Source organism: Varanus komodoensis, unplaced genomic scaffold (assembly GCF_004798865.1).
Source record: "Varanus komodoensis strain SLA01 unplaced genomic scaffold, ASM479886v1 scaffold13_1, whole genome shotgun sequence".
Taxonomy (NCBI): Eukaryota; Metazoa; Chordata; class Lepidosauria; order Squamata; family Varanidae; genus Varanus; species Varanus komodoensis.
Genome location: NW_025335408.1, coordinates 1849753 through 1921841, shown reverse-complemented (window position 1 = coordinate 1921841; position 72089 = coordinate 1849753). Strand labels below are relative to the sequence as shown.

Sequence of the window (72089 nt, the reverse complement as noted above, 5' to 3'; positions counted from 1 at the left end):
GGCAGTCCATTTGAAGAACAATTTCTAATATCTTCAGGGATGTGTACATTTGTTTCTCCATGTTTCTTTTAACTTTCATGTTTCTATTACTCATGGACACACTGTGACGATCATGTTATCATATGATTAACGATTACTAATGAGTAACATTTAAGTCTTAGGGCTTCCCTAAAACTGGTCAATTACTAATTATGTATGTATCATCCCATTAACTCCACCCCAGTATGCTTTGGAAAGCAGTTTCAGAAAACTAATGGCTCATTAATATGACTTATGGCACATTTAGGTTCTAGTCTATCACTTACCTGGGAGTAAGACCCATTGAATGTAATGGACTTACTTCTGAGTAGGCATATATAGGATTATAATGAGCTAAATTCTTGTGTTTCAGATGTATCATTTAGGGCTGCAAGTTTATGCTTTGACAGACAGGCAGACAAAGACAGACAGAAAGGTGGATTTGGGGAGAGGCGCTTTCCTCTAATATTTTCCATGGCATGGCACTTTTTGACATGCACGTACAAGGACTGTTGCAGGACAAAGGAGCATTTAGTCATAGACTCTTCCTTCCATCCGAAGTGCTACAGCTCACAAGCAGATTTCCCTGCTCAGGACCTAGACTCTTTCTCCTTCCTTCTCCTGTGTCCAGTCCCTCCTCCATATCTGGGTTGCTATAAGCAGTCTAAATGGAGCAATTTTGATTAGCATTTACTTCATGGTTGCATTGCACACTGTGGCTTGGATGTCACTGCTCACCACCAGAGCTGCCTGATTTGGACAATGTACCAAACGATAGAGAGAGCCACTCAGAAATGGACCAAATGACTGGCATGCATGAGAAGAGGATGGGATGTATAATTCCCTACAACTGGTGGCACAGCTAGAAAGTTTTAGACACTGGACTTAATGGCCTTATGTGTCAGTGGAGGTGAGGAAGCTTTAGATGGTCATGTAAACCACACAACTGGCATTTCTTTTCCCCTCTTAGTGGGAAATTCCAAGATTTAAACAGCTTCAATATTCTTGGTATAATAGATTTTTTAAAAACCCATTATCTGCTTTTCAATCTTGATAGAAGCAAAGACTTTGAGCATGTGTAATTTCACATTTAATCTCACTTAATTCATAGCACAGGTATGAAATAGAGTTTGGCTTTGCTGCCTTGATCCTAAATATATTTACTTAGGAAAAGCTCTATCTTATTGCAGATAAGGATAAAATATTTTAAAAGTTTCAGTGAGCTTCTGTAGCCATGCACATGCTCAGCTGGCAGGCCTTTGGCTGTAAAATGGCTTCCCTTCCCTTCCCCCTCCTCCTCCATCTTCACCTTCACCTTCACCTTCACCTTTTTTGTCACAATTAGAAGAAAAGATGGTGCAACTAGCTGTGTCAGTCCCAGCTTGCCCATGCCAGTTTAGGTGCTGCGCTGGGCTGTGAGTCCCTGGACATCATCCTAAAGGTCCAACTCTAGTGGCCCAATGAGCACCAAATGCTTGATCCTCAAAGCCAAAGTTTAGAGACTCATCTGAACTAGGACGTATCGGGAAGGTTTGCATGACATGACAAGCCACTGTAGTTTGTTGCACAGGATGTTGTCCAATTGTGGTGTGGTATTTCAGCATGGTACATTTAGTTTTTAGAAAGCGCGTTAAGAAACAACATGCTTTACTGTGGTTATTTCAGTCTTCTGAATCCGACATCATGGCTTCCTCAGTCCTGGTAAGAGTAGCACTTCCAGGATCTGTTCCAGCTATCCAGCGGGGGATTGAATTTCAGGTGCTGTGGCTTTGTGGGTATTTGTGCCAACAGTGGGAGGATTGAGCAAGGAGGTTGTAAACCTCACTAAGGATCCACTTGCTCATCTGTCAGCCACATCCATACCAAAAACTGCACTCCGTGGACACCACACAGGGTTGCTTGTCATGATGTGTAAACCCAGCCACCATACATGACTGGAATGAAATGATGGCAGAAAAAGCAGGGTTGGTTAGAAAAATGTAAAAGAGGATGACTTACAGCATCCTGTCATGGAACAGACAGGGGCACTTAAGCTAATTGAAAAAGGACATGAAGGAAGCATCCTTGGTTAGACAGAGATAGAAGAGCTGGTGTGTGATCTATGTGACATTGGAGGACACAAATAGGATGTAGATGTAGAAAGTGTCTCCACTTCTAGAAACAGGGCTTGGGGTATGATCTGAACAATTAATGTATTCTGAGGTGGTTGGGTTCTTTTATACACAGTGACAGGACATGATAGATTATATGGTGCTTTGTTAGATTCTACAATCATTTTTCAGAAAAATGACTTGCATACCAAGAGTGTACCAACAGCAGAAAGTGTCTTCTGCATAGTATCATCTCAAAGGTACGTTAGGATATATATTGTATATATTTGCAGACTTTATTTGATCAGAATGGTAGCAATCCTATACTTAACTTGGATATGTATAGAACTAGGCTGATCTTTTCCTCGTGTTTATGTAGCAGGGTCATCTCGAGTGTCATGCTGGGAGGCAAGGATGAAGAAAAAAAGAGCAAATTATGCAGAATAATTTATTAGTTAGAAATGTGCATTGCATTTCCCCAGTAAATGTGAAAAGATAAATTGTCTGATTTGCAGTCTGATCTATGCATATTTACTTAGCATTCAGTTCTACTTACTCTAATGGGACTCTAATGCATATAGGATTATAAGTGTGTATAGGATTGTAGACTCATGAGGTTACAATAAGATTTGTTCTGACTCATGTTACCAATCTCAAATGGCTAGGAATTAAAGCCAGAGAGAACTTCCTCTAGATGGCTGTGACTACAAAATTACAAATATTCAATGGCGATTTTTAAATGAAACAACCAGCAAATATATGACTTGCATATATGACTTGCATGACTTCCAAGAGATTGCCAATGCATGATAAAAGTTCTAGACTATAAAGATGCAATTAGAATCAATCCTCCAGTGCTGCTATTTCCACTGTAAAAGATGTGACAATTTTAAAAGTATTGCCATACAATCATTCATAAGTAAGAACAAAACAAATATATTTTCCAGTTGGCCAACTTTAAGTATTAACCAGAATAACAATTTGGAGTGAACTACAGCACTAACCTGGAAGGGGTAGGAATAAATATATTACGTTTGGGAAACAGCCTTCTCACACTTCAGGATTCTGCAGCCCTGGTGCTGGTAAAACTGCAGCTTCTACTTACCACAGACACACTCCTGTTTGCACAGAAGTAAATCCAAGGTTGATCAGTAGAGAGAATACAGCTGAAGATGTGTGTGTGAGAGGTACAGACCAGGGAAGGAAGGAGAAAGACTATATTAATTTATCTGGAGTACTGGAGCTGCAAATTGTGTGTCTTCTAATTCTTCTGGCAGCTCATAAATGCTGCCTTAGAGGATCAAAAGATATAGTCAGAATAACTTGAAACTGCTTAATTCCTCACCTGCTGCAGACTACATGCACTCACCAAGCATCAGTTAGGAATGGTTGTATATTTTTGTCATTTTTATGCTTTTACATGCTGTTGGTATACGTTAATTAATACCACCTTATAATGCTTGTTGGCTGCTATCCAGTGAGTCATTTCATCCCTTGTGAAAAATATATATAATATATAGAATGATAGTATATAATTATTATAATATAATTATAATATACCTATAGTATTGTATTGTTACAGTTTTGATTGTTGCCGCTAGAGGAAGGATTCGTATCACAGGTCTCTTCCTGATGTATCCCTAGTAGGGGTCCCACAGACACTGTCTACCTCTCTTTGTTCCTGATTGTCACCTGCCTTCCCTGAACATGTACTGAGTTTAGTAATACTGACCTTACTGCACAGCCTTTCCATATGAAATTCCTTCAAAAATGCAACATTTTGGCTCTGGTTGCTGAGGAATTCATTCATTGTGGATCCAGATACAAACTGCCTTGATCTGCATCTACCACCCTAAAATGCAGAACAAGACACAGTTGTCAGCCAGCATTTGCAGTTCAGTTCTAATGCGTCTCAGAGTTCAGGAATTGACATATATTTTAAAATGCATCGTTTGAGAGAGAAATGCATATTTTGATACCAAACCCCTTTAAAGATACATTTGTGTAGGTTTCTAAAAGTGGACACCCCCCCCACACACACACACTTATTAACAAGAAAAGAAGCAGAGTAGATTTATGGTTGAACACATTCAGAAATGACAATGACAGATGACAGAAAATCACCCAGCCCTACCTTCAGCTTGAAAACTGACATGAAATTAGCACACAGGTTTTGATATGCCCCAGAGTTTACACAATGGAAACCTTACCAAGCGCTTGCCCGGTTATGTATATGATGTGGCAGAGGCTCTCTGATTCTCCTCACCGTGGGAAGAGTTAAGAGGAGGAAGGTGTATGAAAAGAGAAGTAATAAAAGTGGATGCTCTTAGCAGCTGTAGAGGGGGAACCTGTCAAGTCAATTTCCTCAGGATTGTTCTTTCTGCTGTAAGCTTTCTTATGTAATGTGTGTGCGCACGCATGCGCATGCACATAAAATATGTGGATTTTATAAGGCTATGGATGAAATCAATGGACACTACATTTAAAAAACAACAACCCTGTATATTCCAGAATCTTCCTATGTGCACATACATAGTACTTCCACAGAGTTAGATGCAACCATAAATGAGTTATTCTTTAAGAGTACAATCCTATGCATGTTTAAACAGAAAAAGTCCCACATTTCCCAGCATTCCTCAGCCAGCATGTATTCCAGAGGGATTCTGGGAACTGCAGGGCATTTTCCTGTCTAAACATGTAGAGGATTGCACCCTAAGATGTTACAAGAGCCTTGAGATTGTTTTTCACGAATAAATGGTTACTTTATCATTGTAGTTCCAACTGTAAAGTTGATTTTTTTATTGTACTCTTTTATATAAAGTATTTAAAACAAATATTACAGGAACATCCTGATGCATATCACTAAAGCAGTGAATTGAATCCATAGATCCGGCAATCAAGAGATGACTTTTTAACATTTCCTCCTGCTTAAAATACCAAAACAAACCAAAAAGAAGCTAAAATGCTAGGTTTTATTTCTGCTATGTAAAGTAATGGAAGAATAGGTAGTTGTATGAAAAGGGGCTTTAATTTGCATTTCTTTTTATATTTAGTGAAACTGTACAGAGACCAGGCATGTCCTTTCCATTTAAATTATGAGTCTGCTAATTAAGATAGATGAAAGGGTTGACCAAGCAATTATTAATGAAAAGTATATGAACTAAGGAAAGAGAAATGATGTATTTCTCCGAGGTGGTTCAGAAGAATATACCTAAAAGCTTTATATCTCTCTTAGTATTACTTTTTAACCCAATGCCTAATGGGACATTAATTTGGCTTTTTGCAGTTGGCACGTATTCATGTTGCATATGAATCATCTGCAACTAGCTCTTAACTGCTTTTAGGGCTCTTTGTCTGTGGAAGCCAGACCAGCCTCCTTTCTGAACTGTTACAATCACAGCCTTTGCCCAGTCACTTGGTGGCACAAGGAACTTGCTCCCAACAAGGAGATGGTAAGGTACTGAACTCTGCATTTTATGAACTTAGAAGTTCCTGAATACCATAATTTTACTACTAAGTTGTATAGTCCTTTTTAAATTTTCTGGAAGGCAAATAAAATAATATTATGAGATATCAATGCAAAAGCATTCTGTAAACAACACATGTAAAGTATAACCCTTGCATAGTTAATACCTCATTTTAAAAATTAAGAAGCTCTTAAACCAGGATATATTTAAAATAAACAAACTAGGAAGAGATCCCTTGCAGAGATCTTTCCTGCTCTATACATAGTCCTAATCCAAACCATAGTGCACAACTTTCGGCCCAGGAGTTCCCTGAAACCTGCCCATGCAGGGTTCCCTCAAAGCCACACCACCTTTTCCCCATCTACCTATTTTTCCTGACTTTTGTGCCATTTCCACCCACCCACTCCCATTTTAAAATGCCTCTCTTAAGTTCTGCTTAATGAAAACAAGACATTTCAGCCAACACATTCCAATTTTGATCACCCCTTTTGCCTGTAGTCTCACCCGCCACCAGAATGCAGGCAATTGTTAGAATACTTTCAAAACTCCTACAAGCTCGTATATGAGGGTTGATGTGAGATGAGCACAGCATTAGGGACAAGATGAACTACTGACTAAGCAATTTATGGGCAAACAATCCAATGACTTCTAGGTAACATCTAGTGGGTCATAGGAATGGATGGATTCCCAGGCAGCAAATCACTCCGATCTTGGAAGTGAATATCCATGCTAGGATCCATCTCCCTTCCCTTCATCTGCAATGAAAAGACCTTGGCTGCTTTTCTGAGGGTGCACACAGACTTCAGAGAAGGGGCCCAGCGGATATTCCAGTGGGTGGGGAAGGAAGGAGGCCAGTGCTTCTAAGATGAAGCATATCCCAGATGTGGCTCACCTCATTTGTTCCCCCTCTGAAATGCCACAGCTAGACAGCCATTTTTTTCTGCCTGGGTATTTTGCAGAGCAGGTGTGGTGTGCTCTGCATATAATGGCTGTAGTCCTCTAAAACTGGAGGGTTATGAGCAGCCTTGTATGACTGCAGCCTGAAGGTATATTTTGTATGTAAAGGACTGCTAATATTTACGTATGAGTTTACAAAAGACTGCTTATAGGTGATGCTTTACAATTGAAGTAATACTGTTGCTATTACAAACCCCTCATTTTGCCAAATTCCCCAGACTTCTGCCTGTCCAAGAACTGTTAAAACCAGATCCAGCTTCTGAGAACAAGCTTCCTTTAAAACCAGACTTCTTTCCATTGGTGCTTGGACAGTTTATCTGATTTTACAAACTGTACATCCTGATTTTACCTGTATGTCCTACTTCTGATAAAATTTTAGGGCAGCTCCCTCTACATAGTCACCTGTTTCCTACTCCTTTACCTAATGGTTATCCTCTAGAGGAAAAACAGCTTAGTGTTCAAGCCTCAGCTATTCATTTTTTCATCACTTTTCTCCTTGTCCTTTTAAAACACCACATACCAACCAACAGACCTTCTCTCTCTTCCATAGACTCTCCTTCAACCATCATACTTTAATTGCCCTTTCTCAGCTGCTATTTCCTTCCTAGTCAGAATACTCAGCTAATCAGAATTAAAATACCTGACCCAGTTCTATTGAACAGTATGCAAAGGCTCTCTTTCCTCTTCAAAATTTCCTTTAGCAACTATGACACAGGCTCTTGACAATAACAAAACAAGGTCTAAGTTGTTTTCGCCATCATTATCATCACCTTGCATTATTACTTAGTGAAGGCCATACAAAGAAAACATTGCATAAAAATTACTGTTTATATAAGGCATTTCTTCACAACTGCTCAGACTTGATGTATAACTTTGTATTCTTGTTTCTTCATAACACAATTATGCATGAGTGAGAATTTTTTTGATTTGCTCACTCAAATTTACCCATCACCACCACCACCACCACCACCACCACCACCACCACATATTTTACTGTTGACTTTGCCCTCCGTGCTGAAATGTGTTCCCGTATGTATTATATACAGATTGGCAATTTTAGCTCTTTTCTTCATCATTTCAATTTGATCTGAATATGTTCATGCTAATAGAATTGCCAATCTGGGTGTTTTCCTACCTGTTTCAATAGTGACTGATAGTCAGAACAGTTGAGTCAAATGATGCTGAGAAATTTGGTAATGGAGCTTATAAAGTTTATTGAATAAAATACAGAAGCTCATTTTGAATGTCATATAAAGCTGTAATGTGTTTTAGTTTAAACTATGTGAAAAGAAGTCCTACAAGGCTCCATTACTTTCATATTTTGAAGGGCATATGAGATCCTCACCCCACAAGACAGGTGGCTGCACAAAGGCAAAGTTTTCTTATTTACCGCAGCTTATTGAGCCAGCAGCAAGAACTAAATTGTCATTATTGATGATTAAAAATCAATTAGACATATTGTGATTTCCCCAAAGCTTTCCAAATTGATTTTTAGATTCCAGTCCAAGAATGCAGCTTTTGGCCTACCAGTTGTTCATCCCCTTTTGTTTGTTTACCTGTAATTTCTCGAGGTGACTCTTTAGATCTATCATCTCTCCTCGTCTACCCACTTGCAGAGATTCCCTTGCCTGAAATGTTGCCACTCAGTTATCAAAGTGCACCCTTTCCATCATTCTAATAGTTAAATGATGGAGACACTCTGTAATTGAAACACCAGGAAAGGTCACCTTGGCGGTCCTGCGGCTGGTTCAAAAAGAAAGGAAAAAAGTAGCTTAAGGCACCACTGCTTTTTACTGTGAATGAATTGACAGAGTTTATGTCTATGCACCAGGCAAAGTACATTTAAATAATCTTAAAGGTATGACACAAAGCCTCCACAGGCCTTCTGGAGTGACTGCTGGGAACCGACATATTTTTCTAAAGAGATTTCAGACCAGCCTAGACAGACTGTGTAATATTAAGAGTCAGGAGGGGAGGGGAGAGCAGCAGCACCAAAGATTCTTGGAAGAATGGTTCACTTGTCGGAGCAGAGACAGCCAGAAAGAAATCCATGCCTGTGCAAAGAGCTGCTACATTTTCAAATCCTGAAAATAACCAAAGTATGTAATGTAAGTTCCACACAAGGTATATTTCTTCCTTCTGTGAGCAGCTTGTGAGCCCCCAGTGACAATGCCCTTTACAGCTCCAGACGCTGCATCTGCAAGTCCTCCACTCCCCTCTTTTTGGAGTGGGGGCAAGCTAGAAGCAGGATTGGGCCAGCAGCTGTGGAGGTAGCACTGCTAGCAGCTGTGACTGATGGTGGGAATAGGAAGTCAGTCCCAAAGCTGCCTCTTTCATGTATTCACATTTGGTAGGTATACATGCTGGTGCTCAAATGAAAAGCTTTGTAATGGTCAGGAAGGGGCTGTTACCTGGGTTTCTGGTTACCTGGGCTCTGCTGCAGCTCTGTAACTGAAAGCATATGGGCAAAGCACGCCTTTGCAACATAGGCCAGGGAAGCCTATTAGACTACGTTGTAGAGCTAGGATCCCCAATGCAGTGCCTGTGAGCCCATTGAGATTGAGAGAAGCTCTCTTGGCACCCACCTGAGTCCCGGACTCTGAACCCTCTGAATGAAAGCAACTTTCTCAAGTGCACAACTCTGCATTCATTCCCCACAAAAAGTGCCAAATTTTCACAGTCCAACAACCCCATTCCCTGCAACTCCATTCCCCACAAAAATCACTTTTTCACAAATATCGGTAATCATTTGAAACAACTTGACTTTCTGTGTGAGTGCCAAATTTCCACAGTCCAACAACAAGCAGTTTCAGTTTCTTGAAAAACTGCTTGGCTGGGGTTGCGGGGAATGAGGTTGTTGGACTATGCAAATTTGGCACTCACACAAAAAGTTATTTAACAGCAAAATTATCCACATGGTAAGTAAGTACCTTAATGACATGGAAACTTCCAGAGTTGTATTGGTAGAATTTCTTGTGTGCATCTTTTAGGCAATTTAAAAAATAAATTCTTATACTGTGATGCTAATTATTTCTATATTTACAAAAACAATCAAACTGAAATAATCAGTACAAGCAGGTTAAATGTCTGACTGATGTATCCTAAAGTCTAGGTTTTTACATGTAGTATCTCATAGTAACTGAGCAACTGACCCAAAGAGAGATTCCACAGCTCAAATTTTCACAGAAATATTTCCAATGATGGACTAGTCGTGCAATGGGAGCAGACAGGTTTGGAAGATCAGCTACCACCAGTTTAGAATATATTATCTGGAAACATTTTCCAGGGGCACAGAATAATAAACATAAATGGTCTGTAGGCCATGAACTAAATAGTGAAGGCTAGCAAGTTGTGATTAGGTAATGTTATGAGGAACTATTTAATTCTATCATATTGTTCAGTTGTTTCATCTTCTCCATATAGAGCTCAATCCATGTAACTATCAGCAAGAAAACAAACAGCAAAAACAAACATTTAGGGTGACATTTCAAGTCAAAAGCATGTGCCACTATTTTGGCTTTCTGCCTGGATGTGCTGAGATTCAGGATATGAGAGATCAAAGAATCAACCCAAAGAGAGAGGGGACAGTATTAATAGTATATTTAAAATAATATACACGTATTGAGAATATATAAAGGTTCAAGAAGCCTGGCACAAAGTATTCAGTGTCACATAACAGTGAAGTACAGTGGTGCCTCAGCTCACGAACACCTTGGTTCACAACCAAATCGGGTCACGAACAAAACTTTCATGAAAATTTTGACTTGGGTCGCGAACTCCGCTTTGGGTGGCAACCAAGATCGCGGCCATCTCCCCACCCCTCACCCCGAGTGGGGAGATGGCCATGATCGCAGTTGCGTTCATGCAGGGAAGACATAGAAGAGCTGATGACAGAAGAACTTGCTGAACTCCAGAGTGAGCAGCAGAAGGCACTTGCTGAGGAGGATTCCACTGAGGAAGAGGAAGGCGCGGAGGAGGTTAGCAGTGATACAATCCATTATGAAAAAATGGAATGAGTGCCAGGATTTCTTTGAGAAGCAGCACCCCAACATAACTGTAACGAACAGAGTGTTGAATCTGATGAACAATAACGTGGTCTTTCATTTCCAGAGGGTTATGCAGCACAGAAAAAAACAAGTGACTATAGATGAATTTTTCACCAAAATTGACCCTGCAGCTAAGAGGCAAAGAAGAGAGGAACCCCTGAAAGAGATCTTCCTAGTGTCCTTATGGAGGGGGACTCCCCCTCAAAACAATAATCTCCCCCCACCTAGGTTAGTGTTCTCCACTGTACTGTACAGTACTTTGTTACTTTGTCGCTTTGTTTCAATTTTTTTCTGATTAAAAAATAGTTACAGAACGAATTAACCTTATTGATATTGAACCTTATGGAGAAATTTGACTTGGCTCGTGACCAAAAATTGGCTCTCAACCACATTTGGAGGGGCTAGAACATATTAACCTTATTTATATTGAATCTTATGGGGAAATTTGACTTGGGTCACAACCAATTTGGGTCACAACCAGAGTCGTGGAACGGATTAAGTTGGTGAGTCAAGGTACCACTGTATATGCACTGCAGAAAAGATTTCTGCAATAACCCAGAAAAGTTTTTCTGCAGACCAGATAATGGTCTCGGTCTAGATGGCTTCAAGGAATGAACAGAGCCAAATAAAGAAAACAATACTGACAACTTCAAGCTGGAAACTAACCTGGAAACTGCAGGCAGGGCCCACATGTTGCTCTGAATCTAAGAAGCTAGGGGACTCATGGCTGCTACAGTGATGGCATCGGGGGTCAAAATCGTCAAGGTGCAGCCCACCGAAGCAGGGAGAAGGAAATTCACAATAAACATGCTGTTCCAGGTCAGCCAAGAGACAAAGAATGATTGTAAATGTAAAATAATGTGGCTGAATCTTTCCTCTTTCTGTCCTTGTCTCTTTAGATAAGGGAGTAGTGGCAATGTGGTGTTGTGGTTAGAGCATTGGACTGGAACTGGGAGATCTGGGCTCCAGTCTTCACTCGGCTTTGAAGTTCACTGGATGACTTTGGGCCAGTCACTGAGCCTCAGTGTAACTGTCTCAGAGGGTTCTTGTAAGGATAAGGACCTTGTAAATTGCCCCTGGTTCTCTGGAAGGTGAAAGGGGTGGGATATAAATGTAATTATTTAATATGTCCCACAACAAACCAAACAAGTAAGATAAAATGAGGCTGTAGATATGATTGGAGGAAAATCTATACAAAATTCTAGTCACTTCTCTTTTATTGTCCTCCTTTATTTATTTGTTTCCCTGCTTATTTTTACACGTTTACCACACTGCACCATGAACTGAAATCTGCTTACAATTAACAAAATCATGAAGTTCTACTAATAAAAATAAAAACAACAAAAGAAATCAAATAGCTAATAATGTGAATAGTGTAACTAGAACCTATGTTAATATATAATCCATTTGCTGGACAAATGTCTTCCAAAATAAAAGCAATTAACTATGCTCCTAAAGGCCCTTGGCTGTATCTCTTCCAGCAGATTATTGCTAGAACAGTACTGAAGGTCTGACTCTCTATTGAAATGTTTTTCTTTCATGTAGTGAAGGCCAGTGGAGCTTGGCTCTTGAAAGTATTCAAGCAGGCAAGCAGCTCACATGGAGATCTTTTTGTAGATCAAGACTCAAATAGTTTTATTTGGCTAGTATGGTCACTGATTGTCTATTGAAAAAAACCCTGCTGACTACAACCATTTTCCAAGATGCCAAGGAACACCCACACTGCATAAATGTTACTACAGTTACAGGTATCTTCATTTACAGAAATGATAATTAAGAAGAAAGATATGGTAACTTGTTCAAGGAGTACAAAAAGAATAGGGCAAAGCAAGGATCTAGAATTCCTGTTGGAATCTGGATCTTGAAATACAAATTATCTATTTTTGAAAAATTAAAAAAATCCAAGTTCATTTTCATCAGTTATCACAGCATTAACTTGCCACAGATACTCATTTCAATATATTTGAAAATCCATTTATTTTGACCTATTGATATGCATGTCTTACACTTGTATATAATACAATATTTTCAGTGTTGGTTTGAAGAATTAACACAAAGGAAGTAAATGCTGAGAAGCATGTTGTAGAATTTTGGCTAAACGGAGGCCAAACTGATAACTGCTACAAATTTACATATTTTTACCTTGCACTATCCCAAGCAAAGGATTTAATCATAATTTTCAAATTATATGTTCCCCCATTACATATATTTTTAAAAACAAAATCCATATAATACTAACCATGTTAAAATACCAAGATAGCTAACTGATGCTACAATCAATCTCCCCTAATTAAAATTTAATTAAAAAGAATACATTTCCTGAAAAAATTTGAATTATCTTGTAGCAGAATGATACACTATACATCTCAAATTGATTTTTAACAATCATTAGTTTTCTACCATCCAGTGTCATAATACAACGGAGGTAATGAAATAGCTGTGGAACAATCTTGCTTCATGGGACAGAGAATGCAGTACCCTATGGTGTTCATCCATCATAGAACCCAAATTATTACTAATTAGTCATGTCAGTCACTTTTAACAATTAGAAAAAAATCACTTTTTCACAAATATTGGTAATCATTCGAAACAACTTGAGTTTCTGGACACAGTTTTTTCTATTAGAATTGAGTCAGTTTTCATATTAACTCACAAAACAAATGACTATAAATTTCTTCTTTTCCTTTCTCTAAGACAAACTTGCTTTGGCAGCATCACTGTTGGATGCAAAAGAAATAGTCTTCTGTCTTTGATTCATATTTCCAGAAAGCACAGTATATATTAAATGGCATATAAAATTATACATTCTGTAATAACTTAGGGAAAAGGGTTTACAGCTGCTTAAGGCATTTAAACATGAAATATTTTTCATGAAACAATGGATCATCACAATTAAAAAATAGATACTAAAACATAAGATACAAAAAGAATTTCTGGCTTAATAGAACTACCACAAAATGAACCTGAAGTACATGGCATTGTCAAGGAAAACATCAATTAATTCTAGATTTGAAGAAAACTATTTTTCCCTATCAAGAAACAGAGATGAGGAAATATCTACTAAAGCATCCAGATAGTAATACTGTCCAAGCAAGAGTTCATTATCTAAAAAAATAAAATAAAAGGCGCATCTGAATACGATTAATTCTCAGAACTGAAAAATTAACATGCATCCCTGTCTACCTTCATAAAGGGACTAGCTAGTGTAATTTATTATCATATTTTAGGACCTAGTGTTAATAAATCAAAATGTATACAAGAAACACCCATCTTCTTGAACTTATACAAAACACATATTTTAACAGCATAAAATATTGGGAGAAGGGATGGAAATTCAGTTTTGACCACGTTTTATTTATCTGAAAGGAGTTGCAGTAGCTGGCTAGCCTTAGGGAAATATGCCTGACTAATGATATATTTGTATATGAATGATGTATTCAGATAACTACTACTTGTCAACAATAATGATTAACGATGGATATATATTTTCATTCCTGTAAGAAAAGCAACTTCGACATGTTGAAATATGTAGCCTTAGAGGTTCAGGATTAGAATACAAATTAAAAGTGTCTAAACTGTGCTGTGTCAGAGGACAATTTCTGGAACAGTAATTTGATTAAAGCAGTGCACAGTCCCACCAGTAATTGGAATGGAGGACCAGAACAGTTTAGGAGGAAACGGGTCAGTGTAGTTCAAAGACTTCGTTCATAGAAGTGAAGTGCCACCAGTCTCAAGCAAAGGATCCAAAAGACTGCTGCTTCTTTGGTGTCCTTTAATCATCACCTCTTCACCTCCTTAGCCATATATCCCTTCACGTTTGTGCTATTTTTACAAATGTACACTGTTCAGTCTATTGAAGTCTTTATGATAGGCGGACAGGTTGAGTTTTGCTCTCCAGTGGCTGTTGATTGCAGTGCATGTTCTCACCAAAATAATTAGTATGTCCCAGCAGTTTCAAGCCTAAACTCAAGGACCATAGTTAGGTATTAAAACTTCCGACTGGTCGTGTGTAATGTTATCAGTCTTGAGTTTGATTTGATTTGTCTTTTGCTATCGAGTTACCTGTAAAATAAAGATATAAGAAGAAGACAAGATCAAATTTGTATGTGTTGCACATCAAGCTGACAATGGCACAAAACTCTTTACTAAGCCCCTGCAAAGAGAAGGCATTTTAAAATGTGCACATAACAATTAGTTCTGTGTATTCCAACATATTCCTAGTCAGACTGCAACAGAATAAGCTGCAACAGACATGAATAAGAAAAAGTTATCTGAACTGTTGCAGAGAAGTGGGGCTGTGTTTTACAGTGAAGCTGAGGCCAGACAGTTGTCCTCATGTGTAAGTTACCAAAAGTGTGGTAACTTTGAGTACATTCACTTATGTATACCCTCTTGTGATGAGATGTAGCATTCCCCCAGTCATGTATATCACCCACCACAAACTATTATTCTGCCCAGAAGAGCGAAATTGCATAGTGAAACAAGTTTGAGAATTATTTTTAATGAATTGGCACAAATCCCTAAATAGCTGTTGGGAGATAATGCTAAATAACTTTGAAGAACACATTCAGTAATGAAATCCCAACATCTCTCATGTATACAAAAGGAATTAATAATAATTTTCAAATTATATGTTCATGCATTACGATTACTAGGGTTTCCTCGTAGACCCTGCATTCACATGCATCCACACTCATACACAATCCTCTTTGCATTTAAGAGGTCCTTGATGAAATTCTCCCAAAAGACAAAAGAGCTCTTTTGGTAGCACATGAATTTCATACTTCTGAAAATATTTATCTGAATATTGTTTTAATTATAGGAGAAGGCAAATGAATTAAAACATGCTGTCTTTAGAAACAATATTACTGCCAGGGAACTGAGAAATTGTGGATTTTTTCCTTGACACTAACTACTTCCAAAATCTTTTAGAAGTCTTTTTTTAATGCTCTAGTCATTAGGGGAAGGCAGAATCAGCATCACTGAAGTAGAAAAATTTCTGTGTACACAAAATGTATTCATCTTCCTATGCCTTGTATATAAAGTAACCCTTAAAACTTCACTGGAGTACTTTCAACCAAGCCAACATAAAAACAAAAGGACCACAGAGAAAAAGCACACAAGACAGAATATTTCACAGTAATTGGATTTTTCCCTATGCCTGACTTGGATTTAAAATACGAAGAGGAAAGAAAACAAAATCTCTGCTATATCAAAGTGAAACGTCTTTAAGGACTATTTCTGCTGTGTCAATGGATACAATTAATAATCGTGTTACTTTGTGGTATAAAGCTTCATTAAACAATGCTTTCCTTTCACTGGAGAACTGACCCATTGGATTGACCATGGTAATAGTGTATCAGGGGAAATATCTGATTTTGAAGGGACATGCTCTTAATGATGAAACATTCCTTGCCCTCAGCAAAAGCATCTGCATACAGCTCTTTTATCAACTCTGGAGAGTGGGAACACTGAGAGAATATTAAATGGGCTGCTTTAGGACTTCAGTGCTATCTTTAACATTCACAAACACTGGCGATATAGAAACAATTGAACTATGGATTAAATCCAATGCTAGACTAGCACAAGATAACAAGAACTGGTAGTGTTCAGATAGTGGTTTCCACAGCCTCTAGCAAAATAACCAGAGCAAGCAGCAGTTAGCCTAATGAAGTCACTATGAGCTGTGAAACTGCTTGTAGACTGCTTTGCACAACAGCTTGTGCAATAGCTTGTGCGATGCCTTGTGTAAATGGAATCAAAGTAGGGGTCTGCCATTTCTGCAAGAATACAGAGTTTCCACATGCAGTAGAAACTTTGCACTAGTGGAATGGCACTGGTGAATGCAACCCATGTTTTGTGATTTATGTGATGGAGTTAGGTAAAGGAAAACATTGAGAATATGCCCTTGCCCTATACCCGATCAGACTATCTAGCCTAGTATTGCCTATTCTGGATGACACAGTTTTCCAAGACATGAGGGACATGTTTTTGGCAGAGCTGGTATCTGAGAAACCACAGACTGAACCCAGAGCCTACCCATACAAAGTATAAGTTATGCTATGTTATCTGAGAGCACAGTATTGGGGAGGAATAGGTCATGGGGTAATATAACGTGTTGCTCATAGGCAAATGCATGATTTTCAGCATGGCTTTTGTGGTTAACTACTTTTGCTGTGTATTATCAGTGAAATTAATACACAACAAGAAGCAGATGCATCAAGCTAGATGCCACCTTTGTTTTCAAAACTATCCTTTCCCTCCATTTCCATCCCTATGAAACATCTTGCAAAGGATGACTGAAATGTGAGGTTTAGATTTATGAATACCTTAATTGGTTTTTATTCTTACCAGAACAATTGGCTGAGCAGGTGAAGATGGGATATACTTTGCACTGCAGTTAGGTGGTTTATCTTTCCCCTTCCAGTGGCTGATGTCCTCTCTCATAGAAGAACTTTTTTCTCCTCTTTGGACTTGAAAGGAAAGCAAAAGGTTTCCAGCCAGTAAGACTGGTGTGAAGACAGGCCTGTATATACATGATGTTGTCATGTATTGTTTACTTTGTGTGATGAGTTTACAGTTTATCTTTGTTTTGTTTTTACTGTTAAATGTGTTTTTATTGTTATTTGTTGAGTGACCTATTAAAGGGGAAGGAGAAGGAGGGAGAGATTTAGTCTGAGAGGGGTTGGTGCTAAATGAGAAAGTGAATAGCTAATGTTCCAATATTAAGCTATTCTTTTCTGTTAGATAAACTTAGGGGGATTATGAAGATCAGGAATAGGGAGCAGGAGGTTGTGCTATGCTTAGAGATGGGCCTAAGATCTTGCCAGAGAAAGGTTATGCAAGCAAGTAGTAAAAATCCAAATAAATTGTCCAACCCCTGAAGAATACAATAGAAGAGCTTTGGTATTAACGAAAAAGTGTTGCAAAAAGATCCTGTGGTACACCCCACCTTGGCTGGGGTGGAGGCTTAGGGAATTTGGCCTGAGGTAAAAAGGGTCCTTAGGTGACCCTAATGGCAACAGTGTTTCTTAGGTCTTAAAGAACTGCTACTAACTAGTCTTTTGAAAACCCCAAGGCAAATATTTGTAATACTTTATCTACAAAATATCATTTTAATAATTTCTTGTTTAATAGATTATCTTGTCTCTGGTGCTGGTGCAGAGATACCAGGATCTTTTAAATCATTCTAAAAGAACTGGCAGCAGCAAAGAAGGATCAGCTTGAATAATTCTTGGATTATAGTGGCAGAGAGTTCCCTCTACCAGAAAGCTTTGGCTTTGGGGAGGTACAGAAATAAATAAATACCCAGAAATATGAGCATTTGTTCACAGGAGACACCCTGGAGAAGACTGCCCAGTAAAAGAGCATTTTTACCATAGTGGACAGCAGTGTTTGGGAGAGAACACAGCACATACCTGGATAAAGATTTCTGTCCCTGACTTATATAATGTGAGGTTATTAAGGTTTGGCACTAACATTCAAAAAGTTACCATTATCCTTAGGTTAGATGGTGGGTGTCTCTGCAAAAGTACATTGAACATTTCAAAGAGACTCCTTGGCCTCACACAGTTTTGGATGTGTACTGTGATTCATGTATCTTCATCACAACCACTGTGGCTTTCACCCACACAATGTGCCAACCAAGTAATTGCTATGTGGCTGCACAATTAGCAACACTTAGTGCATGAGCATAGATAGTGGCATCACTGTTTATGCAGGAGGCAAATTCATACTTCACTTGATGTGCTTTATTTTAGTTTGCTTATTGTTGTTATTACTATCATTATCGTTGTTGTTTCACTGCAGACTATAATGACTTGTTGCCAGCAGTCCCGCTGTTCCACCTGTCCTTTCTTTTTCCTCCTCTTAATTTTGTGTTTGTAGGACACACACTGTTACTCTGGATAACACTTGGAATAGCCCACATTTGCCACTATCTGGGAACATAAATCCTAATATAAAAGCAGCACACATAAACCATTTGTGTTAATGGCACCCGCATTAAGGCGGGAGTAGACTGTCTGAATGTGGAAGTCAATTTCATAAAAATGCAGTAAAATTCTAGCTAATATCCATCCATGTTATTTACAGGAAGGTTTTGTGCATGGTTTCCAAAAGAGCAGCTGGAAGGTACAGGCCTGTGCCAGTTTCTTTCCTTTTTAATGGAAAGAAAAACCCAAAACAGAATTTGACAGTGCCAGGGAGCTGATCTTAAAAAATCCTGAGAACAGTAATGTGCCAAATGTGCTCCAATCAATTCCAATCAACTTTTCAATTAATTATTAATACATTTGAAAATTAACTTTTGCTGTTGCTCTGCAGTACAGATGGGAAAGGCTATAACACCCTAAATATTTATTTGAATTAATTTGTTCATACTTGGCAAGAAATTGCTCCCTTTATGCTAATGCCTTTTTCCCCTCCATATAGGTTGTTATGTTATAAATTCAAAGAATTAGGCTCTTTTCATTTCGGTGTGCTCAATGTGCAATTACGGTATAATTACTCTGCTGTTTCAAGACTTTTTAATTTAAATTGGTGAATGGCTGCTGTGAGCAGAGCGTAATTGCATGTGAACTCACTAGTTTTATATTAAAACAACAATACATAATTAAATCTAAAATAATTTTACACCTCAGATAAAGTTAGATGAGTGCATGCTCAGCTTGGTTTGGATCATTTACCACAGAAGAAGCTTAGAAGGTCCCCTGAAGGATAAATCTATCAATTAACCACTGTAGTGGAGAACTGAAGCTACTTCTGCAACAAGCAAAACTGGAGGCCAAAATAGAAATTATGGCAGAAGACCTGTGCATCAGAATTGCATCAGATTCAATTCCCTACAATCAGAGCACAGATGGGGAGGTGAAGGGAGTTGAACGCTTCTCCTGGGTGTCATGTTCTTGACAAAACTGCACTTCTCCAGCTGTTTCCTCCCACTGGAATTATGCAACAGAGAAAAATATCCATAAGCAAAAATGGTGGAAGGAAGCAAGGCTCTCAGAGGGAGGGGTGTGAAGTGAAGGCTGTAGCCCAGCCATTCCTGAAATGTATCCACCCATCCCCTCACCATTTCTGGTTTTATAGATATTCAGTTCAACTTGAGTTGGACCATGTTCCTCATATGTCTAGTTGTATCTCGTTGCTACACTACTCCTCCAGAATGAATCCTGGCTACTGGATTTTGCTTAGATAAGAAATCTCGTTATGTATAGCAGCAAATGTTATTTATTTGTTTGTTTGTTTGTTTATTTATTTATTAAAACATTTCTATGCCGCCCCATTCGCCGAAGCCTCGGGGCGGCTCACAACATAAAATTAAAATACAAGAAATAACGATATAAAATAAGTCGCCCTGGCCAGATAAAATAAGCAAATAATATTAACAATTAAAATGACGCTTAAATACAAAGGTCTTCGCCTGGCGCCGAAAAACAAATAACGACAGCGCCAGGCGGACCTCTCTGGGTAGCGCATTCCATAGACTGGGCGCCACTGCAGAGAAAGCCCTCCTCCGAGTACCTACCCTCCTAATTTCTTTCACGGAGGGTTCCCGGAGAAGGGCCTCTCCCGCAGATCTCAAGGGGCGGGCGGGCGTATATGGATGTAAGTGCTCCTTCAGTTAGTGTTAGTTAGTGTTAGTGTCTTTCTGTTAGTGTTTTATTGGTTTCTACTATTTAGCAACTGAAGTGACTTAAGGAAAAAGCAGGCAAGGAGGAAGCAGGACAATCACATGAGGTGAGGCTAGGTATGATAAATGGCATGCTGGAAAAGGCAAGGAGCACTACTTGTGACCTTCCAGATGTTTTGTTCTACAACTCCTGTAACTCCTTTCTGTCAGCTATGCTGCCTAGGACCAATTGGAATGCAGACCATACAGTGAGGACCTCGCATTGTATGAAGACAGAAGACTTTATGCTGTTGTTGTGGATACAAGAAAGTAATGAAGGAAATTTAGCAGATGTTTAGAAGGTAAGTTAGAATGGGTGAAGACAGTAAAAACAAGATGAGGGACATGTGTATGTGTGCCCTTTACTCCAGCCAAAAGTAGAGTGGGCACAGGAACATAAGAGTCAGAACATAGATTAGTATAACTTAGTATTATCTCTACCCACTGGCACTGATTTTCTAAGGCTTTTTTTACTAGCTAAATAATTGAAATGGGACCTTTTTCGTGACAAAGCATGTACTCTGCTATGAAGTTACAGCTCTTCCCAGAAGTCTTTAATCACAGGACACAGATATAGAATTTTGTTTTATAATATTGGGTTGCAGCAGAGATACACCAAAGGAAAACATGCTGCTAGTAGAGATGTTATGCAGTTCTGCAAACTGTTTTGTAAGAACATACAGAAGCACAACAGCAACATGCTGGATCAAACCAAAGGTCCATCTAGTCCAACATTCTGGACACAGTGGCCGGCCATAAGCAAATGGAACACTTCACACAATTGACTCTACTCCATATCTTGGGACAACATTTCAATATAACACTCACAGCTTACCACAGGGATGGAAAACTGGGCCTCCCGACTCTCTCCAAGCCAGGCCACCTCAAATATTTATATTATTCACTCCACCCTGCACTGCCAGCATCTACAAAGCCAAGGAATGTAACCTTGCACTAGTTGTGGGAGGAGAACGCCAGGATACAAGCGTGTATATGCCTGTGCATGTATGTATGTGTGTACTGAGCAAAACTATTACATATGTTACTCCCCTAGTTTTGGTTCTGGACACGGCCATTGTTGCAGTTTGGACACAACAGAATTTGACCAGGATAATGCAGATTTTGGTAGAAAAATGCTTCCACCACTCAGTTTAACTCTACATACATGAGTTAATCTTACTTTGTAACCTGTCCAGGGAGCCTTATGGATAACGAGGCAGGATAAAAATCCAAAATGGAGGAGGAAGAGGAAGAGGAACAGTGGGAGGAAGAAAGGGGAACAAGGGAACCCAGTGCTTCTTGCATGCCAGTTGTAGTTCATCTATGTTGCACTAGCCAAGGTTTAGTGTTACATATGGAGCAGTGTATAGTGCTATGTCCTGTACTTAAGACTATACAGCACACTTATTTATTTATTTATTTATCGATTTCTATCCTGCCATTTTCCTACAAAGGGCTCAAGGCAGCTTACATCCTTCTCCTCCTCCATCTTATCCCCACAACAACCCTGTGAGGTAGGTTGGGCTGAGAGTCTGTGACTGGTCCAAAGTCACCCAGTTGGCTCCATGGCTGAGTGGGGACTAGAACCCAGATTCACTGAGTCCCAGTCCCATGCTCTTAACCACTACACCACACTGGCTCTCATTCCAACTATATTGTGCTCTCATTCCAACTATATTGTGTTCTCATTCCCATCTTGTGTTCTTCTGCATGACCTTGTACAGGAGATTGTGCAATGTCTTACATGAGGAGAGTTTCTGCAAGAGTTTGCTGAATGCTTTGAACTAACAGAAGCACTCCAATAGACTTCAGTTTTCTTTTTCACTGTCAGGATCTGGGCAGCTTCTGGGCTCCTCCTGCTGGCCAAGTGCCAGAATAACAGCCCTGCAAGATTAGTCCCAGACTCCTGGGGGAAGGGGCTATTTAGGAACTGTTCTCTTCCCTCCAGAATCTGTCTGAGCAACTCTAGTCTCTTGTGTCTGAAGCTCTTCACTGTGTGTGCATTGCTCCTGTCCCTGCCCCAGCATACTTTGACCATGTTCTTGCTTACTTGACTGCATTATGACTGACTTCTGGTTTTGCCCTGGCCTGTTTGGTATTGTAACTTGGACTTGTGCTTTGGAATGATGACTGGACTCTGCCCTTCTACCATCTTGCCTTGTTGCCAATTCTGGTGCATTTGTCTGTTACCTGACTGTCCATGTCCTGGACCATTACATTCACCAACACTAAACAGAATGCATTTCTGTCTGCATCAAGGGATCTTCAGATCCAACCTTTGTATAAATCTTCTAAGGCCCATACTTGCAATTGCTTATATCATAAGCATGTGATGCCCCAGTAACATATAAATCAAGCTTTGGGTTTTACTTGTTGGACAGAAAGGCATGTGTGTGAAAGGGGAGGAAAGGCACCTTCCCATAACACCACTATTGCATTCCACTGCTTTTAACAGTTTTCCCTGATAATCTATGATATAAATGACCAGGTAAAGACATAAAAGCTTAAAACACAAACCTATCAAGGTTAGCAGCAAGGCATTATTCTATTCTGCCTCCATTGTGATGAGAGCTTAGCATTCTTGACACTGATGATGATTGGATTGCAGGATGTCCACTTGATTCATGTTTCTCCCAAGGTCTTAGATGAGTTAGGTTTTCCAGAAAGGAAGGGAAAGGAATAAGAGAGCATCATGGAGAGTTCTGAATGATACTTCAAGCCAGACAAGCCTGTCTGTACTCATGTATTGCTTCAGCAAGAAGCAGATCACGACTAAGTCTTAAGCAGGGGGTTGTTTTCCTTTAGGTTGGTTAACCTAGTGCCTAAACTAAGGTCTTTTCTATTAAAGCATCATGCTTTAAGGTTGAAATGGTGCTAGGAGGCTGCATCATGCAGGTGTCTTCATGGCTGAAGTCCACTTAGTCCCAGGATGGCAATGCACCTTCATCTAGATGGAAGGAGCAGATCTCTGGGTCCTGAGGAGACAGAGGTCTGTATAGTGTAGTGAGCAAAGTGTTGAGCTGGGACTCAGAAGAACTAGATGCAAGATCTCATTTGATTATGAAGCTCACTGGATGACTTTGGGCCAGTCACAGGCTCCCAGCCTCAGCTTTTATGGTGATAACACAACATGGAGAAAAGGATCATATTTGCCACCTGGGCTTCTTGCAGAAGTGGCTGGATAGATTTTCCTTGAAGTCTTTTACTTGAATGGAGCAAACACAACTAACTAGGAACTATCTAGTTTAACACTACAACGAAGTGTAAATCATGTTTGTTATTGTCTGAGCTTGGTCAAAATTAAAACAATATAAAGATATGTATAAAATCTGATACAAATACATTATTTTTCAAGGAAACCTATTAACTAGGGCTGCAATGTTTACATAATTAATTGGTTAATATGTTTTAAACCCTTTTGATCCACTAGAACATGAATTCAAATGAAATGAGGCTCAAACACAATATTTGAAAACTTATTTTCACCAGACATGCTTATAGAAATTGTAGTTGGAAAGTACTACTTTGAAATCATAGGAGGGAATGGGGAATGCCTTTGTCTGGGACTGTGTCTGTCGCAGAGGATGCAAGCCTTATCTGAAGAAAACGAAGAAGTCCATTCCCTATTTTACTGTTACAAGCATCCTGCATTGTATTAGATTAGACTGGACTCTCTGAAGATCAACACATGTTGACAGTTTATAATTTCCACACTTTATAGAATGGAGAGATTGCCTGGAAGCATATTTCTGAACAGATGGGAAGGCATTCGTTGTAGGAATTTTGGAAAGTGAATTATATGTTTTCCACAAATAATCAACAATATGTGATTTGTGTAAGCAAAAAGGACGGTACTAACATAGTTCATAGTCATCCAATATGAAGGTGGGAATCATCTTGGCTTGGGTATCATTCATATCTTGATTTCTGTTGTACCCATATTCACTTTCAAGCTTCCTATATTAAAATTGATGAAGCATGTGTGAAGCATGCTATTTTGTGTAAGTATCTCATGGAGCTTCCAAAATAAGCTCAAAAAATGATCACAATATGAATCAAAGGCTTAGAAGACTGAAAAAGTCCCAAATTACTATTTCTTTTTGAATCTTTTATATAATCTTAAAGAAGCAAGTATATGAATATTTAGACAGAAAAATATCCTACAACTTCCAGCCTGGACAAGCCAGCATAGCTAGCTGGAGCATGCTGGAAATTGTAGGACTTTTTCTGCCTAAGCATTCACATAGTTGTACCCCTAAAAAATCCTTTCATTTTCAACTCCTTATTTAGGGTTAATTGTTCCAGGACATGAATATTATAAACTCTGTGCAAAATATCTTATTTCTGCTTTTTGTCACCTGTAACACTTATATAAATGATTGACAAGTTATATTGTCATCAACACATGCAAATGAACTGCAATTCTGCAACTCAAAACATTTTTTTTCCAATTTGACCCTCAGTGAAAAGCATTTTAATCTCACAGGGAAAATATTATCTTGTCCTTTTGATACTCCTGTAAAATCTTGTCACTTACTTAGCTTTCCAAAGTAAATGTAGACGTTGATTCCTAGCGCTATGTGTCCTGATAATGTTCCCCTCAGTAGCTTTGCAAGTGGTCTAGTAGCAATACTGTTTGAGCAATTTATGTCTTCTGATGGTTATTAGCTCTTACAGAGTAGGGTGGATTCAGATGAGCGGTTGACATCCAATTCACTTGGCTGAATGGGCAAATGTTTTCCCACTGATGCTATTGTTTGATGAAAATGGTACTAGGAAAATGTAATGTAAATTCTAAACTATCAGGGTGTCTTGTGATAACTTCCATAATCTAACCAAAAACAGTGAAGTTCACACAATAGCCCTTCCTGTTGCGTCTCTGGGAAGCTGAGGGTTGTATATAACCTAACATCCTTGCATTTACTGCATGCTTTTAATGTGTGTTTAGTTTCTTCCCTAGTTCTCTTTCTTGGTTTCTATCCCACATGGTCATATCCTTGCCTAGGTTCTTCTCTTCATTCCAGTTCCTGGCCAGTTTCCTTCCCCTGACTCTTCAAGCTTCTTTGTAACTAGGAATGCAGTCAAAAAGCATGATTGGCTTTGCTGCTTGAGGGCCAATTTTCAATGAAAGATTAACAATTCTCTATAACTACTTCAGTGCTATGATGGGTTCAGAAACAGTTGTGTAGAAAACAACCTGAAATGGTACTTTGCATAGCTTAAGGATGAACAGTTTGGCACTGCATCTTCCCTAAGGAAATTGTCAGTCCCTTTTTTGAAGGTCTTCAATAAAGCTCTGAAGACCACCCATTTCCACTGGCCTGCCTATAAATCTGGGCTTCTGGTGTCTATTGATAAGTTTGTGTTTATGTATTCATGTTGAATATTGATATTTATTGTACCCAGCCTGTGTGCTTTCTATCTCATGTGCTGCCTTGGGATGGTTCTACCTTTAAATGCAGCCTAGAAATAGTTTAGAGATAGTTGATAGATTGAAGATTTATCATATACTCAGATAATCAGGCCACCAAAAAACACTGACCCTGAGTTGGTTATCTTACCAATAAATATCTCTTATCATCAGCTGAGAGCACATTGAGTATTGGATAGTTTAAAAATATAATAAATAAATACACAGTTTGCCATTCACTATAAATACATATAGCAATAAGACTATTATGGCTTCTATTTCCTTGAGTGTCAGTTATTGTAAGCTGAAATTGTTTCAGACTCTCATTATGCTCCATTCATGTCTCCTGATTTTAATCTGTTTGTGAAATATCTGACTTGTAGCCGGGTTCAGCCTAAAAGACTGACAGCATCATTCTTCCTAAAGCAGTGGGTAGGCAACCTGACTACAAGCTCTCATTAGCCCTCACCACCATGTTCAATTGTCTGGAATTACAGGAGTTAGAGCCCAAACAATTGGAAACACCAGGTTTCCTTACCCTGATTTAATACATCTCACAAACAAGTTGTTTAAAAACAACAACAACAACATATTGACATAATTTTAGGAAACCTGAAAACCAAAGTATTGTGAGAAACCCAGAAGGATATGGAAATTTACTATATACTTTTAAAAATTAAACATCAGTAGTGTAATATCTGCATCAAAATAACGTATAGATCATGAAGAAGCAAGTATTGAGTCATACAAGCAGTGTCACTCAGAGTGAATGAAAATCCGAGCTCACTGCTGAAAAAGCTCTTACCTCAGAAGGCGACTGATCAGAAATAAGAGGTTTTCATGGGCTAGGAAGAATAAAGTATGGCCAAGGGAAGAGACTAGTGAGAGAGATCAGGAACCTCCATGGGTTAGAGGTTCCCAGTGTCTGCTGTTGGCATATTAACCAAAGCCTGAGTCAAGGCACATATGCCACTGGAGATTAGCATAAACCTGAACCAAAACATATTGTGGATTGGCTCTTGGTGAAGTTTCACATGCTACAGATACCTATCGATGTATTCCTGCTGCCTTTTAGGCTTTTTATTATGTTTACAGTGTGAATAGAGCTGTTAGACCAGGATAAACTGGGAAAACTGCACAGACAAGCCTTATAATGTTATTAGCTATATATTATACTATGGTTTAATCAGAGACCACACACACACACGAATGACCGAAGGAATGTGTGCACTATAAGTAATAATGGCCCTATCATCTTATATTCAAAACATTTACCTTCCAAAATAGCCCCAGAATGTCTTTCCTTGGGAATCCTTCCAAAGGTAATCTAAATTACATGTTGATTACATGTTGCTCTGTCAGACAAGATCTCATCTGTAGGAGAATCCCAAAGGAGGTGAGACTAATTCCATTCCTGACAGCATTTAGGTGGCCACTGAATACAGGATTTAACTTTTTAACTCTGCTTCTATTTTAAGGTTCTAATTTTAATTTAAATTATTCTATGATGTTTTGTATGTTTTGGCTGTTCTATAAACTGCTTTCCCAGTCCTTGTTAGGGTTTGAAAAGCAGAATCAAAATGCTTTTATAAATAAATGAAATAAGTGTAAGAAACAGTACATCAAATCTTGCTGCAACTACAGAAACCTGTATTTGTACACACCTGCTGCACTTTGAGTAATAAACCAAGGCTGGAACATCTTTCAGGAGTGGTTTTGACTCTTTACTCCTCAACGCACCTTCTGCCCCTTCCTGAGACTCCGACCAAGACTATGATTTACCACAACTATTGCTCCAAACGTGGAGCCAGAATATTGTGTGTGTGTGGAATAATCAAAAATTGTCATCAGGCACAGCAGAAATCTCCTTGTTCTTGAAGGGTTTTACACGTTTGCCTAAGAAACAAACACATGTGAAGTACTAGGATGAGTTGTATAAAACAAAACCGGGATTAGTGGCATAACATTTGGCTTATAAGGAAAAGATACACTATGTCTTTAACAGTGCAATTGTGTGCATAACAACTCAAAAGTAGCTCCATTCAGTGCAATGGTCTTACTCCTGGGTATGTGGTACAGGATTGCAGCCTTAGTGTACTTATGCATGTTTAGACAGGAAAAGTCATATAACTCCCAGCATTTTCCAGCAAGCATAAGCCTTTTTGTCTGAACATGCATAGGATTGTACCTTTAATGTCTTAAATATAATGTTTTGTTACCAAACAACACGATTAAGAAAAAGTTACTCTTCCAGGTTAATGAAATGTACTGTCAATAGAAATTTCTTGCTAGAGGATTAACAGCATACATTAAACTGAAATCAAGTAAGTCATTCATTGAATTTAAACAATTCTAACCAACTAACTGCTGAAAAGTTCTTTTTTAACATAGGGAGGAAAATAATATTACATTTTCTGTATGGGCAGGATGAAATTCAATAAATGTTAGTCATGGACATATCCCAGTGAAAGCAACGGGAAGTATTTCTGTCAGAAAATTCCTATCCCTCCCTTCCATTTTGCACACAGGGTTCATAGTAACATATGACAAATTTAAAGCAGAAGCAGTAACAAAAATATATGAATAAATAACAAAAAGTGAAGATGAATACGGCAGATGAAGCAGTCTCAGATCAAAGGTCCAGCTACTAAGAAAATTTAATTGGTCATTTAAATAGTTGTCTAATTAAATGGAAATGAGGGTACTGTCCTACATGGTGGCCTATAATTCCCTATGTGTAGACAGTTGTAGGTATCCACCTGAGAGCTGGAAGTGCACAGAGGCAAGGATTCCCTCTCCTTGCAAAAGACACAAAGGTAGCCATGTCATAAGTGGAGCCACCTGGAGCCAGGGGTCAGACTAGATGGCCCAGGAGGCCCCTTCTGACTCACTCTGTTTCTATGCTTGTATGATTTGGCCAGATATGTTTGTCCAAATCTGTTCACAAGAAGGAGATGCTGATTTTTCATGGGATGTCGTGTGTGGTTTCTCTTCTCCCCACCCTTGAAGCATCTCCCCAAATACCTGTGCTCTGAGGTTGCAGCTTGTGTGGAAGGAACTGCACCAGATGCGAGGGCAGAGGGAGAACCTTCCAGAAACCATTCCTTGCTGTGACCTTGCAGGATAACCATGAAGTCACTGCAGAGACTCCTACTTACCCTATAGCTGGCCAGACAGTGTCCACTGGCCATCGAATTGCATGCTTACAGCACAATCCTATAAATGCCTTAGAGGTCCCATTAAGTTAGTGGAGCTTAGCCTCAGGTAAATTTGTATGACTGCAGCCTTATTCACAATTAGGTTTTGATAGAATGTGACTTCAGAACACATTATTTTCATGCACTATTTGCAAATCAATTACGAAGGGAATAACAAAGAAGCCTGAATATATCCTGACTCAAGCTTCACTCTCATACAGATATCCAACCGCATGGTCTGCCCCATTCAGTTCAACTGTAGAACCACAGTCCCAATATCGAGACCAGCATTCTGATATTCTGTAGCCTGAAGTGCCTGATCTTGCCTAATCCTGGAAGCTAAACAGGATCGGGCCTGGATGAAATCTGGATGGGTGACTTTGAATGTTATTAATTGCCCAAAGAGCTTTGGCTATGGGAAGTACAGAAATGTAAAGTCATAAGAAAAATACCCTTCTGAGCCTTGCCAATGTCCTTATCAATTTCATCTTCCACTTCAGTCCTGACACTTTTTTTAAAGGTGCCTCATGTTTTACAGAAAAAACAAAATTGGTTCCTAAAGCTCCTTATCTCTTGTAGCTCCCAGATGTTCTCTGGTCTTCCCACTTCCCCTGTACCTCTCTTCATCCTTATCACCTCGGCCCTGATGCAAGCAGTCATATTATTGCACAGTGAGCAGGATCACTAAAGATATGTAAATGTTATGGCAAAGCAGTAAATCAGAGAAGAAAAATATGCAAATTTCAAGGCAAAGCAGTCAATCCAAGGGAAAAATAGGAAATAGTAAAACTAGTAAAAAACTAGTAAAAAACTTGCAAATTTCAAGGAAGAGCAGTACAATTCAGAGGGGGAATCGCACAAATCTCAAGGCAATGAAAATTTTGAGGCAATGCAGTAAAACTGGAGGGAAATTGTGCACATTTCCTAACAGCAGAGTCTCACTACTGGGCATTTACACAGGGCTGGAAAAAAATGCAAACACATTTTGGCACACTGTCCAGTGTTCTTTCATCTTGATTTTGAGGACCACAGGGTAGAAAGCATTAAGGAGGAAGATGAAATATAGTGGTGGCGCATGTGAAATTGAGAGGAACACCAAGTATTTTTATTGGTCATCCCAGGAAGTCCTTTAGCCTGAATACCCACAATAAATTCACTCTGCCAGATTCAGAAGTGGCAAGAAGCTATGCAACAAGCCAGTGTGGTGTAGTGGTTAAGAGCATGGGACTGGGACTCAGAGGATCTGGGTTCTAGTCCCCGCTCGGCCATGGAGCCAACTGGGTGACTTTGGACCAGTCACAGACTCTCAGCCCAGCCTACCTCACAGGGTTGTTGTTGTGGGGATAAGATGGAGGAGGAGAATGATATAAGCTGCCTTGAGCCCTTTGTAGGAAAAAGGCAAGATATAAATAAATAAATAAATAAATAAAAAACAAGTCATGAGTTGTCAGGGTGGCTTCTTTGTGAAAATAAGCCAATCTGCAGAAACTGGGCTGGGTGCCAACAATGCAATAATCCACTATAGCTGATCAGCCTCTAGAACTGATCACAGCATCGCATGTGGACCAGTCTCATTTTGGTGCAGGATACATTTGTGAATGCTGCCTAATGAGGATAAAAGCCCATAAATATATAGGGGTGGCTCATACTAAGCACTGGACCACCTGAAATCATATACCTACTCCCTGAAGTGTGTATTGTTATGATATGGCATAGAATCACCTTTGTGCACAGTAAAGTATGGTATTTCTTCGCCAGTAATGCCCAGTTTTAACTTTTTAGACATTTCTAATAAGAATGGGGTACAGGCAGTTTTGAATAGAGTGGGACACTGAAACTTTGTATTGTGGGTATTTTTTTTTCATTCTAATCAAATTGTTCTCCCAGAAAAATAACTGTTTTGCAATTATATGGAATTCCAAAGTTATTTCCCTCAAATCTGGGACCTATACTCTTAAATGATATTGCAGTATCAACAAAGATCAAAACCGTGAGAGGCAAACTTGATCTTATATGGAAGATGTAAAAGGTGAAGGGAGTTTGTAGAGATGAGCTGCTTCACTCATTGCCCTATAGCTGTTTTTCTTTATGAAATCTCGCTATTCTTTCAGGTCAAGAATAGGCAACATTTGGTTCTACAGCCCCCCAAAATTTGGAGCAGGAATGTTAAAGTGAAAAAAAAATGAGAAAGATGTAAGGAAGGAAAAGGGTAAAAATCCCTCCTACCCCATTCCTTCTATCCAACCAACAGCCTCCTACAGCAGCTTTTAATTGTCGAAACAAAAACTGATATTTCATCTATTTGTAATACTTAAATACCACTAGATATTATAAAACTCATAAATAGTTTACATATGTTGCACATTTCTACTGTGTAATGTCTACTTCATCCCAGTTATCACCTCTGATGTACATTATTGACAAAAGATTTCATCTGTGAATCTCAAGGTAAATGTCAGTTTTCACCTAGAAAATTAATTCCTCTTCCCTCTTCTTAATAAAAAATTGACTGCTGGTTGAAACTGAAAATAACCAAGAACTAGTATTCACCCACTCATAAAAGATCAAAGCAATTACAGAATACAAGTTTATCACTACTGATGGATAAGGTCACCTGATAAGGGATTTCATAATCTAAACATCCTTGTCCCAACTTTCCATTAAAAGTTTCCTAACATGAATACTGCCTACTTTATCCAGTGTGGTATAGTGTCAAATTTGAACTAGGGAGACATGCCTCATATCCCTGCTGATAAGACATTTACTGGGTACCTTTAACATAGTTTCCATTTCTCATACTAGCCTACAGCACAGGCTGGTTGTGAAAGTGAAAAGGAACAACACATGCTGCCTAAGTCCCTGGGAAGGAGTTGGATAAAAATAGAACAAAAGTAGGCATATAGGCATTGCTGTGTACCACCTGCACTTTGCTTCTAGGTTTTGCTGCAGCATTTCCTATAGATGAAAAGACAAAGCGCTTTCTAAATCAACAATGACATGTCTTTTCATCGCTGGAATAAAGAACACAACCAGCAATCAAATCTATAGTGCTACTTGTAATCTCTCCCATGCTTACAAGGCCTTAATACATTTTTTCTTAGGAGAAAGCAGTCTAAGACATGTGGGAATGAAACATACAGCAAGTTTATATAGAAACTGAACTTGAAGTGGGCATGGTAATCTACCACAGCATATTTACTTGTGTGCAAGTATCTTAAATTCTGGAGTTTGGGGGAAAAAAACCCTAGAAAAAACACTATTCTGATTCCTGCTTTATTTTAAAGCAAAGAACTCTATCTGAAAATCAGGCTCAGTGGAGAGTAATACTAGCTGTTTCTAGTGTTTCAACTCAATTTTTGTTGAGACCATCATGCCAAAAACAAATCACAGAAGAACCAAGTCCTCTACCAAAGAAAGCTAGATTAGGCTCTAGAATCTCCAGAACAGATGGAAGCGGTAAACCAAAACATCTGGAGGGTCATATGTTACCCACTCCTGTGACTACTTTTTATACAGAATATCTATGAAGCATGAAGGTCAGTAGCAATACATCTAATGAAGAAAAGGAAAAGGGGAAGCAAACCCTCCAAAATTGTTATCTGTAAGTACACAGTCATTTAAATTGATTTTTGAAGTCCTTTTCCTTAGGATCCAGACTTAGAACTGATTCTAAGTAACCATGCCTACTTACTAGATGAACAGACACATTCCCCTTTTCATAAGTCTCCCAATTTTCAGTATAAAGTACTATCCCCTTATGTGTATTCCAACAGTGGTTTTCATTGTTTCATCTTGGATAATAAAACATTATATAGCAACAGAAAGGCATTTTCAGTACTATGTCCATCATGTAAAGAGAAAAAAACCTAGCAAAACAACTTTTATGGTTACAATGTTCTCTTCAAAGTTTTGAAAATATTTGTATATTGCTCATTTGCTAATGATTTTTTGCATAGCCATGAGAAGTAGCATCAGAGTAAACTGAATATAACATAAAAGTATTTTTAAAGAATTTAAGTGACCTGCAGCACAGTGTCAGAACTTAAAACTATGCGCACGTTCCAGCCATCGTTGTTAAACATGGAAGAGATAAAATTTTAATGAAAGCTAGTTGAAACGGCAAACAGAAGACAAAAAGAACTATGACAAGGGCCAGTGCAAAGGAATAGATGGGAACAAGAAAGAAAAAGAAAAAAAAAACCTTCCAGAAGATGCATGAAATCAAAGGCACATTCAAACTTAGATTAAGAATGCTGGAAGACCAACAGGGGAACATTCTATCTGAGCAGGATAAAATAGAAGTGGAAAGAATATATAGAAGAACTATACAGAAGAGATAAAAGGATGACAAACTCCTGCAAAGAGGAATCCTATGAGAAAGGACATGCAATATTAGAAAGTGAAAGCTCTTTTCAAAGCACTGGAAGAATAAAGCTCCCAGAATACCTAGGGTACCAGTAGAACTATTCCAAGCAGCAAAGAATGACTCTGCCCACTTCCTAGCAAGAACATGCCAGAATAGATGGTAAAAGACTGGAAACATTCAATATGCAGTTCAATCCCAAAGAAAGAAGATGCTAAGTAGCACAGCAACTGTGGGATCATTGCAGTAATTTTCCATGCAAACTAGTGATGCTCAGGGTGTTACAACAAAGAATGATATCCTATATGAAGTAGGAAATGTCTGACATTCAACCAGATTCTGGAAAGAAACAGGTGTCAAGATCGTATCACAAATAATACTGAACATAGTAAAAAGGGTAAGAGGATTGGCCTGTGCTTTAATAAACTTCAGCAAAGTCTTTGTTTGCATGGAACACAAGAAGCTATGGATTATTTTGAAATAAATGGGTATGCCTAAGCACTTTATTGTCCTAATGCATAACCTGTAACATATACAACAATCTACTGTTAGGACCATATATGGGGAAATAGAATGGTTTCCTACAGGCAAAGATGTCAGATAAGGATGTGTTTTATGTTCATATCTGTTCAATCTGTATGCAAAACATACCATAAGGAAAGATGGATTAGGATCAGAATGAAAATTGGCAGAAGATCCATAAATAATGATATCTAGTTCATACAAAAGCAGAAATGGATTAAAATGACTCCTGATGAAAGTGAAAGGTGGCAGTACAAAAGCATGACTGCAGTGGAATATTAAGAAAACAAAAATGATGGCTACTGAAGAATTACATAATATTACTGTCAACACTGAAGAAATTATACCTTGGACTCAATCATCAATTGAATTGTGTTCTGCAGCAAAGAAATGAGAAGACTGAGACTAGGGATGGTAGCAATAAAGGAACTAGAAACGAGTGTATGGATGCTTCACAGGGGACCAAGGCCAAGATTATCTGCACTATTGTATTCCTGATCACTGTGTGTGGTTGTGAAGGATGGATAATGAAGAAAGCTGACTGGAAGAACATTTCAAACCTGCTGCTGGAGGAGAGTCCAAATATCCTGGACTGAGAGGAAGTGGGATCTAGAGTTAGGATCCTTTTCCTAGAGCAAAGATGATGAAACAGTAGGTTTTATACTCTAGGCATATCAAGAGAAGGGAAGACTCACTGGAGAAGGCAGTATCATTAAGGAAAGTTAAAGGCAGAAGATGGGGAATACCAAATATGAGATAGATCGATTCCATAAAGAAAGCTACAGCCTTGAGTTTACAAGAGCTGAGCAGCAAGGTCAGGGACAGGACAGTCTGGACAGCATTTCTTCAAAGAGCCCCTGTAAGTCAAATATGATTTGATGGCATGGAACAATAACACTTGAAAAGACAAGATGCTGATACTAAAAGAACTTCATCTTTTCTTTTTTCATAAGGTCTGAAGAAGACTTTCATTGGTGAAGGGCTAAGGAAAGTATTCAAGCTTTCCACACTCTTTAGGACGTTATATCAAGGGTTATATCATTGTATCATGACTGTAAGGAACATGAAGGTGAAGACTGCCACTAAGATTGTCCTTCCCCACAAAATACTTGACCATCTAAGCTCCTGAAAAGGGCAAGCTGAGGACCCACCAAATACTTTGCATTCCAGTGAAGTATCGCTTATCTCCTTCTTGTCCTCAGAATGTCTTTCCCCGAATCCTAGCTCCAAAGTTGATCTACTACCCTCTGACCTTCTGCTGGCATGGAAAAAACAGTTCCAGCTGTAAGGATGGAGGATGCACCAACATCAGAGTTCCACCTCTGATCAGCGAATGTTTTTCTGAGCTTGGAGCTAGAACTCTGAACTTCCTATGGCCATCTAGACAGCATCTAGTGGACACTGTGGCCTTAAACTTGGACACTTACATTTAGAAAAGAAACAAAAGCACGGGGACATGTCTTTCCTTCTACCTTGTAAAGTTTTTTATAGTAAACATGTTCTTTCTGAACTAAAGAACTTCTCTAGACAAGGCTGCTTAAGCCACTGCTTCTGCCACCAGATGAATTGCAAAATTAGACAAAGTCCCTCCACCCCTTTTCCAGCCCTTTTCTTCTTTCTGCTACATAACCCCTTGGTGGCACTGTTATAATGACACTGAGGGAGAGTTGCAATTTGTTTTACCACACCAAAAATTGGCTATTCTCTGCTCTAAAAACCCTACAAAAGTGATGGGAAAACACAGAAGTTAAACCCAAGGATGATAATGTTGTCTAACAGTGTGAATGCAGAACAGTAAGTGGACAATGTAAACTACTTCAAAGCATATGCATTTCAATGAGGGATACTTTTTATTGGAAATATAGATTTGTGTTATATAGAGAGAAGCCATGTTCCACAAAGTGCTCCTTAAACTATATGATTACATGTCAAGATGCACTGACAGAAGAACTGCCAAGCTGACATTTTAGAATATTTTCAGTGGCCGTGTTCCATGGTAGCCATAATTTAGCATAACAAAATCAATATAATATAACAATATAACAATGAGTCCCTTTCCTTCTCTTCTTCCAGTGTGGTTGTGAGCCACTGGAAATTTCACTTCCAGTTTCCATTAACCAAGTTGAGTGTGTAGCCAATAACTGTGGTTGTTGTTAAATAATTCTGACTATGTATAAGCCACTTCTTAGGGTAAACCAAGCTGCTGCTCATCGAAACTGTAAAATGCAGAACACAATAAAACAATTTTCCCTGACTGGCCTCATCCAGATATGTTGAACTATAACTCCCATAATTCAAAGCCATGCAGGGGTAGGCTAAGAACATACGAACAGCCAAGCTGGACAAGACAATTTCGCCAGTGCTTTGGCCACACAGTGATAAACCAGCTGTCTACAAAACCTCACAATCATGATTGCAACAGCAACCTCCTGCTGAATTCCGGTAGAATTCCTCAGCAACTGGTGTGCATTGGCACACTGATTCTAACAGTGATGGTAGCATGCAGCCATCAGGACTAGCAGCTCTCAATAGCCTTCTTCTCCATGAGTTTGTCCACTCCCCTTGTAAAACCATTCAAATCGGTGGGCCACATGACATGTCATGAACATAAATTCCAAAATTTAACTATGCATTGTGCGAAGAAAACAAAAGGCACTTGATGCAGCTGCAAAGGGGGGAAGGGATAGGCTTCAACAGAACAACAGTAATATAAATAACTAATAGTATTTTTTGTGTAATCAAGCCAGCTTTATATCCCATCCTTTGAAGTTGGCTTGTTTCAAACAAACCATAGTTAAGATTAATCATCTTAATCTTGTTGTACTGTCATGTTCCGACACTTGTCATGTTCTGACAATGCAACAAGCTGAAAATGAACGCTTTAAAATGCCTCCACACAGCTGTGCTGAAAGCCCAGAAGGTTCACATCCAGTGCAGCCAATATGCATTCATAATTTTCAGGTGTTACACAGCTTTTAATGAGACATGCTGTGGCCTGCTCCTGTTTCCATTCCTTTTGCAAGCATGTACTGCCAGTGAAATAAATGAGGAAAATCAAATTGCTGAAGGAAATCCTAAGGTTTCAGTCAGTTTCTCTGCATGTCCTTAGGCCATCAAGAAACAATGTGCATGACTTGAAATTAGATTCAATCAATCTGAAATATTTCATAGTATTAAGAAATCAAATGTTAAAACCTACCACTGCACACAATATTGTAAACAAGGAGATGCACAATTTTAATTGTAATTCTAGATTTTTTGTGGTCCTTTGATCATTCCCTTGTCTGCACTTAATCCTTGTTTCATGTAAGTGCTTTGCAGAAATCACCAGGCCTTATCAAGAGCTAGTAAAGCCATTCACATGCTTTAGTGCTAAATAAATAGCACTCGGTGGCCCTAACTCACAGCTATAAGTAGAAAACATTGTGACAGATCAAAGATATACTATACAGAACAAATAAATCTCAGCAGGATTAGGGCCACAAAATAGTGTGGAGAGGCACCTGCGCACGATTACCTTGCCTGGCTGGGTTATAAGGATTCTGGAACAGAGAGTTCTCATGGTGGGTTAGTGTGAATGAATGGATCTGCAATGCTGAATAGCCACTAGCTGAACAGCTAGTTTTGAAAGGGGTAAGAAAACCAGAATGAACAAGTGAAGTGGATGTTTGATCCTACATTGAGGAGAAAAAAGCTTTTTGTAATCTTCAAACGGCTTTTACTGAAGTTTCTCCCTTGGTCAGAAATTGCTATGCCAGATTAAGTCAGTTGGAAACAGCACCCAGAAAGTGAGAAATGTTTCAATGCCCTTCTTGTGTGCTGACCACTATTACTCGACTGTCCCACAGGATCTAATTTATCAGTAGCACTGCGATACACACACTGCATACTAGTTTTCAAGACAAATGACACACCATAAAATATCTCGGCTTAATCTGAGCCATCGTTCTATTTCTGAGAAGAAATTGAGAAAGCGAAAAGATTCAAAGGGAAAGAATTAGCAAGAGAGCAATATTTCTAACATTTTCTTTTTCCCCGTCACAGACAGCAGTACTTGTCCTGTTTCTCCCCCTTTGCAGCTGCGTCAAGTGCTTATGCATCTGTTGTAATTCAGAGTTGGACAGATCATCAACTGATATAGCTGCTTCATTGACACTAATATCAGCCTTGGTTTCAAGATAAATTCCCCTTCTTTATCTAGGGACTCATTCTCAACTCTTCTGTATTGTTCTTCCTTACCCATCCTTTTTTCTCTGCTCAGCAGGCAGGCAACTAAGCAGAAGTAGTCCTAGCAGAACAAATGGGGATCATGAGAGCAATAGCAACAGTTGTTGGCACCAGATGATTACATTAATCTTACCAATTATCAAAGTCTCTGTAATTGTCTTTTTTTGGGATACATCAATTCAGGACTACTTTGGCAATTGGTGCAGGCTTCAATTTTCTTTTCAGCTGCAGTTCAGGCACACACACGAAGTTCTATGTTCATTGTCTAATCTCCTATAGCTTTTGGCTCAAGGCCAGGAATCACATTATCAAGGCCAGGTATCTGCTGGCTCTCTATCAATATCTCAAACATTTTAGAATAGATGAACTGGAGCAGATGAACGACAAGTGATGTTCCTTAGCATATGAAAAGAGCCCGAGTACCTTCAAACTAGATTTCTCCACCCCGACTCCTAGGCTACAGTGTCTTTGGAAATCATATAGTAGTTTAATATCTAGAACTGGTTGCTGAAAGGTGAGAATGTATGAAGGACTCTGTGGTCCATGCATTGAATTCTTTCTATAATGCAACCATGAATTATTTCTGTACATGGAACCATGGTGGGGAAATAATATGGAATTATTCACTGAGCAAAGCACCTTTGTTCCTGCAACATAATCATTTCACCATGGGTGAAAAGCCCATCAACTCAGTGGTATAGTGCCACTTGCCATTTTGACATTCCTAGGCATGATCCTGGCACTTTCAGTTAAATCCAGTGTCTTAGAAATATGCTGTAAATCAAGGCAGAAAGTACGGAGCTAAATAATTCTTCTCCATGTGTTATGAATAATTCTCCTACATGAAACCAATTTCATCATATAAAATGTATGAAATTCCCATGCAAATTGGCATATAGAATGACTATGTTTTGTGTAATTTATTATATCTACATTTACTAGGAACCAACAGCTATCATGAGGGTCTGCTCATCGGTTTTACATGCTTGGCTACGTGGATATGATTCCGATCAAGTGTTTGCAAGAAATGCAGAGTAGAAATAAAACAAAATAACAAATAAAGAGAATGATTTATTAGAGATGCATTTATCCATGCTCGAAGTGCATGCATGAGTTGAATTCCTTCTACTACTGCTATGGGCTTAATGTGCATTAGGAATGTGGACCTTAAATCAACCTGTTTTGTGTTTCAATTAATACTTGAATTGATCTCTTGAATTTGTGAACAGAAACAACAGAATGGCTCTAAGTAGGTATGGAGCTTCAGCTTTAATTTTAACCAGATTGCCATCCAGGACTAGAATTAAACCTTGAATTCAGTCTTCCCCTTGTTCCTTTCCCCAGCCAAGAGCTGTTATGTAGAATTTTAAGCTTTTTTAAAAAGAGCTGCTGTATTTTGGATAAGAATTCATACTATTACCAATAATAATTGCAATGAGTTGGATACAGAGCTGGTCATACTCTGGGTAGATCCATTGAAATGGGATGGTCCCATTTCATTCAGTATGGTGAAGTCTAGATCCAACCCAATATTTTAATTATCTGCTTGTGTATTTCCAATCCATATTTAATAAATGACCTGCTGAATCAACGTAAAGCTCCACTGAGTCCAGCATTTTGTTTCTAAAACATATCTTGCAATTATAATACTCACTCTTGTTGTTTTCACTTTATTCCCAGAAGAACAACTCCATCCTTTTCGATCTGGAAGAACTTTGCATTCCTCCCCTTCAAGACATGGCTGCATGTGGCACCACCATTTTTGTTCCACAATTGAAGCTAGAGAAGGTGAAGACGTATGCACTGGATTTTATTGACAATACTTTATATTTACTTATTTCACAGCCATATTATCAAGACTAATGGCAGTGAAGGTGCAGTTGTCACCATTCCTTGCATTTTTTTCCTAAATACACAAACCCACAACGTTAAATCAAGAAGATAATTATATTTCCACGGTCATGTTCCTACATGGGAACAAAGAAGTGCTCCAACATTTCCAAGTGTGTTTAGGCAGAAAAAGTCCTGCCATTTGCAGCATGTCTCAGCTATTGTGACTGGCTGGGCATGATGGCCGTTGGACTTTTGCTGTCTGCAAATGCACAGGAACATGCCTTTAAAAGCCGTTCAGAGCCCATCCTTCATTTCGTCAGCTGGGTCCTTTGCCCTGCTGTTATCTTAAAGGCTTAATTTCCCCTGGCCTCACTGCCGCAGAACCCCTGCTTCTTAACTATTGAGTAGTCTAGCCTCTTTGAAAGCAACATGCTCAACTAGTTCAGTGGTAAATGACAACATAACAACATAAGGAAAGTGTTTGCAAGCTTTTCAGAGGAATTGGGGCATGTAGTTTTTTTAACTGTAAAAATAAAATGGAAAGAAATTGTTCATATAAGGAATGCAGGAGACATGACATTTGTCAGCCAGACTAGGATTATGTCATGGTGTCCTTGGCATCTCCCACATTCCTACTGGCAGAGATGATGTCAAGGACAGGGGTGGTAGGAGACCCGCTGAGGGCCTCTAGCAAAAACCCTCTGGAATTATTATTCTTCCTTTTCTCCATTGCAAATTACTTGTTCACCTGTCTCTCACTCTGGCCCAGGCAATGGTGCTGGTGAAGCAGGAGATACTGTTGTCTATTTACTCAATGGCTCTCTGCCTGGCTGGCAAGCAAGTGCTTACAATGACAGGAAAGAAAGGAACTACAGCAACTGGTGGCACTGGCATCAGAAACATTACTGACGCAGAGGGATCACTGAAGGTCTCTTATGCAAGGGAGGTGTCTTATGCAATCTGGAACCTGCCCTCCTGATCAGAATTGCACCTTCCCATCTGTTTGCAATGAGAGAAAACCTGTGAGGCTTTAGTAGCTTTATTAAAATGAACTTGATACAACATTCACATTTTTAACATCCCATTACGCTTCTCTAGAGGTTCCTTTCACAGCCAGGCTTGGTAATTCATTTTAGAATCTCGAGCTCTCATTCATCCTGGGGATGCCTTCAAAGAACTCTCAACATACTCCTTATCATTATAAACACTGGCAGCAGGCATAAGTGAAAGGCAACCATTTAAATTGCTCAGGAGAGATTGACACAAGAGGGAAGAGCAAACCAGGGAATATGTCGCACCATCAACGCAAGAAGGAGCTGCTCGAGTGGTACCTGCTACCTGCCCAGGAAAGCAGGAGCACTTCACTGTCTGTGATCTTTCTTCTATCTTGTTCTTATTACAACACCGGTGGAGAGCCACCACTTCACAGGTCCCCGTTTTAACATGATGAGCTGTGGAAACAAAATATTGATAGCAGTGATTACATTAGTATTCAATGCAACACAAATCTTTTAAAGCAGAAATGAAAACGCCGAGTGTCCTCTGCACTGCTGCTGTCATCCAAAAGTTCTCCTGAATGGAGTGTGGGACTTAACCTGTTCCCTAGCCTGGGACACATTATCAATCTTGTATCTCAGATGTAACGGCAAGACAGGCAACTATGTCTGGCCCTGTGTGGCTGGCTGCAGGCAGAAAAAAGAAGTGATCAGAAAGGCACAGGAAATTGGAATTGGCTTGGCATGTGCAAAACAGAGCAATAACTTGATATAGTGCAACAGACCCACTTATACACCAAAAGCCCACTTACATAATAGTATCTGCTGTCAGAGAGGGAGTGAACTGAGCTTCCCTCATGGTCAATGGTATTGAGAACTGATGAATGGTCCAGCAAAGCAACAGGGACACACTCTCCCTATCCAGTTCCTAGCATAGATGTTCTACCATGGAGAGCAAAGCAGTCTCTGACCTATAATCAGGCCTGAAGCCAACTGAAATGGACCTAGATAATCTGCATTATTCAGAAAACCCTAGAGATGAATCCCATTCAGAATTCCAGCCAGTAGGCAGCTCTCTTCCAGGCTATTATATCTGTCCCACTTTTCTCTTCCTTTCCCCACAATGGGCATTAAGCATTCTGTTGACTGAGCATGGCTAATAGGTTGTGTTTATAGGTCTAAAACCCTTGGAATTCCTCAGTTTTCCTCAGGTTACTACTTTATCATGGTGGAATCGCTCTCCTCCGTTACCTGCCCCTCCCACAATGCCCATAAACCTCAGGCTCTGAAACAAACACAATGGCTGCAAGGGTGTAGGAGGGCAGTCCAAAGTCAAAGTCCAGCTCCCATTTTGGAATATATTTCAGAAGCTGGCGTTGGTACTCCATCCTGTCCTATAGCCATCTGGGATCTGTCTAATGGCCACAGGATAGCATCCTTGGTGTGATTTTTAAAAATATTATTCTTTCCAAATGGTAAATCAAAGGTGATGAACAATAAACAGATTACAATAATAGCACAGTAAATAGCAGGTCACAAACTACAAAAAAGAAGAGATAAAAAGCAGCCAACTGAAACTAAAAACCGTAAGGCAATAACAAAACAGTAGCCAGCATAGCAAGCCAAAAGCCTTCTGGAACAGTAAGGAAGGTCCCTAGTGAGAAGGCTAGATGGGATTTGGACAGAGAGTTCCAGAGTCTGACGTGGCCCTCTGGCCCTCTATGTTTACACCCTACCATGTTTTCTATCTTCCATCTGCACCTGAACCATGTGTGTGTCACACACAACCACTGTGAGTTTTGTGAAATGAAGAGTGCAGTTCAGACTTTTTGCAGACAAGGGAAGTCCCTGCTAGAGAGATTCAAAACCTCCAACCTTGCTATTTATCAATCAAAAATACGTTTATTCTAATAACAGTTTTTAAAACACTTTGTTGTAGACGTATTGCTATGCCAAATATCATTCTGTCTTAGTCTTTTTAAAGGATGAATGTTCAATATGTTGAACTATGCTGCAAGCGGAAAATCAAACATATTCAGACAGTATCAATATTCTTTCTAACTCAAGGTGAAAGTTAATGACACTTCCGCAGAATTTCATGATACACCAACTGAAAGCAATAGCTACTTTACTGGAAGAAGCCTTCAATTCAGGAAACTTGTATTTCTGTGAAATAAAAAGCAAACATACTGACTTTTCGTCTTGAAAGTTATAAAGAGCTATAATCACTTTTACGAGTAAATCACTGTAAAAATTACCATTGGAATGTTTTCATTCAGAGTCTGAGAACTTTATTTTTCCTAACAGAAGATAACAGGTAAAGAATATTAAATTCAGGTGACTGAGGGGAAAAAGAGATAGCACAAGTGATAGTATGAAATCTGGTAGGTGAAGAAACCTGTGGAAATGTCCATGTCATACTGCTTGATGAAAACAGCAGTAAGGAATCTGAGGTGTAGGGTCTCAATCCAGTCTTCCTGGGCTTCCCCTTCAAGAGTGCTTGCCCAATGAGCAATTGAATGTTTCAGCAGAATGTAAGAATGTTATCCCATGCAAGTCATTATTATGTCTGAAATGACATTATCAAACCACAGGTTGTTGCATTGTGATTCTCCTTGGTGATTTGTTTACCCTTCCGTTATTAAAAAAACAGAACAAAAGCAGAAGTATTTATCAATTAATCAGTTAACTGGACAAGATGTTAGTTGTGTGTATGTATATGAACGGTATGGGGGAACCCATTTTGAACTTTTCCTTGTCTGCCATCAGCATGGAGGCTCCAACAGCTGTTCCAGAGGGATAAGTAACTCTTCAAGGAAAGAGCTCTCTCCCCCTTGTCACACACACACGTACACATTCACACAAGGCTGGAAGGAGCAGTCATTGATTTGGATGTCTGCCTTCATATTTTAGTAATAACCACTGCTATTTTTCATGTAGATTGTGCAGAGGTTAATGTCATGCGAGCTGAATGGTATAGTTTAGCAAGTTGTGTAAAGACCACTGTGGTCAGAATTCTGCAGACCTCAGAACTCCAGTCTACACTTTATCTGGGATGGTGCTGAAACAGCAAATTTTATGCGCTACATCCCCCTACTTGAAAAGTTCACTGGAAGGAGGGCTAGAAACATCTCTCACTGAATGCTTGGACAGCAACTGCCAGTTAAAATAGGCACATTTGAATTGATGGACCAAGAGGTAGCCGCAGTATGAGGAACTCCACATATTCCCAGGCACAAATAGAAACAAAGGCAGGCACTACATCAGCAGTAGCTCACAAACCTGGTCAGTTACATTGTCAAAAGACAAAGAAAACAATAGCAAGAAGTGTAAAGTTAGCAGTATTACCCACTTCCTGAATGTTGTGTACTGCGTAATTTCAGTAATTCTTAGATTTTGGTCTCCACACACTCCTATTTAATAGTTTTTACACAGCAGAACCAGTTCCCTAGGGATGACACATTCTGCCTTTTAAGCAGAAGCCAAGCATCACCTACATGTGCAAATGGGAATCTGAAATGAAAGCTATTTAACAGATTTAGATAGTTGCAAAACACTTTGAAAATAAATTAGTGCTGAAACAAAAATTTTTTCATGGTAGCACATTTCTCAATCTTTAGCTATTAGTGAGAAAGAATGGGGCACTTTTAGTTTTTTATGCCAATGTAATCAAATAAAATGAGATGGCCATTCAAATTTATATATGATATAGAAAGGTATTTCGATGCATGCTGTGTAGATTAGATGAGACTTGCCAATAACATTGCAGAAGAGAAATATAACTTTTGCTCAATCTTTAATGAGAACAACAACTTTCCATGTAAGAAACTGCTGGTATTTCAGTGCAATAAAAATATAGGCAAAGAGTTTCTATTTTCGATAGCATGTATAACCAGTGCTATCTTTGCACATAGGAAAGTATTGGCACCAAGAAAATTGCACTGATAATTGTGTTGGCCATTCAAAAAAATCCCCAAATTTGCCTCAGTGAAATAGGCCAATGAAAGAGATGTCTAAAGTGGTGGGGGAGTGATAGATCTTTTCATTAAGCCAGATGTTCCAAAACTGGGATAGGTGAGGGGGAAAAAGACTGAATTGATGGTGAGAAGATAGGAGTTGGGTAGGAGGTGTCTACAGACATTTTAATAAAACTGTATAAAATGATGTAGATATTTCAGGTTCAGTTTCTGACATTTCACTATCTCTTCCATTCTCTGCTTATAAGATGGTAAATGAGCCTTGTTTCTGCCTACACATATTCCCTGGGTTACAACATAGCAAACCAAACCATCATTTCACTGTATGTCTACAATCATGATATGGTTTAACAATCAATCCTAAACAGAAGTAACTTCCATCAAGTTCAATGGAACTTACTTTCAAGTCAGTCTGTGTGCCCAAGACATTAAAAAATGCTTGGCACTCATAACAGTTAAGCATTGTTTGTAATGAGGAAATGTGGAAAAGCAGGAAACACGAAAACTAGGCAGACATACTAAAGGGAGTTTGTGCAGTAACTGGGACCCCTCACCAATGCCAGACACCTTCAGCCAAACACTGGAAGACTCCTCCACAGCACTCAAACATTTCATTTGTGTATGGAATATATGATCATGGAAGGAACATTAGATGCTTTTCAAAGATGAGAAGAATATTGGGGAGGCTTACAAAGGCAAAAATATGATCCTTTCAATAGTTACTAGACTTCCATCTATAAACTGTTAGGATAAGAAGAAACCTACTGAGTCACTAATATGCAGGCAGTTGGATCCAGTGGTGCTTTGCATGAGAAACAAGCATTTCTACCCACAGAATGTTCCATGGTGCTTTCCAAGTTCAGCCATCCATATCCCATCCTGTGTTGTTCTAGAACACCCTCCCCCAAGCTCCAGAAACTTATCTGAGGTGGCAAAAATATGCATTCCATAAGTGCTGCTCATAGAACTTAGGATGCAAAGCCCTAATTTGTAAAGATGAAACAAATGGGTCTATTATACATGTATCTCCCCACCTTGCACATCCAAGAATCCCTTACTATTATTTTAGCTCCATTCATAAGAAGAGTTCTACAACCTTCCTCTCTTTTTTCTCCCAAGGACAATGATTCACTTATGATAATATCAACTAATGATTATTATTAACTGTAAGAAGATGGTAAAAGTCATACTTACTTGAAAATTATTGCCTTTAATGCATTATGGAGTATCAGTACATAATAGTTAACACTGCTCCACACATGTTAAAGCTGATATTATGGTAGTATCAAATTCTGCATTGATTAATGATAAGATTTCACAGTTGTCCATCTCCATCAGTCTTGATATGGTTTTCTTAATGTATCTATTCAATATTCTCTACCCATAAAACATAAAATACCTCTGACATTTTATGGACAGCAAATAAGTAAATGGAAATCACAGTGTGACTAAAATGTCTTTCAACTCAGGCCCCAAATCAGCATGTTATTATTCCATGGCCACAGATCATGGCAAGGTGAGGGTTTTCCTCTCCCGACACAATGAATATTTGCTTGGTTATACTGATTGACAAGAAAAGCAAATATAGTTTATCTTTCCTCCACACTTCAGCAGTCTTGATGTGTCACATCAGTCTCAATGCATCACTCCAGAAAGCAAGAACATGAACGGCCTTGCTTTTAAAAAAAAAAGAAAAAGAAAAAAAGCCTTAGCACATAATCTTTAGATGCTTGTGGTTTTTCCAGTGCATTGCAAGATCCAACTAAACCATGTAATTGAGACAAGATTTTAAACTGATCTTCCTTTGGTAAATGTCAGATTAAACATTTGATAAATAGATATTGCTTTCTCTTTTTTTAAACATGCTGCCTTGGGAAATCTGACTGTTGTTGAAGGGTGTGGCCTTCGTCTTAGAAATGTGTCTAGATTACAGATGAACATGTATATGTACTTATGCGTACATGTGTATGCACTGTAGACATGTGCAGCAGTGCCTCCCCACAGACATCTCTTCTGTTGGGCAACTCATTGCAGTAGTTGCCTACTATATTCAATAATCACACATACTTCATTCAAGACTTTCAGAGATTTCACAGTAGGGTTGGAAGGGACCAAGAAGTCATATGGTCCAATCTCTGCTTGTGCAGGATGCCAAGTTACACCATCCCACTCAGATGACTGTCCTTGAATGTCTCTAGTGCAGGAGAGCCTATGACCTCTCTAGGCAATTGGTTACCCTGCCATTTTGCTCTGACAGTGAGGAAGTTTTTCCTGGTGTCTGGTTTGCTATAGTTATAAATTCATTGTTCTGTGTCCCACACTTAGGGGTGTGTGAGAAAAGATCTTTTCCTTCCTCTTTGTGACAGCCTTTGAGATACTTGTAGAGTGTTATCATATCCCCTTGTAGTCTTCTGTTGGAGCCAAAGTATTTTCACAAAGAATTTTTACCTAGAATGTTATGTCAAACTATAATCCAATCTATTAAGAAGATATATCTGACTTTTCCAAATCTATTGAAGTCCTGTAATATATATATCATTCGAATTGCTGAAATTAAAATAGCATGCCTAAGCCCCAATTCTGCCAGCCATGCTTGTTTTCTGTTCACATTGACTGCTTTACCGATCATCTTTTCCTGAGGTTTCTCATCTATATCTTTGTTCACAATTATATTTTCCATCAGCATTCTTTTCTTTTTCCTAGACTATGCAATTTAGTCCCTGGTGAAGCTGAATTATGCTTTTCCTGTTATGAAATAATACTCAGAAACCACTCCACATATATTGATATGAACTTTCATCCACAAATATTTATCACAAAGTTATCACCACCATACAATGTTATCAGTAACCAAGACTACTCTAGCACAGTATGTTTCAATCTGCAATTATTTTCCCAAAATATTTTCAGAGATTTAGGAGTAGAAATGCTTAACTCATCCAAAAGTCTGTCATAATTTGTCACATATTCTGTTTGAAGCAAAATTAGTAAAAAGTTACAAAGGAATCCTGTATTTTATAAATGTATTTGCTTTTGCAAGCTACAGGCATATTCCAAATATGGACTCACAAATTTTAGTATCCAGACAAATATAGGCTTGCCATTAGCCTGAGATAGGAAAGGGATATGTTTTGACCCTGTAGAGATCTTCAGAGACATTTCAAGTACTTCCAAATCCCAATACAATGGCCGGAAAATAGCTACCACTCATTTCTCTCAACACTTCAGGAAAAAGATGCCACTTCATTCCTCTCAACACTAGGAGAGGAGAAAGCACTCACCATGCAATTGTGAGCTAATTTTTAGGACCTTGGGGGGAAAAAGCTGTACTAATAGGAGTGTATAGACATATATACATGTCACTCCATCTTAGGAGTAGCTCCAAACTTCATGTCTACCATGACAGCCATGAGTCTATCTAAGATGGCATGTGGCTTCACCCATACTGCTGTGCACGTGGATCTTATTGATTGTGTTAGATGGGCTGATAGTGATCCATGAATGGAAGCAATCTCTGTAGTTCCATTGTTGTGGGCAGATCATTATGTGGTGGGGTTTAGATCTGCTGGTGCTCAGAACCTCTACAGGTGATTGAGATGGACTATCCCTCTTCCTGGGAAGTTGATGGATCTGGATGGTTTCTTGATGGCTTTGGGAGATGTTCATATCGCCTGGCAGGTGATTCTGTCAAAGACTTGGCCAATCTTCAAATGGAGAAATGAGCAGTCACTCCTGAGCATCCACTCTTATGAAATAGAGTCACCCTGGTTTTCTATTGACAAAACGAGAGAAGTTGGTGGAAAACTCAGAAAGAATCTGATAAAGCACAGACTAGAGCCTCTTTTAAGGTCTATTCTGTGGCAATACAAGCAGCAAAATAGAGATAAGAGCTTCACTGGTGTCCTGTCTGTTTCTAGGCACAATTCAATGTGCTGGTTATGACCTTAAAAGTCCTATACAGCTTGGCTCCATAGGGACCATAATTCTCCTCAATGAGCAAGCTCATAACCTTAGAACTTCTGGGGAGGCTCTTCTCAATCACTTTCACAGGCCTTCTTGGTGGCTATCCCAAGGACCTGTAACTCCCTTTCCAGGGAGGCTACATTTGTATTCCTCTCCCTGTTGTGTTTTTGGAGGCAGGCAAAAGTCTTTTCTGTTCTGGCAGGCATTTGGGAATAGTCTGGACCTCTGACTGCTGGCTTAGTTCAATTCTATATATTTAAGTGTTTTTAATTTGAGTATTTTATATAATTTGATATTGATTTAATTATATGTTTAACTTTTGTGCATTTCTATTGATGTTTTCATTGTGTAAATGTTTAATGTTGCAATCTGCCTCAACTCCCAGTACTGGGAATAGTCAGAATATAAATGAATATTATAAAAATATTTGCAGGTCTGATGCATTTATCAGCTCCCTCCTAATTCTGTGTTCCTGCTGAGCTTAGGTGTAATCTTCACAGTAGCTGGATGGGAATGAATTTCTCAGGAATAAATATCATATCTAGCTCTTCTTTTTTTATTGTTATAGAATCTTACAGTTGAAAGGGGCCTGGCAGGCCATTGAGTCCAGTCGCCTGCTCAATGCAGAATTCAAGTCTCCCATCCAGATTCCAAGGCCTGACCTTGCTTAGCTTCCAAGATTAGGTGAGATCAGGCATTCCAGGCTATCTACGTATCAAGTTTTAGTTCCAGTGTGAAAGAGAAAAAAACTGGTTTGTAGCAACAGCCCCTGAGTTATTTAAGGGTGGTTTTACCCTCAAGCCAGAATTTAGATGTCATGACAAGCTGTGACTGGGTGGATGATGATGTGAATTGTGTCTGGCAAGTATTATGGCAAACTACTGTGTTGACAATGATCATCTGAACCAGGGAAAGAAAGAGACTGATCAACACAGTGGCCTGCATTTTTCTCTTTCCTTGTGGGTCTAAGAAACCGGGGCTGTCATGATAAATATCTGCACTTTTACCATTGAGACTTACTCATACATCACAGACCCAAACATAAACCACCTGAAATAGCCTCTGCGTGAATAACATGGTCAACTATATAGAAAGACCCACACCACGGGAGGGAAGTAGTTTCCAAGGATCACTGGAAATCGTACTGCAATTCTGAATGTAATAATAGAGACCCATAAAACAATTATCCATAGAGAAGCCACTACAAGAGTATTAGAAGCAATTTCTCTTTGGAGTCTTTAACACATATAAGCAAGATTCTGGACAATGGTTTATCGAAAGCAGTTTCAGAAACCCCAAATGCATCTTGGTAAGAGTTAAACTACCGAGATTAATCCAGCTGGATTTCAAGAACTGCCTCTGCAATGCAATTAACCTGCTTTGTCCAGGTGCACGAAGGATGACAAAATGAGTTCATATGACAACACACAGCTAAAAGTGCTTCATAACCTTTCACAAAAACAGCTAATGAAAAGTTTGCCATGGTCAAGTTGCCAAACTTGCTGCATTGTGCCAGGAATACATCTCATTCATCAACTTGACTGCCAACCACCAGTTACTGCCATCTGCACAGGAAGACTTTTGCCCCCTTGGCAAAAATTCAAGGAAAACTGTATTGTATTTGCATTTTCAGGATGGTCTACAGAAAAGAACTGAATATCCCAAATGTATCATCTAGATATAGAAATGGTCTTTATATTAAGTTAACTCAGTTAAGTGGGAAGGAGGGAAATAGGCTGGATTAATAGGAAAAAAAAACCTGGCTCACATTCATCTGGACACACAAACTTTAGAAAACACAACTCCACCAGATGGAGGACTCTGTATAGAATCTTTTGGGCTGGGAACATTTTCATCCATCTGACTTTATCCTGCTGGGCTTAGCAAATATAATTTCATTCACTCACTCTTTTGGTATTGGTGAGTGAATATTTCTGGCATAAGCCTGTCACTTCTCCTGTGAAGGTTACAGCTATTTTTCAAGATGGAGACTACAAATCAGAATTCACTGGCCAATTTCTATAATTTGAGTTTTTGGAATCAAAAAGCAGTATCCACAATCTAGAGGAAACTGAGTGGCTGCATCTTCCAAAATGCTGAGCAAACTATTGTTTCAGATCTACTGTCAAGTGAATATTTACAATGCTGCCTTGTCTACAAATCTATATTTCATGTGCATTTCACTTATGGGGCAGTTTTGTACTCAAAGTCTCCAAAGCAATATATAAAAATTATGTAAGCAGACTACTTGTCAATGAAAATTAAAACTCTTAAAAATAAAAATAAAATAAGTGTGCTAGGTTGACAGTGATCTCCATTTAAACATTTTACTCTAAAGGACAATGACCTTAGGAGAATGTTCTGTACAGAAGCCTGTTTACTATGTACAAATATTCAGGTAAGCAATCCTTCTAGGCATTGATGCTTCTGTTCAGGCTCATCAGATCTTTTCAATAAAAATCAGTTTTCTCAGTTATTCTTGAATCCATTCTTTCCTAAGAATTTCTCTGTAGATTAAACTTGACGTACGCTGCTAAAATATCAGTCGAATGCATTGTTATTAGTTTTCCACCATTGGTTCTTTAGCCTGAGACTCCACATTTAAAAAGATTGTTTCTTTGTAGAGTCTTGGGATATCACAGGTAGCCTCAGTTTAAGAGCCATATGGTTTATAGGAAAAAGATTTTATCATAGAAGTTGCTAGAAGTTGCTAGATTCTAGAAGTTGCTTTGTCTTTTTCTTTGTTGTTCTGGATCTTCAGAACATGTATCAACTTTTACTGAGACAAAGTGAGTACCTAGTGGGGTCTTTGAAAATTATTCTGTCATGACAAATGAGACAAGGAGGCTGTGGGGGACAGAACCCCAGATTCCCAAGGGAGCTAAGAAAACCACAGTGCATAGCTGTTACAAAGGGGTCCCTTATAGTTTTGTACCAGTGTGTACTGAGAACATGCTGCAGGCTCTCCTACAAAATGGCTGTCAGGAGTGGGCTTGGACATTCACAAAATGGTGACCATGATGGGCATGGCCAGTCACAAAAAATTCATATCCCAGGATTAAACCACAATGGCTAACAAAATAACCTGCACAAAACTCAAGTATAAAGCAGAAGAGGAATTTGAGTTCCAAAATGCAAAATAATGCTTCAGAAAGCACAACATTCTTCTCCAGTGCCCATTTCGCAGAAGGCAAACTGAAGAGGCTCAGAAACAAGTAATTTGGAAGGAAAATGAATGCAAGGAAAGGTGGGATTTCAGTCACAAATGCACAGTTACTTATTTGCTCCCATTAAGCACAAAATACCTATTTCACAGAAAACAACCTGGTAATGCTCAGCAAAAAACATACAAGCAAACATACAACAGGCCCAGACTTCCCAAACACACCTTCCAGCATAACTCACCAAAACAAACTAACAAACAAACACCAGCTAAGACATGCATCATATTGAAAGGGCAAATACCCCCTCCACACACACATACAAATGCACACAGCACAGGCAAAATACCTTCTGTTCCCTGCCACTCCTTAATCTTTCCCATGGATGCTTCCTTACTCCACCTAAAGTAGGGCCCACCCCACCAACTTTTTTTCTCCAGGTGCACTGCACACAAACTAATAAAAGCACTGGGCTTCAGTCTTTCACCATTTAGATTTCTAAGAGTGGCTCTTGCTACCCACATTTCCTTATCCCAGTTCATTAAGGCTATTATATGCTTTAATTATAAAGTAACTATTAGGTTTCATAGAACATAATAAACTGTGTTGCTCCACAAGGTAAAAAAAATCAAACTAGGTAGTACTTTGTGTTTGGATTTTACTCATTATAAGCTTGCTTTAAGTGCCAAACATGTTCTGGAAAAGTAGCATATTAGTGTGCTAATCAATATGTTTAGCCTTAAGTGTTCAGAGTGTGTTTTCACTACCTAGTATGTATTCTCATTGCAGGCTTTTTACTTATCCATTATTAGACAGTCCAGACTTGTATCAAGTACATATGCCATATAACCGGTGCACTCTTTCATTCAAAGTGGGCCCTTTCATTAAAAGTTATCTTCAAAGTGTGGCTGGGAAGACTGACCTTTCAGTGTTCTGGTCCATATAATCTGACAAAATGGGGTGCAACTGGAGGAGCTGCCAAACTATTTCTAGACCCAAACTGTGAAGTAAATACAGCTTATTATAAATGCATTTTCTTTCAGTTACATGCCAGTTAAACTAAAATGACTCCTGTTCTTCCATGTCCAAATACATTTAAGAGCCAGCATGCATAAACATTTTAAATTATTGCACCCATTTTAATAATCCTTCCTTGACTTTTCAACTGTTTTTACCTGAGGTAGAGATGTGACGCTTTTGTTAAGGATATTCTATCTGTGTTTCATATGTTGTCAGGCATCCTTTGTTCTGTCCTTCAATTATTTACAGAATCAGATTCTTTACAAGAATTTTGTTTTACCAAAACTGTTGAGCTAAATTTTATTTGCATAGTGTGTTTAATACTAATGCATACTTAAACTAATGCAAATTAAATTAACTCTCACCTCAAAAGCGAAAAACTAGTCCATTTTTAGAATTGGAAGGATTTGGAAAAGGTGGTCTGTTGTAGAATCTACAAATTGGATTCAGAGAATCCAACATCTAATATCCTTACCTTCAACAGTGTCAGAAAGTAGTTTTGCAGGGTATCCCACAACTTGACTTGATCACAGGAAAAAAAACCTTCATTTTCTATCTTTCTGCTCCATTGGTAAGCATCAGGCAAAGCTGTTTGATGAGCTTAGTCAGGGGACTAACTCTGCTCAGACCTTCAGGAAAAATAAAGAGGGGACTAACAATACAAACTACTTGTCTTGTGAAATCCCATCTTTTAAAATGAACTCCCTTGGTATAAGCTTCCCTTCATATTATTGATCCCATATAAATAGTGAGTCTCTAAGCCATAGGCCTAATGAATCAATAACATACCTAAACAAAGTCAAAGAACTAAATCGGGGTAGGAAATCAGTTTGCAAAGGGGCCAAAAACTCTGTAAACAATCTCTCTCCTTATCCAAGAGCTCTGTTTTAAAACGTTCCTTGTGCAATACGGAAGCTTCAGGAAATCCAATTACGTTCTTACGTGTGCCTTCCTGCTAGAGTCTCTTTATGCACTTATTTCGGCCATACAGTTCATGATACAGCTTCATGAATAGCTGGGGACCAGGTTATCTGACAGTTTGCCTTTCCCAGTATAGACTTAGGCAATCACTAAAATCACTGGAGTCCACTGGTTGCTCTTTTTCTTACAAGCCACAGATTTCCATCTAGCAGAAATCTGGAAACAACTTTTCAGCATGGTGGTAGCTGCCTTATGGAAGATCTGCTCCACTGGTATTCCAGGAGTGCTAACTTGTGGTTTGCTTTAGGTGCCATCTCTTTACTCAAATCCATTCATTATGCTGCCCCGTTACTCTGCTTATTAATCATTGTGGGATTTGCCTGGGTTTCAAATATTTTACATAATTTAATCATTTAACTGACTTTTTATGTATTTGTAATTATATGTTTTAAGCTGTTTCTATAAATTGCTTATATATCTCTTTTGATACTATAAACAGTGTGTGTAAGATTGCTCTTAGAAATGTCATCAAAGTTTGCAGTTAACTGATATTAAATATGAATTTGCACAGCTTGTAATATTTCAATTTTTATTTTAGTATGTATGTATGTATGTAAAACGTTTTATCCCATCCTTTGCACAAGCCTCAGGGCAGCTTACAAAAGATTAAATAATAATATAAAATACAATTAAAACATTTGATAATAACAACTCAAAACTAACAATAATAATAATTCAAACTAAAAGAAAGAGGGGAAGAAAGAAAAAGGAAGAAAAAGACATATTACAGACACAATCCTGTGACTGTTCAGACAAGGCAACCCCTTCAACTCCCAGCATCCTCTAGCCAGCATGGAATTGAAATGTAATTTACATTTTTATACCACCCAATAACAAAAGTCCTGGTTCTTCCTTCCTCCATTCCCCTTAGTTCTTGCCCTCATGCAGTGAAAGAGCAGATGTGTAAGAATTTTGCATCACTTTTTTTTTATAAGAATTCACCCAAATGTCCAAAATTTATATCCAGGCAAAAAAAGAACAAATTGTACAAAAATCATAAATGGAAGAAAGTGAAACTGACAGATTTTGTCCATCCAGAATCAGGGTTTTTAGTGTATTGCTTTTGAAAGTCTGGGTTTGAATTCTGTATTAATACTTTATTATGTGCTCACATAATCTGTCAGTAATAAACTAACAGATTCACTCACTGCTAAGAGGTACATGTATCCACTATGGAAGATGCACTTTCTTCCACTGTAGGGACAAAAAATGCATACCTCTTAGGAAATCTATCTTTTTGTATTTGTCTAAATCACAGCCTTGTTATTATTTAAACACATGTTGCTGTAAACTTCAGCTGCAAAGCAAAGTTTAAAAACATATGTTGTAGTCACTCATGTAGCTCTACTGAGACCTTTGGAAAAGCACCACTGATAGTCAAGAACAAATTTATGGTTATTTTTTATCTCTCCCATTTGCCACCAGTCATGGTATCCTTAAGTGTGTATTTTCTTAGAAGTCTTACATGGGACCAACAAAAATAAATCATGGCTTACCTAAATGTCACTAGACTTATTAGACTGGAGTTATATGCCAAAGGGAAACCAAGGCTTGGGTTTTGAGGGGAAGTTTTCTTTAACTGACATTTATGTAGCTGAGGTTGATTCATGTTTTGCTACTATTATGCTTGGATTACTTGTGTACGTTGGTTCCAAAGGTTGGTTTGTGAGCAGTGTTCTCTCCTGAGGTGCTGGCCTCACCTTTGTGGACCTCGCCTTCTGCTCCTCTGGCTACCAATAGCCCAGTCTTGGCCACCAAGTCAAAACATACGTTACATCAAGCAGTTGATGAAAACAGGTTGAAGGGAGGGGCTGAAAGACAGGCATAATATATAAAGATTCTCATAGTGCATTATTTAGCTATTCCATGGACCTGGCTTCTCAGATGAAAAGGCAGATATGCCTGCCAGTAAATCAGATACTGATACTTGCCCTTCCTGCTCCCTTATCTTTTTCTTTTGTTCTAGTGAACCTTATTTTACTTTTAACTAAATAAAAAGGCTAATACACAAACCACTGTCAGATGCCTGTACCAGAGGAAAGCTGCATTTTTTTTCAACGTAACGAAGTAAGAGTTGCCCATTTACACCCTTTGCTCTGCTGAATATTGTGGTTGTGCAGAGAGAACAATCCTTTCATTTTAACTGATGCAGCCTTCTTTTGTTTCAGCTAACTAGATCCATAGTACTTGGGTGATTTTGTCCAGTGCAAAAAGAAGGAAGAGAAAACTGCAACAGACGTGGTCGAGGATAGGAAAGCCAGCGGGGAGGGCATGCTTTGACATGGCATGAGTCAATTTTCTTTGTACTGCCCACACATAAAGAAGTCACTTAAGCCTATTGTTATAGTGCTTCTGTCTTTTCCCTCAACTGACCAATCCAAATAATCTTTGTAGGTCTGACGGGGTCCACAAGCTATCTGACAGAAATAGGTCCTCAGTGTCACTGCCAATCTGGCCAATTTTTTGCAAACTGTCCTTTAACTAGAAAGGAATTAGCAGTGGGAACAAATGGCTCCTTCTGAGCCATTCTGGAAATTACTCATTTTAGCTGGTAGAATTTCTTAAAAGGAGAAAGAAATCCAAAGTATTTAATATTACAGAACACAAAAAATATTCTATCTTACTAATGATGACTATTGAGGAAAATAAAGCATCTGGAAAAGGGAAACTTTTGGATGCTTAATTCCATTACTTGCCCCAGAACATCTGCCAAATATAGGAAGAGGAAAGATAACAGAATAGGAACGACTATCTAAGATCAAATCATCAGGGCACCATAGACAAAGTGTGATGTAGACCATATAGCAGAGCACTGTGCACATTTGAGATGACAGCTATTGGAAACCCCTAGGTTTGTATTCAGACAGAAATGACAAGATGAAATGAAATGGCTGAAATGAAAAAGCAACCACCCCAGTGTACAGAATAAGATGCCACTTTTTCTGTACGAATATGATGAATTCAGAGCAAAGTGTCAGGTGCTGATATACCAATCCCCAAGGTTACAATGACTTTTCTACTCAAGGTACCACCAAAGGATTTGTGACCAAAGGCAGAAGCCATAGTATAAAACCTAATTCCAGTCCCTACAGTATTTATATCCTAAAATGTACTGAGTCCATGGTCAGGGTCTGTGGAAGTCAAATGAAAAAAGAATGTAGGCCTCCACAAATGATGTGAGGCCATTGCTCTCCATCTGCCATAATCCAAAGTAGTACAATGTGCCACAAGGAGAACTAATAATGCAAATGCTGATCTCATTCACAGGCAACACATCAAGTCATGAAAAGCATGAAAAGCATATACAGTATGTAGATGCTACCAAGCAATGGATTCAACATCTGTGAAGCAGGCAATTTTTTTCCTAACTTCCTGGCTTGGAAGCCAGCCTAGAAAAAAATATTCATTCTGCAAATGGTCCACACAGTTGTTGTTACATGCCATCAAGTTGTCTCTGACTTATGGCATCCTTACGAAAGGATGCTCTCCAGATTGTCCTATCCCTGCTCAGCTCTTGTAAACTCGTGTGTGTGGCTTCCTTCATGGAATCATTCATACTTGGTCTTCCTGGTTTTCCTCTGTTTTTGACTCTCCTTCACATGATTGCCCTCTCCAGTGAGTCCTGCATTTTCATGATGTATCTAAAGTACAACACCCTCAGTTTTGTCATTTTTGCTTCTAGAAAGAATTCTGACTTGATTTGTTCACATATGCATTTGTTTGTCTTGTTTGCCCCAGTGAGTGTACAGGCTTCATATGTGATAAATAATGGTAGTAAATATTGGACTTTTATATTTTAATCCAGTGCAGTTAGGAATAGCCATAGAAATATCTATAGGAGCAAACAGATTGCTATGTGGCGTCCTGGGGATTTCAGGCCTACTTCACAGTGAAACTTCCATGCATGGGTGGGACTTCCAGGGCAAGCCTGAGTCTTGCTTCTACACCCCAGTGCAGACAATGGCTACAGGCCACTTTGGGATACAGGTTACTTAAATAATAAAATAAACACTGGGGTTATGTGTGAATCTTTAAAAAATACCAGGCAATGTCCAATGCCTCAGTGCTAGCTTAAATGTATGCTAGTGCCACATCCTCAGCTCTTGCTAGGCAAACAGGAAAAATTAGACGACAAATTCTGGCACAAGTGGCTCTTTTTCCCTTTGCCTAGCAAGCACTAATGAAGTTTCACCAATGTCAGTTTACTGTACCAGTACTGGATTCAGCTCCCTGTACCAAGGAATACATTTTGTCTTGCTGATCTTAAAAAATAAAATAAGGAAAGGACTTTAAGCATAAATGGGCATTTTCTTTAAATCACCTTGCAAATAAAAACGTTTTAATGCCAGCTATATGCTGCTATGCTGCATTGCAGCTATATACAATCACATTAACTATTATTTAAAAGGGGGGGCACAAACTGGAAGATCAATTATAACACAAGTTCTCATTTTGCTTGAAAGAGAGCCATGGTGATATATTCTAATTATGTGGTTGCTGTAAGTGAAGGTATTTTTCCCTTTAGTTCTACGCATCTGCAGAACCACAGCACAGGTGTGAAGCTGGCAAGTATTATCTACTAAACAGTAAAGTCCAACAATGTTTGTTCTGAAAAATGGCATGTGGGACAAATCATATTTCCATATACTGAAAACACAACATGCGGTAGCCTGGTGGGACAATACTTGTTCCTTCTTTAGCCACATGGCAAAAATATAAGAAATGGTCCCACATGACTTTCTACTGAAAATATTTTGTTGTCCACATGCTTGAAAAATGCTAGAGCTTCTTGAACCAACAAGTGCTACCAGGATTCTAAGCTACGTTAAATTTAAATGAAGAGTTCTAACAATAATTTAGTCATCTTATTTTCATACATTCCTTTGAGTCTGTGGCAGCTGCAGGTGTTCATCTCTCTATGCTGATTTTAAATAATGCTACTCTGTGCTCAGCCAGTTGCATTAAACAGCTGACACAACTCATGCCGAAGTCAGCATATCACAGCTTCCGATGTTTGTTCCCAGTAGCTGTTCAGGTAACACACAAACACACATTCTCCTTGGCAGGTTTTACTACAAAGGTGGCCAATATTTTTGACATATGTGCAAGAAGTCACATCCGAAGTATGAAAATGTACCATTTCAATCCATATAAATGTTCCTATTGGTATGTTTTTCCTCTAGTCAGATGAACTGGGGAGCAAGCAACAGAGCAACAAAGAGGCCTGTCCACTTTTTACTGCCCTTGCAATGGCAGCAAATAGCAGCCTGGCCTTCAGACTTTAAGAAAGTTTTGTTTTTCCTATTGTAGCGTATAATGAGTAGGAAAAGCTTCATCAGGTAAAATTCTGTGTGTCATGGTGGCACCAAAATCAAATGAAAATGTTGGAAACTCTGAGTGGGACCCATTTTTCCACTGCCCCTGCCTTTCACAGTATAGGTTGGCCACATTTGCTAGGAAGATATTTCCTTTTACTTATGAATCTAGAAAATACATAATGAAGTAATTTTTATCAAGTTTTTTCTCTCATCTGTCAACCCATACTGCCTCAGAAACTCTCCCTCCCTTCCTCCAATCACAGCAACTTCACAAATCTCACTCATTAAAAAGTCACACTAGTGACCCTTTCGTGAAGGTGAAATTGCAAGACAGACAGACAGACAGACAGACAGCAGTTCTGTCATTATAAGCCACAGATTCTATTGCTTACAGAATTGACCCTTGTAAGCTAATAACCTGACACTTCGCATTTATAATTCTACCTGATGAAGTCTACATTATTGAAAACTGTCAAACTATTCAAATTACCACAGATACAGTGCATTCAAACATTCTGGAAACTGACAATTTTTTTTATTCAAGCTTTGACTCATTCTATTATGCATTTCTTTCAAATTCTGAGGGAAAGCACTTCTATTTTTTATTCAGGTATATTTTTCATTCTGACCAGAAGCACAACAATTATCAAGGTTTTTCTGGTCTATCAAAGCTTAGGACAGCTACTGCTGGCAACTTTATGTTGGACACGCTCAGTTTCACTGAAGCTAGAATGGTGCCAGTAGAATCCTGTGTTTTAATTCCACCACTCTTGGCAGTACTCGGACAGAAGGAGTTGCAGGGAGCTGTCAAGTGAGATGACAGTGGTGTAATTCAAAAGGCTGAAGGAATCATTTTCACTGATGGAGAGAGGAAGGAAAAGGAAAACTGGCATGCAGGCTTACACTATTCTGAACATGTAAAGGTGTATCTGTACACATCTTCTGAGTTAACACCTTGTTTCTGTTTGAGTGTTCAGTTACAGTAAATTTACTCTTTAAAAACCAAGGAAACCCAGTTATCAAATACCTGTTGGTTTAAGACTGGTCATCTTATGTTGACTGTTCTGGATGGGGTTGCACTTTCCTGGAAGGAACCTGCAACCGTGCTCTGGAGGCCTAAGTGGCTCTGGGTGCCTACTCTCAGCTTCAGTTCGTGGGCAAGCTATGACCCTTTTGGGGCAGAGATGGCCTTGCTTCAGTAGTCTGTGCTCTGGTAACACTGAGTTAGATTAGCACAATGCATCTGCACAGGGCTGCCATTCCAGATAGTTTGGTAGCCATAGCTTGTGCAAAATAGGAGGAAAATCGATCATGAAGACTTGAAGATCTGAATGTATATCGATTTTTTTTTCTGCCTGTGCATTTCTGAGCCTGATTCAAATCGCTGTCTTTGCCTTATAAAGCCTTACCCAGGTTAGGACCACAATATCTGGTGGAGGACCTGTCCCAGCATAAACCTACACCAGAGCAGGTCTTCTCTGTGATAGCCCCTATTTATAGAACAATTTTCCCAATGAGGCTGCAGAGAGTGGGCCAGGCTCTTGCTCACTGCAGACTGTGCAGTGGGATTCATCTTCAGGTTCTGAAGTGGAAGTGTGGGTGGCACAGGAGCAAAGGAGATCTGAACCCTTTGAAGTTCCTTCGAAGTTGCTTGGTGAAGTTTCTCTCACTGTGCATGAAAGTCAATCTGTTTTGGAAGAGGTGGAAGGGTTTTCAGGGAGGGAGATGGACCATATGCAGGACCCAGTCCTTGACCCAGTAAGGAGACATTAGGAGAGCCAGAGGGGCTCCATTGCTCTTACAGTCTTGCTCTCCAACAGCAAGAGCCCCCTGAGGGTGGAGCCAGTAGGCTCACTGAAAAGGAGGGACCATGGGCAAGTTTCCAGTTTGGATTCAACTCTTTACGTGAGCAGAGGATTCTCCTTCCAGCTTTGGTAGAAGAATATTAGTTAATATATGATCTTTCCATAAAAGAATTCAATTGCAGAGTTTGAATGAGACAACTGCATTTCAAAGGATTGTCTTGAGTTTTAGAATCTGGAAAGAAGGGACAGGACTAGCTCACAACAGGGCCCCAGCTGAAGCCGACACTGTAATTTTTTCAGTGCCACATTAAGATCTTCCTCTGCTGTCAGGCAGTTGACAGTGTATGATAAGCTTTTTAACAGGTCCTCAGATGTCCATTGTTGGGTGTAAAAAGTGTGTGTGTGTGTGCACATGTTCATGTTTTTATGTAGCTTTGGATACTAGGTACTATAGAAATGTCATAAATGAGTGAAATGAAACAGAGTATGAGGACCTGTTATTTGGGAAAAGAAGCCACACTGTACTTGCTAAGGCTTCTAAAAAGACTTGTTGAATCCAAGCCAATATGATAATCAATGGAAGGTTAGAATTACTTGCAATCGATAATCAATAATTATAAGCTGCATTTCAAGCAGAGCAAAATAAGGAAGACAGTACGAGCAAACACACGGTAGTCAGATACCTTGCTAAAAAAAATCATTCTGCAAATCATTCTTCAAAATGTTGCCCAAGCTGTTTCACAAGGCATTCTTAAGAAGTTGTGCAACTCGTCATGACTTCATAAAGCAATGTGATGCATGTGTTACTTGCTCTATTAGCAGTTCTGTAATTGTAATTTTTCTGTGAATGTAAAGTTGCATATAGTCCATCTAAGACAATAATTCAGTTATTTAAAATACTTTGGTAATTTAAAAAGTTAAGCATTTTATGTATTTTAAAGACATTGCTCCAGAAGTTCAGTAACTCTGACTAACCATTTATTTGACATTTCATGTTTTGACATTATAAAACATACTTTGCATTATAGACATGTAATCATTTGTTCTGGAGCCCATCAAGACAACATATAAAAAGTCCATGATTGTATTTCACAGAATTTTATTTCTTTCTCAAGTAGGCATAAGAGGACCTGGCATGAATGGAGACTACATGCCTCTATGTACCCGTATGTTTTCGGCAGTGGGTCAAATATTTCCCACTGGAAATTATCCATCTATTACATTTCTATATCATCTAATAACTGAAATTCTCATAGCAATTCCAAGATTTGCTAATTAATCAGGAAAACAGCAGCTGGGTGCCTATGGAAGAATTTAGAAACTTATCTCCTGCCAGTACAACTCTAGTTACATTTTCCTTCTCCTCCGCACTTCAGCAATTACATTTACAAAAAATGGAAATAGTAGATTCAATCATGGGTTTTCCATATCCATCCAGTTTTCAATATCTCATCCTAATTCATGCCATCTTCCCTGCCCTTTTATTTGCAGTACCATTAATTAAATCACTATGCAGTTTTTCAAAGCTTGACTAGAAGAATATACAGAACCCACAAAGTAAGAAATAAACTTGTATAACTAAAAACTATTATTAGCATCTCCAGCTTCTTTTGATTAAGGGAAAACTGGTGGGTTTCTATCTATTAATTCATAATTCAAGGGATGTTCTTCTTTGGAGTATGGTTCCTAGTTATAAAAGAAAGAGAAAAAAAGAGTGCGGTGGGGATGGGTCAATTAACTGCCTCTAGAGCTGAACCTTTCAAACTTTAAGCACAGTTCTTTAATACCACATGAAGAAGTGCTTTGCCAAAAAATAACAGCCTTGTTTCTGTAGACACAGGAGAAAAAAGAATTCTTAGGTTTTACTAAGTGAACAAAGCTGCTGAGTACACCTATTCACAAGTCCATCTGTGAAATTATTGGAGACTACAGCAGCACATGTGTTTCTGAGAAATATTTTTTATGGGGTTCATTTCATGAACTCAATTATAGTATCCACATGTACACTTTGATGAATAATTTTTATGAGAAACTACTCTAATTATAGCCTTACTCAGTTATCAAATTTAGCATTTTCAGATAAAACAGAAAATACAGCGATAAAGAAAAAAGAAATTCATTAAACAACATGTGTGTAGCATAACTTTAAAAATAAACTGCAGGAAACTGAAGCAACATCACATATAGCAAACTTTTCTCAATACTGATGTATGCATTAACCAAAATATAAGAACAAGAACAATTGCACTGTGTTATGTTATTTCAAAAAATACTTTAAAGTTATATCATTTTTTCTTAACAAATCTGTAAAGTGACGCCACATAAGTACAATACATGCAATGCAATTAGTATCTTACCTTTGTGATGGTTTGCCCCAGATGCTATTTTTCCCCACAATGTTACAACAAATATTATTATTAGCAGTTTTCCTTTTGTTGCTTTCTGTAAGTATCTTTTATTCATCCTGGGAGGGAAACACAGAAAATGAAAAAGAAAAATGTTCAGAAGTACTTAATTTATCATTTTTGTAACTTTATAAGTAGTGAAAGACAGGTGTCAGACATCACTTTATCAGCCATGTAGTGTTGATGGCAGAATGTTAATCCATCTGCCCTAGCAGAGAATTAGATCAAACCCACTTCATTTACTCAGGCTGGTCTTTTAGCCCATAAGGAAAATGCTGTAACATTGCACTACATGTGTTCATCTGTGTAATCACTAAAGTCTGAATTGGAAAGGGAGAGATTTCCCCTGAAAGAATGGTAGCTTTTTAACTATACCAATGTAATAACAAGTGTTGACTTTTTTCCATAGCAAATGAAAAAAAAAAAGATGAAGTAGTTAGCTGATGTTTTGACAGATGCATACATCTTCCTCTGCTCTCTTATAGACTGACAAATCTAGGCAACATTAAACTATACACATGCTGCTATGAATTGCATCATGAAACAGCAAGGAGCTTAAAGGCATAGGGCTGTCAGACCCACTCTCTGGGAGTCTCTTGTAACTTTAAAGAGTTTCATGGTCAGTGGAACAAAATGATTCCTAGCTACATTATTGTAATAGAAGAAGCCTTTGAAACCTTCTACTTGCTCCCATCAAACTCAGGATCTGAGAAACTTTAGCTAAAAATGATGGATAAAATGGCCAAAAGGGACATCACTTTAAATTTATATTTAGCAGCTTCATTTTTTTCACCATCTTCTCATTTTTCCTCTGGAATATGTACAGGTCCCCCAGTTGGGATTGGGATCATAACATGACAGTAGGGGGCTTTTAAGATCCAGACTGAGGGAACTGCACCTCCTCTAGAATAAAAATGAAGATAAAACTGCAGGTTTAAAGTAATGTCTGTCTGTATCCCAAACTTAGCTTACAGTCCACAGTGATAGTCTTGAGCCTCTAGGCAAGCTACAAAAGTACTTCCTATTTAAAAATTGGTGCATTTATGCTTCTTATCCTGTATTCACACACACACAGCACAAATTACTCAAGTCTCTTTTTAGCATCATGTAAAATGCCACCAGTTCTTAAGAACTGTTGAACACATTTAGATTGTAATTTGACCACACAGTGAGACCTTTATGAGAAAACACAGCTGTCGAAAAATGACAGAGAAGTGTAGCTGATTGTATAAACACATTTTGATTGTGTCAACCTAGCCTCTATCACAGCTGTGAAAAGGTGGCCTTTACTGAAATGGGCTTATTTAACAGCCCAGAAGAGCTACATTAGAAACCTTTACATCTTACATAAATATAAGTAAAAAATGGAAGAACATGGGGTGGGGAGAATGAAGTCAGATCACCTTCAATTATTTAGTAGTTTGCACTCCATGAAAAGCTGAAGACGGTAAGTAATGCTATTCTGTATAGGTGCTTTAGTTGATTAAACTGTGTTTCTGCTTAAATCTATGAAATACAACATTGATGTTCATATTTTTTAAACTAAATCCATTTCAGGAAAATATTTTTCCTTTCTGGCACAATTTAAGTTGGCACTCTTTTCAGAACTAAAGCAGTCCTAATGAATGGTGTTTCTTCTAAGGCACTACCAGTATTCATCAACAATGCTCACAGATTAGCATCAGCTCCTTTATAGCACAAATTTCACCTTCATTAGGTTAATAAGCAATAGCAATACAGAAAACAAAGAATAAACAAGAAACACCATGTTTCCTATAAAAGCTATATCACAAAACAACTAAAAGAATTAGCAAACTTTTAATTATATAGTAACTGTGATGAATATAGTGTCTTTGGAGCTATGTGTCAAATGGTACAGAATCAGTCCGTCCTGCCAATGAGGTGCGTTTCTCTTTTGTGTAAAAAGTGGTGTATTTCATCAATTCTCAGAATGGATGTAGGATAATCTTTGAAGAAATCTTCATTTGCACATCAATCAATAGCTTCTTTGGGTTGTGGCATCTCTATGTAAGCTGCTTCATAGAAAACAAAACCAAACAGAACTCTTTTGTCTGGTTTATATGCAATGTTAAGCCAGGGTTCTGGGGCTACAAGGATCCATGTATCACAAACTACAGAATTCCTGTTGTGCTATGTTTACTGCTATGTGTTAAACAAGATTATCTAACAAACCAGAGTTATAAGCTAACAACAATCCAGTGCTTCAAACTCCAGGTAGTTCATGAACAAATTAGGCTTACCAGTTTGCATACAACTATAAACAAACCACAGAGAGAAGGCCATATTTTACTTAACCAAACCCTTTAGCCTTGTTACTTCTTTCTACTCAACTCCCCTCTTCACTTTTTTTTCTCTTTCTCTTCTTTGTTCCTATTCTTCTTTCACTCTCTCCCTAGCCCTGGCTAGCTAGACCACCATTGGTTACATAAGAGCCATTTTTGTGATGGGGCACACAGCAGTCTGTCAAATTCCTATATGTGCCCATGGTTACAAAAATTTTGGGGACATCTGCTATAAGCTTTGAGCATATATGGAATGAAAAACTAGAAATGTGAATTTTTTGAAGGGAGCCTTGGTTGGTTGGTTTGCTTAATGATAAGAATGTTTCCAGAATGTTGCTCCTCCACATAACTGTTACTAGTCACTCTATGTTTCATTCTTGGTAGTATCCACTCGTAACTCTTCTGAGTTTTCCTATTGTGTCTCCCATTTCTTCTTACCACACCAAAACAAAACAAAAATCCCCAAGCAAGACAGACTAATTGTATAATCGTTTTGATTGGCAGTGCTAGGAACAGCTCATCTAGAAGCATTCGCTGCAAACAAATGTTCGCAAAACAACATCTGCCAGGCTAACATGAATGCATGTGTGGGTGAGGCAATTTGTAAAGACAAATTGCTAGGCAGGGTCAGAGTTTAATCCTTCCTGCTTCTCCTGCTTCTCCTCTGGGGGGCAACCTTTTAAGTTTTTTCTTGCAGTTGTGCCTATTTCTGATCCAGGATTCCAGCTGGAGGAACGGGCCACTCAGCAAGGGCAGGGGCTAATGTCAAGGGTAGCTCTCCCTCACCCAGCTCACTTTTATTCTTCACCATTGCAACCTGCTTGTCCACCCACCTCTCACTCTGATCCAGACAATACAAGTGGAGGTGAAAGGGAGGAGGAGGAGATGCAAGCAATCCCTAGGATGAGGTGAAGAACTGGGGCAATAGCAGTTGGTGACAATGACCGTGAGTAGGTATAATCACGAGGTGGGTCCCATGAAAGATATCTTGTCATACTGCCCTCAAAAACTGTATTGGGGGCGGGGGGGGGGAGGTGTTGAGGAAAGAATCCACAGGCAGTGAAAATGTTGAGCTTTCTAATCCTGTGTCCTGATTTTGCCCTGTAATATACGTAGGACAACTTTGACTGGTGTTGCTAAAATGTTAGTGCCAAGCTAAAAAATAGGTAATAAATATGTAATATATATTACATGGCAGCATCTTATTATTTGGTATAATAGCTGTTAAAATTGAAGTACATAGTAATTGTGATTGGCAGTATATTCTTTTTTTTTTTCTTTTAAGCCAGTAGATTTTCCTTTTCAGCTTCAGAAAGTGAAATGAATAAAAGCATTTAATTAACCATTTGCGAGAGCTTTATGGGTGGGAGTATAAGCATATGCTACTACAGTGATTAAAAATAAAAAGACAGGCACACTTTTCAAGCTTAAACCTCCTAAACACAGATATTAAGAAAGACTTTAAAATGACCAAAAGATACTGGGGAAGTGTATGTGACTTGGAGGATAAATACTGTATCACTTGGAATGCTTTTAAACATTATTGTTCAAGGAACTTTAAAAACCCTTGAAGAAACCCTAAAATGTTGGAGATTTTTGAAAAAGTATTTAGCAATGCTTATATCAGCCTTGGAGTGGAGACCTTTATGGATGCCCTTAGAGTTCCACATGGGTATCATGGTGCCTAGAGATACAGTATTAGGGACCCCTGGATTGTCGCCTTTCTCCCTTTATTCTGTCATAACAATCCTCAAGTCTTTCTTCATGTTTCTCTTCCATTCTCACAGCAACAGATGTTTTATTGTTCAAATGCTATCTTTGGTTTGACTATTGGATCATATAGCCCACTATGGTCCTTTCTGGCTGGCGGAAGCTCTCCTGAAGTATATATCTTGTTTTAAATAAGAATATTTTATCTAAATTAGCAAACCTTGCTATCTGAGATCTCACTTTTCCCATGAGATGCCAGGAATTAAAATTAGGTTCTTCTGCATGCAAAAACACTTCTATTGTTGTTGTTACGTGCTGTCCAGTTGTCTCCTACTTACAGTGACCTTATGCAAGTGAGCTCTCTAAATTCTTCTATCCTTGACAGCCCTGCCCACCTCTTGCAAACTCAAGGTTGTGGCTTTCCTTTATGGAGTTGATCCATCTCTTAATTGGTCTTCCTTTTCTTCAGCTTTCAATCTTCCAAAGCACTCCTGTCTTTTTCAGTAAGTCTTGTCTTCTCAAGATGTGCCTGAAACACAGCTCCCATTTGCTTCTGGGGAAAGTTCTGGCTTGATTTGATCTTGGACCTATTTGTTCTGTCTTTCTGTCAGTCTAGGGTATTTGCAAAGCTCTCCTTTAGCACCGTCTTTCAAATGCATAAATTTTCTTCCTGTCAGCTTTCTTCATGCTCATGGTGATTGGGAATACAATAGCAAGAATGTCATTGTTGACATTAAATTGTATAATTTTCTTAATGTTCAGCTGCAGTCCTGCTTTTGGGCTTTCTTCTTTCACTTTCATCAGCAGTCATTTCAATTCATTGCTGCTTGCTGCCAGGAAGATGCTATCATCTGCATATCTTAAATTATCGATGTATCTTTTGCCATTTTTCACTCTTTCTTCCTCTGATCCTAATCCAATTTTCCTTGTTTGCCCATAGGAAACCATTTCTTTCTCCATATTCGGGCATAACAGTAACATCTTGTCTATGATACAGATTCTAGATCAAGTCCTGCTGTGCACCCATTTCTTTCAGACCCACTAATATTTTCTTATGATCCACACAAGGGCTTTGCTGTAGTCTATAAATCAGAGAATGTTCTTCTGAAATGTTTGATGCCCTCCAGTAGCCAATGTATTTTGTACTATGAATTCAGGTACCTCTTCCTTTTCAGAATCCAAATTGAATGTTGGGCATGTCACGTTCCACAAAGGGCAAAATCCTTTGCTGCTAACACCTTAACATCCCTTTGCTTGCATGGGAAATAAGCGCAACAGTCCTATAGTTGCTGCACTCCTTAGCATCTCCTTCTTGGAGGATTGTAATTTATCTGTCTCAATCAACAATACGTTCCCCTGTTGGTCCTTCAGCATTCCTGTCAAGGTTTGAATTTTCTTTTGATTTCATGGATCTTCTGGAAGAAGTTTCTTGTTTTTCCTCTTATGTTTTCTTCTGATTCTTTGTACTGGCCATTGTAATTGGGGTTTTGCATTTTGTGGACGTGAATCTAGCAAGTCATTGCCAAGTCCAACTCAAGTCAAATCAGTGACTCAACTCAGAAGCAATAAGCACATGACTCAACTTGAAATTTCTACATTTTTTACAAGATATCCTGAAAGGCAGCAGAGGCAGTGGGAAGATGTCAAGGGGGCAGGGGCAGGAAAGTGATTTTATCTATTTTTATTTTAATAAATCATGGTTGAAGGAAAGGGCTGCAATGCATCACTGAGAGAAGTGCAGTTGGGAACATCAGGAGGCGGGTGTTTACAACTATCCCTTTTGCTTCTAGGGAAAGTTCTGGCTTGATTTGATCCTGGACCTATTTGTTCTGTCTTTCTGTCAGTCTAGAGTACAGTGGTACCTCGGCTCATGAACACCTTGGTTCACGACCAAATTGGGTCACAAACAAAAATTTTATAAAAACTCCACGTTGGGTGGCGACCAAGATTGCAGCCATCTCCCTTCCCCCCCCCCAAGGGGGGAGATGGCCACGATCGCAGTTGCATTCGTGCAGGAAAGATGTGCGTGATCACGGGCGTGCTCCTGCAGGAAAGATGGGCACAATCTTGGCCATCTCCCCCCCCCAACCAGCACGATAGTGACCATCTCCCCACCCCACTCCCGAGTGGGAAGATGGCTGCAATCGTGCTGGGGGTGGGGGTGGGGTGATGGCTGAGATCGCGCCTGTCTCTCTCTCCCCCAGTGCGCCCACGATCGTGCCCGTTCCCCCCCACCGCTGCATGCCAGGATGACAGGTGCGTGCAGGAATGATGGGTGCGTGCAGGGATGACATGCGCAATCTCGGTCGTGCTGGGGGAGCAGGGAGAAGGCTGCGCCTGTGCTCGGGGTGGGGAGGAGGAGATGGCCATGATCTTTGTTGTTCTGTCACTTTGCTTCAAATTTTTCTGATTGAAAAATAATGGTTACAGAATGGATTAAGCTTATTTACATTGAACCTTATGGGGAAATTTAACTTGGCTCACGACCAATTTGGGTCACGAGTCCTAGAACGGATTAAGTTCATGAGCCAAGGTACCACTGTATTTGCAAAGCTCTCCTTTAGCGCCATCTTTCAAATGCATAAATTTTGAAATTTTGAAACAACTCACTGCCACCCCCTTTTTTCGGTTAAAGTTCATTCTTGATGCTTGTGAAGAAACTTGAGACTTGACTCAAAAATTTCTTGCAATGACTTGAGACTTAACTTGTGACATGGAGTAAATAACCTGAACACATTACTGTTTTCTTTTCTCTCTACATGATAGATGCCAAAGATGTTGTTTTCAGGATTCTGTCCCTATTTCTACCACCTCTTTCCTTTTGTTTCTCACCTATCCTTAGCAATCATGACTGTTTCTTCTATCATCCATCTAGACTTTTTGCTTTGTTTTGTTTTTATCTTTGCTACAGGAATGGTATTTTGCATTCTTCCCTAATAATAGCTTGGGTTTCAGACCACAGTTCTTCAGATTCATAGTCAATAAGTTCAGTAATGCAAATGTGTTCTTTATGTGGACTTCCTCATGAATGTTCCTTAAATCTCTTTGTGGCTCTATGCTTTCGTTAGTGATGCTTTTTTCCTCCTGGCTTTACACTAATTTTTGATACATGCATGTGTGGGGGGAAGGGAATGGGACAACCAAAGAAGTGGACATGAGCAACCTAGAAGCAGTCGTAACTGGTGCCCTAAATAGAAGCACTCTATACAAAAGCATTATCTGTTTCAAATTCTACTAGTATGTTAATGCTTACAATAGTTAGTGGTAACACACTGACCTATGGATTTTGAAGAACTAATATAGCTATAAAAGATGATTGCCAGGTCCAGACCTTCAAATGATTTCTCCAGTTTTAGCATGGTGTGCATGCATGTGTGTATGTGTTTGAAAGTCCCAGGTTCTATTCCTGGCAGGATTTTGTTAAAAACATTTTAGCAAGAGTTTAAAAAAACACAACCATTTCAGGCTTGGTCAAGATTCAGGTCACATTTAATCATAGTGTCCTGAAGTTTTGAAGAAAGCAGGGAACAAGCAAATTGTTTGCAATTGTTAGAATCCAAATATGTTTTCAGACCTTGTAAATGCCAACTTGAAAGAATGCTACTATCTGAGCTGGAATCCTTCCAGAATAATTGATGAAAACTATATTAGGTGTTCCTAGAAATATTTCATCTTTATTAATGAGATAAAAAACAAGAATTTTACCAAGTGAAATCAGGATTCATTAGATATATATTCAGCTAGTTGAATAAATTAATCTATTTGCCAAAGCAAAGTAAGTCTTCTTCAGATTTTTAAAATTAAATAGCTACAATTAAACTCTGTTACACAAATCTTTTGATGATCAAAAACTGTTTCTATAATTCAGTCCCAAGGCTCCCCTGCCAATTAGTTTCTGGTCATTATAATTTACCTGCTAAAACTAAATTCAATTTAAAAAAAAACTGTGGCCAGGTTCACAAAGAGAATGGGAAGAGAAACCACATACTCTGCATGTGCAGTATGTGCTTCCAAGCAAATTGCTGTTTGTCCTAGTGGTGTGTGACTTGCTGTGGCATAAAAACCCAGCAAGGCATGCAGCAGGGGTGACCCTGAAACCACCCCAGAACCCATGGCTTGCTGTGCAAACCTGGCCACTAGATTCACAATGGCTCCTCAAAGTTGTCAAATGATAGAGTGGCTCCTTGCAATGTGATGAAAAGATTTCCTAACTCAGCTCTGGAAAATATTTAAATTTGTTGCAAATTCCACTGAGGAAAAGCATTGACATTTCTTATTTTTCAGTGTATAATCCCTAAGAGTGCCTAACATTTAGGTGTTCAAACTTCTTCAAATATATTCATATCACAATCATTACGGGACACTTTTGGGGGAAGTCAGTATTATTATCCCTTGGTTGTGCAGGTGGGGTGCAGGGGCCAGAACTTACCCAATATCTTTCAGGCTAGTGAATTTATGCTAGGGATGAGTTTTGAACTAAGAACATCCTGAGGTTCAGCCCACTCGCCATTTTGCTACTGTGATGAATAATGTTACATAGGCTTGGCTTGGCTTTGCTTTAGGTTAAGATCTTACTGTGCTCTCAGGCATTTGGCAGGTTTTTAATCAGGTCCTGGGATTTGTTATTGTTGATTGTTCAAATGTCTTG

The 72089-nt window shown here is 38.9% G+C and overlaps 1 protein-coding gene across 1 annotated transcript; it reads right to left on the bottom strand.

The window, feature by feature from the left end:
* Positions 1-27495: 27495 nt before the first annotated feature.
* Positions 27496-63486, bottom strand: TAFA2 (TAFA chemokine like family member 2). Its single transcript, XM_044422921.1, has 4 exons — positions 63381-63486; positions 41102-41254; positions 39621-39749; positions 27496-27557 (listed from the first exon to the last, which is right to left on the bottom strand). The coding sequence occupies exons 1-4, from the start codon at positions 63484-63486 to the stop codon at positions 27496-27498; spliced, it is 450 nt and encodes a 149-aa protein (XP_044278856.1).
* Between the last annotated feature and the right edge of the window lie 8603 nt (positions 63487-72089).

Coding starts and splice junctions, on each gene's coding strand:
- TAFA2 (XM_044422921.1), bottom strand. CDS start 63,486: ATGAATAAAAGATACTTACAGAAAGCAACAAAAGGAAAACTGCTAATA. Junction 39,750..41,101: donor AGCTCCTTCTTGCGTTGATG/GTGCGACATATT, acceptor CACCTTCTCTAG/CTTCAATTGTGGAACAAAAA. Junction 27,558..39,620: donor AGTGAAAACAACAAGAGTGA/GTATTATAATTG, acceptor TTTGTTTCTTAG/GCAAACGTGTAAAACCCTTC.